This window comes from Gymnoscopelus braueri (assembly GCF_963280865.1).
Source record: "Gymnoscopelus braueri genome assembly, chromosome: 11".
Lineage (NCBI taxonomy): Eukaryota > Metazoa > Chordata > Actinopteri > Myctophiformes > Myctophidae > Gymnoscopelus > Gymnoscopelus braueri.
Window position 1 is genome coordinate 44554740 of NC_137613.1, and position 72089 is coordinate 44626828.

The following is a 72089-nucleotide window of genomic DNA, read 5'->3' on the forward strand; positions in this document are numbered from 1 at the left end:
GGGGAGGGGCTGCTGGCAGTACATCTGATCTACAAGGCAACAGCGTGTCGACGCGCGAAGCGTTGTTAGCTATATATATATTTGTTTTTATTTTAAAAAAAAAATCGTCTTTTTTTTCTCTACCGGCGCTATAGCAGTAGCTCCGCAGCCTCCGCCCACCCCACCGTTCGCATTGTCAAGCGGCCCCAGCAATACATGCTAATTGCCTCTAATAAACAAGTCGTGATCTCTGTGGCTGTGCTAAACATGTTCTGCAGGTTTTGGCTCTGCCGTCTGCCCTTATTGAAATGAAGGGTCGCTATGCTGTGTCCCTCGACTCCCTCGTCCTGTGTGCACTAACAGTCACTCACTGCATGCACTGAATACCAGTGGTGGAAAAAGTACTATTTTTTTTACTTAAACAAAAGTATCAATTCTGCTATGTAAAAAATACTCTTTTACAAGTAAAAGTAAGGTATTCAAAATGTACTTGAGTAAAAGTAGAAAAGTATTGGTATCAAAATGTATTTAAAGTACCAAAAGTAAAAGTACTCATTATGCAGAAGGTCCCATTTCACAAGTTTTCAAATGTGTAAAATGTATACAAATTCTTTGAAAATAGCAGATCTACAAGCTCACAACGCGTCGCAAATCTGCTATTTTCAAATTGCCAAAGTATATATACTGTACAAGTAGTTTTGTAATAATAATCAAAATGTACAAAGCAACTATAGTAAATAAAGTTATCAAATAATTGTAGTGGAGTAAAAGTACAATATTTGTCTATATGTAGTGGAGTAGAAGTAAAAGTATTGAAAATTGGAAATACTCCAGTAAAGTAAAAGTACCTCAATTCTTCTATATGGTATAGGTATTTTATTATTGCAGTTTGTCCAGCTGTGCAGTTATTTTTTTATTATTATTAATGCATGGGACACACTGAAGGATGGGTAGAGTGTTGTTAATGTTGTTTTATGGTCATTCAATGAATTAATTAAGCAAAAAAAATCGCGCGCTTCGCGTGCGTACATGCCCGCGACGCAGTGGGTGGGGGGGGGGCGGGGGTGAAGTGGGGGGGGCCGAGTGGTGGTCAAGTTCAGTCCCCATGGCCACGCACAAAAGCCGGCGTCCCTGGTCCATTTGGTTACATGTGTGCGCTATTTGGAGCGACACCAAAACGGAACGTGAGAGTCATGACGTCACCACTTGGCCACGCCCACTATGACGTCATCACTGTCCCCCCACTATTTAACCCCTTCCGGCGTGCCTGCATCAAGGTATGGTGACCTGTTCACCATACCTTTATGTTCACCATGAACATAATTTACATTTGTTAGATTTATCTTGTATAATGTTATGGGGGTGATCATGGCCTATATTGTGAATTACCCCCTGGATTACTAAATATAAATAGATATATACCTTTAGAAATGATAGGCCAAATTTCACTTTGTCAAACAGACTCTGGCTGTGACATTAAACTGATGTTCAGGTTATGTGTAATAACAACTTTAATCCTTTTTTTTTTTTTACAAAGTGCATCAAACAAAACTTACAATGAGGTCTAGAGAATTACTCTCAAATCTACTCTGACAGTACAGTATGAATAGTATCAAAACTTGCTTCATCTGGAACATAGAACTCCAGTAGCATCATCAGCTTTATCAACATAAAGCATAAAGGAAAAAAATACAGGACATCCATTACTGAAACGCATCACATTCTGTTTAACTGTTAATAGAGTGATTTTAAATAAGCATTTATTGGTTCATCAGACACATATAAAACTCTATTAGGCTCATTAGCTTTATCGGCGTATCAATTTCACAATAATTGTATAAGGACAAAGTGAACACACTGTTGAATACTGATCGTTTGGAGATTGTTTCAACCGACTTCTATACAGCTCGTTTTCCAAATCATTATACGAAACAAAGCGTGAGTTTTTTGTGAGGAATGGGAATTTTCATTTGCCCATCATCTTCCTCATTCGTTTCGCCACCCATCATTTGATTTGTTTAATTTACTTCTAACGCTGCTTCAGATCACACACACTGCTTTCATGTTCAGCACTGCATAAAATTGTACAGTGACAGTCTACTCTACAGACTAGTGTACCGTCTAAAGCAATAAACATGCTTGTTATCTAAAATATTTGATATATGACTATAAAGACGTGCCCAAAAAGGAATACCAGGTTGAAAGTGATAACAAATCGGGATACATTGGCTGAATAATTGCAGATACCGAATTACTGATGTCACCAAAAAGGTATTTGGCCAATATATTGGCCAAATCAATTGATCAGTCTGGCTCTACTCCTTAACTCCTCTTGTATCCTCTTTTTGCCCCCCTTTCTTTGTCATTGGCTCCGCAGCGAGTTTTGAGACCTGAGCTGGGTGAGGGTAGGGGTGGGGACATGATTAAAACTATAAAAACTCAATAAAAAGCTGAAGGACTTCTTTCCCCCTCTCTGAAGAAATTCAGCTATGAATAAAGCAAATAACAAGTGAAGGAGTAAAGCATGAAGACAGCTGTGTAAACAAACTAACTCAGAACTTGAAGTTGGAACTTGAGTTAGATTACACTTACTGCCATTTGGATTGCGGAAATGAAACTCTGCGTAAACTCTATTTGTCTGTGTACATATTTGTTTATCTGTCCGTCTATCCAACCAGCCTGTCCATGTTTATGTGCATTCTGCAGTGCTGTTACTCCGCCACAAACACTGTACAACCAGAGTTTCAATATATATCTAAACTAGCCTTTGATATATGTACACCTCATTTAGCTGGCATGAAACGATGAACAATAACAGGGTAAGTGTCTATGTCTGAACTGTGAGCCTCAAGCAGATTCAACATTCAATCATCCTCTTGTTAATGTAGTGACATTTCCATTCAAGTAGGAATTAGCATTTAAATGAAGCCGGTTATTTTCTTCCCACCTATTTCCTTCAAATGACCAACTAGAAAGGTGTGCTCAGTAGAGAGCAAATCTCCACCAGGATGCATGCACTAATAACAATAGTGCAGTTAACTTTCTACCTACAGCCATGAAGGAGTAGTTTCGAATGTGATTACCAATTGTACATGGTCTGTCTCTACGGTCCTCCTTCCCTCTCTCTGCCAGGAGATCATTCGCCCTGTGTGTGTGTGTGTGTGTGTGTGTGTGTGTGTGTGTGTGTGTGTGTGTGTGTGTGTGTGTGTGTGTGCATACACGTGTACTCGAAGCGCAATCGTCGCTCCAGACTATGGGATAAGTGTCTCACAGCACTACCATCTCGCTCCTGTCCCTCTGGCCTATGGGATGTACCCAAACTACCCAATCGCAGACAGACACGTGCCAACAGAACATACCCCAACAATCCTTAATGTTGTGAAAGTCAGATAGAAAGATGGAGAGAGGATGACAATGAATGTGTAAGACAGTGAGCAGAAGGAAGACAATAGAGACCAGTGCTGGTCGGTACCATAACGGCATTAACCCCTTAAACCCCAGCAGCGCTTTTGCGAAGGTCTTTTACTGATCAAGTGGTGCAGTAACGTTCACATGAACATACCTACATTTTCCCAAGCATTTCTGATGCTCAAGCGCAGCAGAGCGTTCTGCTGCAGTCTGAAATCAAACAGCTGTAAGTCAGGTACACTGACCTGTATGGGTAGATGACAGAAGCGCTTCCGTATGATGGCGACGTCACGTACCAATCCTGGGCTGATGCGTGGGACTCTGCAGGAGAATACAGACACACAAACACACAAATTACTTTTTAGCGTAGGAAGATATTATGTGTGAACAAAAACACCTCTTATGAGAAATATCAAGGTCCATCCTGGCCACCTCATCCTCTATGAGGAGGAACTTTTGATATGCAGTGGCATAAACCTGTTTCCATGGAGAGATGGAGCTCTTTCTCACACAGGGTATGATGCTTATTGGCCTAGTAGTTTGTGTGATTAGCGGTGGACACACACACGCGCGCGCGCGCACGCACGCACGCACACACACACACACACACACACACACACACACACACACACACACACACACACACACACACACACACACACACACACACACACACACACACACACACACACACACACACACACACACACACACACACACACAGAGATAATAACAAGTAACGCCTGGCTTATATAAGAAACATTGTCCTCTTTTTCTTAGCTTAGGGAGGGTTGACTCAGTCCATTTCATCAACACCCTGTTTCACGTGCATTCACAACCACAATCTACCGCCATAAACTGAACAGCTCCCATTGTCACAGTTGGGGGTTTGGTGCCTTGCTCAAGGGCATTGTGACAGTAGCAATTAACCACTTATTCCCCATATACTTCATTGACCGGGTAGTCCGCCATGGGTCTGTACTTGGCCCCCTCCTTTTTTCCCTTCTCTTCACCGAGAATAGCCGATCTACAAGCTCACAGCCCATGTGTTGTGAGCTTGTAGATGTAGATGTAGATGTAGAGGAAGCTCAAGCTGATGATCATGCAGGGTTAAAAATGTACTGTTAAAAAGATATGACTAATGTTCCCAATGGTTATAAGGGACTTGTTTAATTTACTTAATGGCCCTGGGCTTGACAGCAGGTGCCACAGATGTGCATAGCATCATCTATGATTACATACTGTATGATATCGTTGCTGTTGGGTGGAAACTTTTTTTAAATAGCCGATCTACAAGCTCACAACGCGTTGCAGATCGTCTATTTTCACTACTTTTGTGCGACACCCTTGTATGGTAGTAGGGCATTAATTTACAAAAAACATAAAAAGTTGAAATATGGAGATATGAGGTTTCTGCCCGACAGTGAGGAGCCTGGCTTGATTGTTGCTCTCAAGAAGACATTGTTCCATTTCATCCTCTACACCCCATCTACATGCCCAGACCTAGCCTGCCAGTATATCCACACTTGACATGATATAAGTGACGATAAGGAGGCAATGAACCACATGAACCCTAGTGTCCCTATTCTGGGACATACATTTGGGGCGAAAATAGCAGATCTACAAGCTCACGACAACACGTTGTAAGCTTTAGAGCAGTTATCGTGAAGAGATTTGGTGTAGAGGGAAATACTAGTGGACCTAGTATAGAGCCCACTAGAATCTAGGATTGATTGATTGATTGAATACTTCATTAACAGTTTGCAAAAAGTCCACGCTAAAAGGGCTCGTTTCCAAAGTAGTGTTATATTATCACAAAGGCAAAGTCCTGAGCCAAAAGGAAAGCAGCACAGTCAAATCATGAGTGTTATGATTTAACTCGAAAACCATTTTTACACGTGCCGAGTTAAGGTGGCACGCATGGTTTTGCTGCGTGGTTTCGATCTCCCAGACCGGTTTTGAGAATGTGACCACGGGGACGCATTGCCTCTCCGTGGGAGGTCATTTGGAAATGGAGCGCCGAGTAGCCTTCTCTCTGCCCCTGACTGGAAGGCTGTCTTTCCCCCTCTTGAATTCCTCTTCCCTCTGCCCCTGACTGCGAAACTCCATAAAGAGTGATGGATGCTGATGGAAACACACAGAGTGGTGATTATGGATCATCACCGAGTAGCAAGGAAGGACAGACATGGAGAAAAACAGAGAGTGTGAGATGGAGAGAGTGTGTGTGAGAGAGAGAGAGTGAGTTAGAGAGAACGAGAGAGAGAGAGAGAGGACTGGGAAGATTCATAATAGTTAATGATGCCATTGATTCTGCCAGCTTCTGTAGATGGAGCAAGTGCGCCATCAAGTGGTCAAGTGCTCCATCGTCAACCCTGGCTTATAGCTGACGCAAACAATTTTATACTTCTACAAGTATGGGTCTTTAATGTCCTGTCTCAAGAGATTGAAATCCATTTTTACTTTTACTTACACTTTTACAACTGTCCAGAAAAGCAACTGAAATAAAATTAATCCAACTTCTTTCCAGTTTAAGACTTGTTGTCCATCACACACACATCAAGAACTTTGACGCAATAACACCAAAACCAATTTTCTGTAAGTATGTGTGCACATAAATCATAGACTGTAAATATTTGCAGTAAACTCAGGTTCTCAGGAGTCAGGACACTAGGACTAAGCGCGTATGGAGTATGGTTAATGTGCCAATCACGTCTGAAGGGTACGTGATTGCCTTGTGCTTCAGGGAGAACTCCTGCCCTTCACCTAGTCATATATTCAGATGCAGCTCTTGAAAAGGTCCCACCTTTCAATTTACTGTGGTGCAGTTCAATATAATGATGCTCAATGCACCAGACATAGACACCAAGCAAGCAGCATCCTGGATCACAGACAGGATTGTTCGTCAGTGTTTCTCCAGATCAGCCAAAGGCTGCAACAGTTGATTGAACTAATCGATTTAAGAGATTATTAAAAACAATATTTATAATTTAATAAAATAATAATATAATAATAATAATAATTAATAATCGAAACCTATTTTGGGCATGTCATTATAGGCTAAAAGTTTCAGAAAATGTCCCCAAGGATCGGATACGATTTTGAAATCCTATATTTTGTGATCCAGGATCAGACAATCCAGACAAATCTTGTCACGGCATTTCAAAGAAATTCAGGATAGGATCACCCGGATCCAGATTCAGACTTTTCAAGATCCTGATTTGAAGTGGTTTAATCCTACCTAGCTCCACCTTGTGGATGTGAAGAACGACCTAAGTAGACTTGACAGTTCAGCAATTTAGAGTCTTCCTTAACCAATTATGGGGGCGTGGGGCCTACCTCTCAGAACAGTGTATTATTTGAATACGCTGTTCTGAGAGGTAGGCAAGTGCAAATGTGACAAAAAATAAATGAAATTTTTAATCAACCATGAAGGCTACAAATAAGGTAGTTTTTAAATGTACACACCATAACATCTTATTTATAATGAAACATTATGTTTTAATTAATTGCATAGTGCGTTTGGCTCTGATAATCCACTGTAAATCTACCCCCCCCCCCCAGTGGGATCAAGGTCATCCTGATTTTTTGGATCAAACTGACCCCAATCCTATGTATACTGCATAAAAAGTAATCAAAAACTATACAATAAAAATGGTCAAACATTGGCCAAATTGTCAATTAAGAAATAGCCGATCTACAAGCATCTTGTAATGTAGATCTAGCAGCTAATTTGACCCAATGTAGTTATTATTTAGTCACAAGCTCTTAATACTTTTCATTGGTTCAATATTTATAATAAAACCAAAAAGGCAGTATGTAACTTTGCCCTACATGTGTTTACTAATAACAAAACAAATGCATTTACCCATCAGCCCCTGGAGTAGTGTGGTGGCGTTTACCTGAAGGCCATGAAGGCCGCCCCCTCAGTTGACCTTGTGTCTATCAAAACTCTAAGGCAGTGGTTCTCAAAGTCAGGTCAGGGGACCCCCAGGGGTGCTTGAGGGAGTTCCAGGTGGTCCCCAGCTAAATGAGTTCATATTAAAAGCAGTTTAACCACATTAACGCTGTTTTACACTTTGGATACTCAAAAATAAATCTTCTCTTTTGGGGGTCTCTCTCTGGCACAAAATCTTTTCAGATGGGGCTTCACGGCCAAACACATATCAATTTGGGGGTCCTTGAAGTGAATATGTTTGAGAACCAGAGGCCTTGATACACAGCCCCAGGCAGTGCTTCAGCTGATTGAACCATTTTGTTCTCTGCCTCTTCCCCAGTGGTGGAAAAAGTACTCACATTTCTTACTTAAGTAAAATTATCAATACTGCAATGTAGATATACTCTGTTACAAGTAAAAGTCTGGAATTCAAAATGTACTTGAGTAAAAGTACAAAAGTATTGGTATCAAAATGTGCTTAAAGTACCAAAAGTAGACAGTACTCATTATCACTTATTTTCAAATGTATAAAATGTATACAAAATATTTGAAAAGCAGATCTACAAGCTCACAATGCGTGTTGTGAGCTGCTATTTTCAAATGGCCGAAATGTATATAGGGCTTAAGTGGGTAATGTATGTTTTGAAATAATAATCTAAATCTACAAATGAATTAGTAACTAAAGTTTTCAAATAATTATAGTGGAGTAAAAGTAGAATATTTGCCTCTGAGATGTAGTGAAGTAGAAGTAATTGGAAATACTCCAGCAAGTAAAAATACCTCAAAATTGTACTTAAGTACAGTAATTGAGTACTGCTCTTCCTACCCTCTCAATATGTTTTTAGACACCAGTCAGTGTCATTTGTTGATATTCTGAATTCTTAACTCACCATGATGACTCTCCATCTTCAACCAGAAGAGTTCAGTGACTAATTAGTCCACAGCTGAGTGTGGCAGCACTTTTTACTTATAATTTGTACAAATAAAATAAAATAAATAATAATACAATAACTTATCCTAGAAATAAACTGCTTTTTTATTTTTTAATTTCAATAATAGTTATACTATGTATTAACATTAACCCTCACCAAAACGTTGTAGAAAATAATCTCTCGACGACTCGAGGAAGACGAGAAAGATGAGAAGATAGAAGGATAGATACCGCCGAGATACACGTCTCGCGAGAGAATGCTGTCCAAATCTCGTCCAAAAAACGAATCAACCAGGAAGCGAATGGCGGAAATGTATGTTGCAGGTCCAGCTCTCACTGTAGGTGAACATTCTGAATGATATATTCCTTCTGCGGAAACACAGTCACGATCAGATACCAAGCAAATGCCGTCGTTCTCTGATTGACACGCTGGACGGTCTGATATGAACGACAGCGGCAGGTCTGTGAGATCTGTGGGCGAACAGCCAGCCAATCAGACAGCTGTGAGTGTACTACTGACAGCCTGACAGCTTCGCCCAGGTACGTTTATTGTATTTTATAGTATTATGTTTATACAATGTGTTGGATCATACATTCACGGACGATTTTACATAGCTTCATCATAACTGTAAGTTAACAAAACGACCTACACTCACTTATAGGAGCAGCTAGGCTGGAGCTAAAGCATGCAGCATTCCCTCACATTGCGATGATGTACATCCCGATAATATTGCAGTGGTGGAAGAAGTACTCAAATGTTTTACCTAAGTAAAAATATCAATATCGCAATTTAGAGCCAAGTAAAAGTCCGGAATTCAAAGTAAAAGTACAAAAGTATTGGTATCAAAATGCACTTAAAGTACCAAAAGTAGGAAGTACTCATTATGCAGACTGTCCCATTTCACAAATGTATGAAAATCTTTTGAAAATAGCAGATGTACAAGCTCACAATGCGCCGCTTCGTGAAGCATTGTGAGCTTGTAGATCTGCTATTTTCAAATGGGCGAAATGTAGGGTTGAAGTGGTTAATGTATGTTTTGTAATGATAATCAAAATCTACAAAGTAACTAGTAACTAAAGTCTTCAAATAATTGTAGTGGAGTAAAAGTAAAATATTTGCCTCTGTGATGTAGTGGAGTAGAAGTGAAAGTACTGAAAATTGGAAATACTCCAGTAAAGTAGAGACACCTCAAAATTGTACTTAAGCACATTACTTGAGTAAATGTACTTAGTTACTAATGTAACTCTGAGAATCATGTACAAGTGGACCTGTATGGGTACCCTCTCTCAGAGTTACAAATGGATTAATGAACTCTTGAGTATTTTAAAGTGTACTGGCTCCTCTCTTACTATGGTGGTGAGATAGTTGTACCTAACAATATACACTTTATAATCTACTACCTCTTCTCTTCCAGACAGATGGCTCTGCCCCTCACCTAGCCGACAGGAAACGACACGACGAACCCCAACCAAAAATGTTCCACAAAACATCGTTCACGACGCTGATCGTAGGGGTGTTTGTGGTGTATGTGCTACACACCTGCTGGGTGATGTTTGGGATCATATACACAAAACCCTGCGACAGCCCCACAGGAGACAACTGTATCACGCCGTTCTTAGCAGGGAAACCTAAACTGCAGGTTGGTATCTCTCTTAGTTGAGAGAGAGATGAAGCAGGGACCCCCACTACATATTGTATGAAATTGTGTTGCAGATTCAACTTTTTCATAGACTTGTTTGACAGCACTATCAATGTGTGTTTGATTCATGCTAAACAGTTAACCCCACGTAAACCCTCAATACTCAGAAAACTTGCACTTGGTCCGTTCCCCCCTACACCAAACCTCTTTGCCGAAAATAGCCGATCTACAAGCCCACAACGCCTCGCAGCTTGTAGATCTGCTATTCTCGGCTAATGTTCCCCTCAGAATAGGGATGATAAAGAAAATAGAAGTTCCTATCACACAAAGATTTTGCGGCCCCCCTGTAGTAACTCTGAGGACCCCCTAGGGGTCCCGGACCCCCTGTTGAAGACCCCTGCAGTAGTAGATGGAGTAGACGGATGGTCATTCAGTCTGTCTTTCTGTCAGTGTCTATATCGTCTGTCTAACTGGATGCCTGGTAGGCAGCCTGGCCAGACAGGAGGTGGTGGGTAAGCTGACTGGCTGCCCATCAGGTTTGCCGCTTGGTTGGTTGGACAGCATCTCTTGCTCTGTCTTCCCACAGTTGGAGATCTAACCTGATACGATTTTGCCTGTAGCACACGATGTACTGAAAACACTGTAGGTGCATAAGTGACTTGGACCCCTATACCATCCGTTTGATTACTACTACTTATAATGATGACTAATAACATACAACGCATCTCTCTCCCTTCTAGCTGAGTATCTACAGTGCGACGCGTCCAAACGCTGATGGAGGGCACACTCTGCTTCACAAAGAGGAGAACTTCGATGTCAACAACCAATTTGAGCGGTAGGTGGGACTCGGCCATGTTTGTCCAGTTGTTAATAATTATTAATAAGTCATTAACATGGGTCTCTAGAGCAGTGGTTTTCAAACGGTGTGCCGACACGGAGGCACTAGTTTGTGTGCCTTGCCATTTTATGACGCCCACACATTTTTATTGCAACATATACAACATTAATCATTGTTTTAATTGACTATATCAGTACTTAATTTGTGAGCACTCATTTCCTAATAGAGGGGCAAAATTATATACCCATTACCCGGCCTAAATAAATGTATTTTAACCACTTGTCATAATAGGCAAAACTTTTAATCTTTAAAAATATGTATATTTCCCCCCAAAATTTTTCAAAAATAGCCAATCTTGATGCCATGTATTGTGGGCTTGTAGATCTGCTATTTTCGCTCTAAATACAAGTGTGCCTTTAGATTACACATAACTGTGCCTAGAGCGGAAAAATAGTGGTCCTTTTTGCTGTAGCTTACAGCTAGCTCGCTCACACTCAGTCCTACTCCCCTCTTCATCCTCTCTGTATACCTGTCCCTCTACTCCCCCCCTCTCCTCTTACACCCCCCTCTCCTCTCACACCCCACAGGATTGTCAACGTGTCTCTCCCGAAGAAGACACGCAACAATGGCACTCTCTATGCATTGATATTTGTCCATCAAGCTGGCACCACTCCATGGCATGATCCAAGACAGGTCCATCTGGTGGCTCAGCTCACTACATACATGGTCCCTAAGCCACCCGAAGTCTCTCTGATAGCTGGAGAAGATGACACACGGGTAATAATAGTAATGATATGTTCACATATTCACTTAATGGCAGGGGTGCACAGTTCATCTAACTAATTGATTGAATCAATCATTAAAAAAATTATAATTGGGGGAACCATTTGAAATATTACTTTTTTCATTGTTATTATGTTATGTATAAATGTCTTTAGTATTCCAATTTCTTTATTATTATATTTTTTTATTTAAATACAATAGCATAAATTGACCAAAGTCCAACTGGGAGGCAAACAGTTTACAATGAGTCACACATTTGTTTTATGTGCTTCTCGTGAATTGATTAACCAGAAGAGTAATAGATAGAATAATCGTTAAGAAAGATAATCGATAGTTGCAGCTCTACTCCATTGTTCCATCTGTAGTCCGTAGTTGGGTGAAAAAGCTAATAATTAAAAGTTTGGTAAAATGGTACGAAACCTGACTTATCAAAAGTGCATCTGTCCATCACTGAAGGATCAGAAAGAACCCCAGGGGCAAAAGGATCGTCATGGCAACCCGGCAACAGGGGGAGGAGCTTCCACGTCAGACCACCCAGTCTCCCATTGGCGAACACGATTGACGCTCAACATAGTCAGTGACCACTTCCTGTTTGATAGAGAATCCATGCCCAGCGACGTACACAGATACCTCAGAGTGTAAGATACCGCACACACGTCTTAAAATGTATGGCATATAGGCAGGTTACCCCCCAGAGTGATGTAACTCAATTTAAGTGTATGTTCAAGACCTTAAATGATTTATTTGAAATGTATGTAACTGGGACGATGCCTGTTGGGAACGCATGCCCCTCCGGTTTTGTAGTACCCGTTGCAGTCTCCATTATCATAGACTTCCATGGGTCCTAGGCGATACACAAGCCCAGTTCAAAGTTGACTGACACAAAGAGATTTCATAGATTTCAAAATGTAACATGGCAAGATATTGATACCATAAAGTCAGTACAGATGACCAATCAAGCAGCTTTTTAAGTGACAGAAAGTCACAGCATTTCATCTCATGAAACCTGCTTTTGAAAATGAATATGGAATGTGTGTGTGTGTGTGTGTGTGTGTGTGTGTGTGTGTGTGTGTGTGTGTGTGTGTGTGTGTGTGTGTGTGTGTGTGTGTGTGTGTGTGTGTGTGTGTGTGTGTGTGTGTGTGTGTGTGTGTGTGTGTGTGTGTGTGTGTGTGTGTGTGTGTGTGTGTGTGTGTGTGTCAGGTTTCAGAATGGTAGAAAGATGGTGTATCTACCTCTGCTGTTTGTGGATGAGCTCAGCAACCGAGTCAAGGACCTAGTTGTAAGTCCTCAACTTTAATCCTTTAACATGGTACAACGTGATTACTAGAACTGAGCTACTGAATCAAAAAGTTTGTAGTGCTATAATATAAAGAAATCTTTAATAGTGCTGAGGGTCAAGATCAGGATCTAATACATGGCACTGTAATAGAATAGTTTGGACTCATGCTGCGTTAACACTAGCGGCAACAAAAGCTACAAAACGGCCCAGTGTGCTGAAGTGTTGCGCAAGCCACAGTCACGCTGTATAAATGAAAAATGGCACCGGGAACTGGTCCATGGTATGAAAGAATTTGTCAAACTTTTATGGAACATAGCAGGAGTTGTGGGGAGGGTGGAGGAGTGGAAAAGTATGATTGACGCTTCACTGCATCATTGGAGTGCTGAAAAAATTGAGGCAAGCTCATCTTGATTTGTAGTGCGTCATGCCTGTCACTCAGCGACAAGTGTAGGGTATCAGTGTGTAGTTTCAAGTCGCTGGCGTCCATTGAACATGACGTGTAGCGTATTGCTTTGTCGCTTCTAGTGTGAGCGCAGCATCATAGTGCAAGAGCTTGTTTTTGTTTTAAATTAAGTTTAGTTAATTTGTTGAGGTGCTAGTCATTCAATTAGATAGTTACCTACTTTTTCTTTTATTCGTTTATGTCTAGGAGATTAACCGCACCACTGTGGAGCTTCCTCTAACCATCTCCTACGACTCCATCTCTCTGGGCAGACTACGATTCTGGATACACATGCAAGATGCAGTCTTCTCACTGCAACAGTTTGGTATGAGAGAGACATGGACTACATGAACAACACAATGACATACCCCATGGAGAAGCACATACATAGACATGCACAGGGAAAAGCAGACACGTGCACATATAGCAAGGCAATTCCTAGATTCTCGATTTGCCTGTGTGATGCCAATGTATTTACAAAGGCTGGGCAAGTTAAATTATATTATGCTGTTATGAAGGATACAGTAACTATCTGGCCAGGTCGCTAACTAAGATCTTTGCGTGAATACAGCATGCCAGTGTGTGTCCCACTTCAATACATTTAGTATGACACACACACTTCACTGACAGAGTGACAGTTACAACTTTGATCCCACAACAAGTAATGTCCATAGGATGGAGGAGGTTAGTCGATTTGATCAAATTCAAGGAGAGATCTGGTTAATTTCACAGAAGGAATACTTACAGTAGCAGATGGGAACAAAAATAATTGCTGTGGACTCTTAATTTGTCATGTATGAAATATAAAATGAGCTGCCAAATGCCCAGCTACTGTGAGTGTTGTCCTCCACAACAAGTTTATTATGGGAAGGGGTACACAGGTGAGCCCTATTGTCCTAATTGCCCCTCCATCTCACCCCTGCTTGCTACAACATGAAATTGTATTGAACCAAGTGAACAAAAATCATAGACTGCCAGGTTAGACTAAACCTATTCCAGTCTTGTGTTTCAGCAAGTAGCTAACAGTCTCCATGACTGCCAATGTTACCTACAGTAAGCAGGAACTGAGCTACAGTATGGAAGGGTGGGGCGAGGGCAGATCCACTACTAATCTGCTATTAATATGATGGATAGATGGACATTTTTGCGAAAACACTTATGGGACTTACTATGTCTCTTCACTGTGAGGTATATGTACAGTATGGCACTCTGTTGTATGCTGCATGTCCACCTGTTACTCTGTACAATTGTGTGAGTATGTCTGTACGCATGTCTCATTTCAGGTTTCACAGAGAAGGATGCCGATGAGATTAAAGGAATCTTCGTCGACACCAATCTCTACTTCCTGGCTCTTACATTCTTCGTCGCAGCCTTCCATGTGAGTTGGTCTTAACCACTTGAATCCTAGCATCCTCATTCTAGGGGGAACATACACCGAAAAGGAATTTGGTGTAGAGAAAAAGAAATAGCGGACCAAGTACAGATCCATCTGAACCTAGTCAACTAAGCGTTAGTTTCCTAAGTATAGAGGGTTTAAGTGGTTAACTTGTCAAGGTTGGACTGCAGGAAACGTGACTAGAACAAGCTCAAATAGAATGAAAATAATCGTTGCCGAGATTAATCAATTATTTTTGTCTCACGCCTTAAAAACAGATTCCTTTTCAACTAGAACTTATTCTGATTAATCGCCCTGCAGAAGCATCACTTGGTTTAACTTGCCTCACTTCTGCCCTCTTTGTAGCTGCCTTTCATGTGAGTGGAATCAGTAATATAAAATATTTTACAAGCTGACGGGTAAACAGCAGGAAAAATAAAGGATTACTGAATTTATTCTTTTATGTGGTTTATTCACATTTGGACTAAAATGTATCTTCACCATGCACACACGTGCTCCTAGAAATTAGAAAATTAAAATTATAGAAAACACTGCTATGAAATATTGTCATGTTTCACTTCTTAAACTGCTTACCTCTCCCCCTCTTTTCATACTCTTTTTTGGTATCTATTTTTTAGCTCCTCTTTGATTTCCTGGCATTTAAAAATGACATCAGCTTCTGGAAGCACAAGAAAAGCATGGTTGGAATGTCCAGCAAAGCAGGTGGGTCAGTCTACACACTGATCAGCCAGTTCACATCAATGCATCAGTGCCACATATCCATGACTGATAACAGTGATGACCAACATTGCTTTCAGTGGAAGCCACGTTGACTCCACAGCAAAGCTTCATGGCTGTTAATCGAATATGCTAGCATATATTTAAGGGTGCTGGGCATCTCATTATCGTGATGTTTTTGAGGACATACAGTGGTGATACATATTTATATATTTAAGTTTCAGATAAGAGCCTTGAAGCAATTGGTCAGCCACACCTTTCCATCTGTGGTTTTTCACAGCATTCCACTGTGATTAATAATAATCTCAGTGGAATGCTGTGAAAGACTAATATTATTAGTCACTCTGAGGTACTTTTTTCCCACTTGCTGAGCATTTCTGTTCTTTTTCAGCATAGACCTGCTTTCATATGCATACAGTTACACACACTTCCCCAGCCACAGTGTGTTCCAGTTAAAACTGAATTTATATATATATATATATATATATATATATATATATATATATATATATATATATTTATAATATCATATTCCATGCTCACACTTCTGCTATGTCAGTAGGTTCACAGTGATGACATGACTTTTAATGTTCTCTCTTCTCTCTCTCACACTGATGCAGTGTTGTGGCGATGTTTCAGCACCATAGTGATTTTCCTTTACTTGTTCGATGAGCAGACCAGCCTGCTAGTCCTAATCCCTGCTGGCGTTGGCTCCATCATTGAAGTAAATACACACACACACACACACACACACACACACACACACACACACACACACACACACACACACACACACACACACACACACACACACACACACACACACACACACACACACACACACACACACACACAGTCCAAAATAATGGCGTACGATATGATAATAGTAGAAACTATATGACATGGGTGTTGGATAAGGGTGGGGTTCTCTTCTGGAATTAATACATTTCTTAGAAAGTAGATAATAAAATGCATTCCCTTCCTTTGATGCTACTTAGAGATACAAAAATAATCTAAATTATAGGGAGATGTTTAAAGCAGCACTATATAACCTTTTATTAATGCATAAAATGTAATGTTGTCCAATCTGTATGTTAATACAATATAACTTATACAATTGGGGTGGTTGTATTTTGTCTCCCTGCACATTTTGACATTAAGATCGTGTCAAAGGTCATGTCTCACCTAGACACCGGTACCATTGACCTGTTGATTGTCAAAATCAAGATTCAATTTATCCCCCGAGCAAACAGGCAAGCTCCATTAGCTCAATGGTAAAAAAAAAATTCAGCACTTTCACAGGAAACAGGGTTTAATCCGGGGTAGAAGAGGAAAGTTACATAGTGCAGCTTTAATCGGTCAATTCCAACTGTATTCTGTAATTCTTAACTGTGTGATTCTGTGGTTTGTGTGAATGATTCTGCCAGGTGTGGAAGGTGAAGAAGGCCTTTAAGATTCAACTGTATTGGAAGGGAGGAAAACCAACATTCGTGGTATGTTCAAATCCCAACAAAAATACACACTTGTCTTGTAAGTGTAGGTATTTAAAAGAAAACCAGCATGGGGATTTTTTTTTTTTTTTATTTCGGAAAAGGCGTGATTTCTCCCATTAATGGGTGTTGTTTTTTTCAATGCTGCGCAATAAATGAATTGTAACCTATACAATTCTATATTCTCTAGGAGTCTGATCTGTTTTCTTTTTCCTCCAATGTCAACAGTTTGGGAAATCGGACGAATCAGAGAGGAGAACAGAGGAGTATGATACTCTGGTGAGACATACATAGTGTGTATACAATACATAACATACTGTAATACTGTATATATACTATACACATAAGGGAAACTGTACATACACTGCACACATTAAGGTGATACTTATGCCTAATGAAGACTTGATTTGATTGTGTCGCCCTGCGACATGTGAGCTTTTATATCTGCTATTTTCGGTGTGCAACGTCCACTCACAGCCAAGTATAAAACAAGCGCTATACTCCGTGACACGATGGTATCGCTATGTGTTGCCGTTGTTAGCTTGGTGTAAACTGCTTAACCTGTGTATATATAAGTGACCTAGAGATACAAGCTGGGACTCAGTTTGCTTTCTATCTCCCTCTAGGCCATGAAGTACCTATCCTATCTACTCTACCCACTGTGTATTGGAGGGGCTGTGTATGCACTTGTATACCTACGATACAGGAGGTATATGATGATGATGATGATGATGATGACGCTGATGATGGTATTGCATATGTGACACTGCTTGTCATTGCAAACTGGTGTGGTTTGGCTGGCATGCTGTGAGGTTGAAAAAGACAGCACTATTTCATGTAATGAATGCAATTTCACAGCTGCATCTCTGGGCCTCACTCTCTAAATGTGTGTCTCTCTCTTTCTCTTTCTCTCTCTCTTTCTCTCTCTCTCTCTCTCTCTCTCTCTCTCTCTCTCTCTCCTCAGTTGGTACTCGTGGTTGGTCAACAGCTTGGTCAATGGTAAGCTGTTTTCTGCTCCACTAAAAAAGTTAAAGGAATCTCTAAATGCAAAAAACAATCATATCATTTGAAATTGGGAAGACTTATAGAGCTATTATCAGCTATTAGTATTATCACCTATAGTAGTAGTTCATTTTGACTGTTACGTTTAGGCGTTCAGATTCATTTTCATGTCGACAATAATCTCCTCTTGGTTGTTCCAGGTGTGTATGCCTTTGGCTTCCTATTCATGCTTCCCCAACTGTTTGTCAACTACAAGGTGAGTTCAAGGCATATACGACTTCTGGCAGTTAGCTAAATTGCCTGACTGCGTATTTGTTGATCTATTTCAGGGGTGCCCACACTTTTTTGACTTGAGAACTACTTTTAAAATGACCAGCTCAACAAGATACCAACCAAAAAATATATATATACCATTGTTGAAAATACTTTGTAATAAGTATAAGATAAATGCACTTGGGATACGAAATGGAAAACATTTTAAATGTGTAGTTTTTTTAATAAGTTTGTTTTTTTATGCTAATGAAGTTTGCACGCAACACTCTTGAAAACAAAGCATTGCATTGTGGGTTTGCCTACTATAGAAGCCATGAAGTCAGTGAGCTGACAGGCCCTTCTTGATCAATCAAGTCACCTTAATTCAATTGGCAGATGCCAAAAATACTTTAATTTTTTTAATTTTTTATTTGGGGGGCATGTCATGTGGTCTACCTGCACAGCCTTTGTGATCTACTGGTAGATCGCAATCTACCTTTTGGGCACCCCTGATCTATTTGAAACAATGTTCAATGAACGTGGATGTATTTAAATGATGCATGAATTCAAACGGGATCTGAAGTCAGTTTTAAAAATAGTTTAAGTTAGCTGCTCCTGGACAGAGCAGGGAGCACTAAAATAGGCAGTGCTAAAAACATTGTTTTTTGTTTCTACAATTCCTAATTATTATTTTCTTTATACAGTATTTTCCCCATTCTTTTCCCCTTTCGGCAGCAGTATATTTTATTTGATATTTTCAGTCAGTGTATTCCTAACTTGTTTGCTTACAACCTTCAACAGTTCAAATCTGTAGCCCACCTGCCCTGGAAGGCCTTTATGTACAAGGTAATAACCCATTATTAGTTAACGATTAATGGAATGATTCATTTATGGCTGTCCCTGAGCATGTGAACAGATTTATTGATTGTGCTATTGATTATTTCCAGGCATTCAATACCTTCATCGACGACGTGTTTGCCTTCGTCATCACCATGCCAACCTCCCACAGACTGGCCTGTTTCAGAGACGATGTGGTCTTTCTCATTTACCTCTATCAGAGATGGTACACAGACACACAACACACAAAAACATGCATACACCACACACACCAATAATCCACATAAAATGTAGCCTTGCAGGCCAGACTGTTTTCTTACACAATTTTCAAATGCTTCCATCATACAGTCTGGAGCACGGAAGCTCTGAAAATGATCAAGCGATAAAGCAGATGTGACGCCTCCTACCCCCTTCAGTTTTGTCTTTTACTGCCGCACAAATTTGTCCTAATATAAATCAAAATCATCTATGCATATACAGCTTGCTGCTTTGCAGAAATAGAAATTCTAAAATAAAATGTAAAGATATTTTGAAATATATTTTCGTGAACGGAAATGACGAACAGATGGCAGCTTCCTGTCTCGGCTTTTGGGAGGTGTAGTTCCAGAGTCTATATAGCATTCGGAGATTGTGGAATAGTTGTCTGGCTACGTGAGACTACATAAAATGTAACTGCTATTTCAGTTCTGTACTAACTGCTACTTTCTCTGTCTCTCTCTCTGCCCTTCTGTCTCTTTGGTTGTCTCTCCTCAGGCTCTACCCCGTGGACAAGACGAGAGTAAACGAATATGGAGTTTCCTATGACGAGGAGCCAAAAGGAAAAGCTCACAAAGAATAGGATATCGTATCTCTCAGTCTGTCTGGGATGTACCTGTCAGGTCTGGCATCTATTATTCTGTTCTGAGAATTCAGACCTACCAGTAAAAGATAGCTGGCCAGTTAGCTGGTTGTAAATGGACCAGGTGTATTAATGTTTTTAGATCTGTCCAGTTGTGAAAAGCATGAGAAAAATATGTGTGTGTGTGTGTGTTGTACTGTTGGACAGAATGAGACTGGACTGGACTCAATCTAAGAGGCGTCTATACTGACATCTTTAGGGCCACTGTAAAACCTGGTTTGTGGCTTTTTACATTACTGGAGGGTTAGTCTCACTTAGCCAGCCAGACAAGCAGAGATCTCTGCCTACTGGTATGTCTGGTGGCATCTAAATTCTATGAATGGGCTAAAACTGTGTGGAAATTATTAAGACTTTTGAGAAATAACAGCATCGCAGAACCAATGCAAAGACTTTAGGGTGGTCCTTCATATAGGGACGATATCAGAATTGGTTTTCAAAGCAGTGGGCGACTGACCGTGGTTTGTTAGCGCTGGTTTTCGTTGAATTTAGATTAACCCAGATGTATCAGTATGCAGAAATCTCTGATATGTCTGTCTATGCGCGTCTACTGGATGGTGGTCTGTAAAAGAACACCAGATTTGTATAGATGTGGACTATAATTGGATGAAGGACTACATGGCTATCCTTTGATTACATTGATATTTCACAGTTCAAGAACTGTCATCCTCAAACAATACCCTTATTTTCTCCAGCTAACAATCTCACTTTTACATTAAGCAATGAATACATTCATTGTATTAAATTAGGTCAAATAATGTATTTCCTAATGCGTGGAATCCTGGAAACAAATAACTGATATTAACTGGATCAATTTTGCGTGGTTTAAAACGGTCCAGACTGAATACATTTTTCTTTATGCCTAAAGCCTAATTTAAACTTTGTGGCATGACAAACATAACAGGTTTTTGACTTTCAGTTGGAAGTCATTTATATCCAGTTGAATGTACTGTATAATAAATGTACCATAATACTGTATGGGAACAGTGACATGTGAAAGTGAAGGATAGTAGGGCTACTACTAATGAACAAACATTACCATGCAAGTTATCTTCAGAAAGGGCCAAACAGAAGCCTAAATTGAAACAGGAACCAGCCCCAGGCAGTTTGTCTCCATAATGCTTGCCTTATCTGCCTGGAAAAATCGAATCAAATCACACATCTCATTGCCAATTATACTATATCAACACCGTGTCATCCAAGCGGCATAATATTGCCCCTTTCTGGTCATTATTTCCCCAATGAGATGTTCAATGCATGAAACTTCCTTACAAATCACTATGGACTGTAAGAGAAGCATTTAAGTAGGAATATAAGTAATTGGATTATGATCATTTTGGGGGAAATGGGGCTTCCACACACAGTTTGCTGATGGAATTAGACTGAAAAGAAAGGACGCTCGCTATCAGATCAACATCCAACACTCGACTAAAGAAGTGTACGGTTACAAAATACATTGTCAAAATTATTATTTTTTTCCCCAAAATTGTGACCCTGAAAATAAATGACTTTTGTTACAGTCCTTGGAAATGATTTCAGGGAGCAATCATTCCAAGAACTGCAAGTGGTACTTTGTATCAACATTTTTGACCATTTTGAATATAAATGTTAGATCCTATTATGTTCAGTACTGTTATTATACTCAACAAATATTGCTACACAGTATGAAAGGCTAGAGAAACAGATGACTGCCTTTAGGCTAGTTTATACTATGACTCTTTCAGGAAGTGTCTCTTGACAACTATGACTTATTTTCAACTGACGCATCGGCCCCTTTTTTCCCATATAAATTAGCCTTTAAAATGCTTAATAATGTCTTTGAAATCAACACTGGCACGGTGCATGAGATCAACAGCACAGATGTGTTCCCATGGCAAGGAAATAATGTGTCTGAACTTTACAGATGCTGTTGTCTCCTGCGCTGTTGACACAATGAAACGTATCACTGACTGCACCATTGTACACCACTGTCCCTCATGTTCATTCTAGTTCTGTAGTTTTACCCGTTTTAGTATTTTCGCTGCAGAGCCAAGATTACATTTGTGCCAAATGTGGGAATGATTCCTTGATTCAGCTGTTCTCTAATTACGCTCTGGAATATGATGAGTCATATTTCTCTTTTGTTCAGTTATTGATTTATCTGATAATGGCTGTTTTGAATATACTTGACAAGAGAAAGTATTATGTATGGATTCATGACTTTTTTTTCTCCTTTCTTTTTTTACACTTGCACGGAAGGTTTATAATGCTGTGTAGTTCTAAGCTACATGCAGCCAAAACTAACTGGCCTGAGAGGGTAGTTCAGTTCATCTGGACTCCTGTACTTGTTTGACATTGTTTGTTTTGAAATGTTTGGGTTATTTTTTTCTCACAGAAAATGTCTTCTTTTTGATGACTATGAAATAAAATTATCAAATGGTTATCTCTGCATTCCAGTTTGTTTTTAATGTCAGAGTAACTACGTTTGGAAGTATGCCTGATAAATTTGACCAAATCAACTTTGATGTAATAGATATGTTGAGCCATTGCTGATTATTACATTTTGATTTTGAATGATGATTTTCCTTATTAATTCGATTCAGCATTCAACCAGACTGTACTCAGTCTTTAGGCATCTGTAGAAGAGACAGACCAATGCCAATCACTAAGTCTCCATCTAATTTAGTGTTACCAGAAGGTCAAGTGACCTTCTGAGGTCATTGTAGTCAGAATTATAAGTCGGTAAAGATAACAGAAGGCATGCTGGGAAGTCCCCCTCTGCCACAAACAGGCCAGGATGTTATACTGTACTATCATGGAAATACAACATACAGTACTGTAGGCTACTCCTGTGGAAATTAAGGGAAATTTCCTGATGACCGGTTCACAAATACTTGATCTATTCTTCCACCAGCACACCTGATTAAGACAAGAAAGCCCTTCATCAGTTGAATAAGGTCTGCCGGTAATGGAATAGAATAGATCAAATGTGTTGTGTTTGTGGAGCACTCGACTAAATTCAAGTGATGATGGTTCGATAAAGTCAATTGTTAGGGCCACTGTAGAAACATGGTTTGTGTTTTAGACGAAAGCAGCCAGTGAGAGGGCATTACCTCACTGGGGTTATCAATTTTAAATTTTTGTGAGCAATCTAGTTTTGTAGAACGGCACAGAACATGAATCGCAATTTACGTTAAATTGCCCCATACACACACCCTCTATGACTGTTATTTTGTTTTGTTATATCTGAGAAACCTTGATGGTTGATGAACGAGATGTTATATTGATCTTATTCTTGTTCACAAACTAGTTCAATAATGTCCCCATTCAGTGTGTCGACACACTATTAAAGTAATGATGTTATAACATGGAATCAAGGGAAATCCAATGTGGACCTTATATTCTTTTAAAGAACAACAAATAAAAAAGCCAGCAGGTGGCAATATACTCCTGTGTCATGGTTGTGTATTTTAGGCTTGATTAATTGTGTGTGTGTGTGTGTGTGTGTGTGTGCGCGCACACTCAGTTCACCCTCTGGCCACTGATTTAGCTTTTAAATATATATTATTTTATGCCTCCTCTTGTCCACTGTGGACCATTGTTCAGTCCTGCTGTATGCTATGGTTGTTGTGAGCATGGAATAAAAAGCAAAGTGGGTCTTTTTGCTAGGCTAGATGTTTTTAGGGGCAGTTAGAATATGTTCCTGAGAGAATTACCTCAACTCACATTGATTGTCTTGTCTTCTCTGTTCTCTACGCCATACAGGTACTGTTGACAGGTTGATAGGTATCTGCATTACTTAACCACTTAAACCCTACAGCATATACAGTACTTTGTTGACCAGGGTCCCCTAGGGTTCTATACACCAAATCTCTTCACCCAAAATAATAGCCAATATAGAGCACTGTGAGCTTGTTTGTCGATCTGTTATTTTCACCAAATGTTCACCTATTTTTGCAGAATGTTCGCCTATCCCTATTATGACATGCCCAGAATAGGGTCGGTTCATGTGGTTAAAGCTATCCTGAGAAGAAAAAGAGGAAAATATCCAAGCACTCAAAAAATAAGGAGAGGGCGTAAAATCAAGGTTCTTAAATCATGTTTCGACCATAACTGGTATTCATCATACTTTTCCTATTTTTCAAGTTTTGGTTCCCGTTGATCCTAGAAGCACCAATCTACGTTTTTAACTCAACTTTTATCTCCATTGAACACCTGGTTGACCACTCTCTATCCTAAGAGCTTGTGCCAAAACATGTCCACCAAATAAAACTGTTAGGCGAATGACATGATTGTCTCCTATTACGTTTTTTATTGCAGGCATCTACTAAATTTCACTTTAAAAGTAGTGCAAGTGCAATTTATTTGTTAAAAATATACATATCTTTGGTGTGTGAAAAAGTTAAAGCTCTATCTATATTCCGATAATTGCTATTAGAATGTTAAGTAATTGGAGTCTCTGCAGCTCTTTAATAAACTGATGCGTTGCCAATTTCATCAATCAGGAAAGAATACCCATTTATCAGCTTCAATTTTATAGTGTCTCTCGTCTGCTCATTTCTTTGTGTCATCACTTCCAATTTCACTTATATCCTGTATCCTGTATGATGTCTCTGTTAGTCTGTTCTGATTAAATAACATTGGTACACTGCCCTGAACATGCATTTTCGGTTTACTATAAACAGGGAGACAGCTGTCACTAAATAAACACTATGATGAATTAATGTTCCTCCAACCAACCAGCACCTGATTACAAGAGGCTGTGCAAGGGTGACTATCTACTCTCCATATAGGCTATACTGTATATCAGGGGTCTTCAACCTTTTTCAGGCCAAAGACCCCTTAGCTGAGAGAGAGATGAAGCGGGGATAAAACTTTTTCATAGATAGCTTCATAGACTCAGACATCAGACATTTACCACTTAAACCATTACTTAAACTTGAACGTTGGCTCATTAGGCTACTTGGTCTGCTCTCTTTTCCTCACACCAAACCTCTTCGCCGAAAATAGCCGATCTACATGCTCACAACGTGTCCCGCTGCTACGCATTGTGAGCTTGTAGATCGGCTATTTTCTGAGAATATTCCCATCAGAATGGAGATGCTAGGGTTCAAGAGGTTTATGTAATAATAGAAAGAAAAAAAAGCTTCCTATCACACAAATATTTGGCAGCGGCCCTGTAGTAATTCTGAGGATCCTGTAGGGGTCCCGGCCCCATGTTGAAGACCACTTTTTAGCTCAAGACCCATAGAGAAATTTGATGTCTTCCCCGGCACCCAAACCCAAAAGTGAAAATAGCTTATCTACAAGCTCACAACATGTCACGATGCAGCACGTTGTGAGCTTGTAGATCAGCTATTTTCACTACGTCTTATTTATTGTCTCTGCCAGGCCGAAAGGCATGGCCGAGACTATGTTTTGCACCCTGTCCGTCCGTCCGTCCGTCCGTCCGTCCGTCCGTCCGTCCGTCCGTCCGTCCGTCCGTCCGTCCGTCCGTCCGTCCGTCCGTGTGTCCGTCCGTGTGTCCGTCCGTCTGTCTGTCTGTGAGCAGCTAATCTCCGACACCGTTGGCCCGGTTGCTGCGAAACTGTGCACACACACTCCCTGGATGCCAAAGCCGAACCTCTGCCCCAATTTTTTCAGATTGGCCTGTTATAGCACCACCAGGAGGCCGATTTGTGCAAAACAAATTTCTTGATATTACTAAAGATTTTGTCCAAACATCACACAAATCGATACACAGTATCTCTATAGTCATGTGATCAACAAGAATCTGTCTGATTTCCCATATTCCATCCTGATTGCCTAAGATTGGCTTCCAAAGTTTGCAGGATTAGTTCGTTTTGCACGCACATTACCACTAGGCCAAAATGCCACCCTTTTCACATTGGCCTGTTATAGCGCCACCAGCAGGTCTAATTTAGCAAAACACATTTTTGGAACAAAATGCCTCAAATCATGAATGCAGTGTCCGATTGCCGTGAAAGGCCTAAGAAGAAATGGTACCCTTTTCACATTGGCCTGTTAGCGCCACCAGGAGGCCACAATAACCTACCTGACCTGGCGGAGACCTGGGCTCCGAGGAGCACTTTTTCTAGTTGATATGGAATTTCTTAGATTTTTATTTTGAAAAATGCTTGATTGACTGAAAATTCGTGATTTTCCTTTTTTTGTAATCCTTAGAAATTTATTTTTTTAAATTGTAGGAAATGGAAAAAAAAGGAAAAAAAACTATTTACTCGTGCCCCATAAAAATGTATCCACGACCAAAACATGGGTCCCCGATCCACTGTTTGGGAAACAGTGCACTAGATCCGAGACAATTGGGCTTCAACATCAAACCCTCCCTCTTCATCATTAATCCTTTCCAGCAGACACATCAACATATCAAGGTAATATGACCAATTTGCTGCCTCAAATTCAGTTGATGTGGTTTAACTTTTCTAAGTACTTTGATAATTTTGTGAATGATACATACATTTGTGTATATTGATTGTGGAAAGTGGGGACATTTCAGTCTTGGTACTTGATCGTGTCTTACATTCCTATCCTAGCATCACTGTGCGCTTGGCAAATACTTTCATCCAGAAACTTGATGGATATTTATCTGGATTGGTGATAGAGATCACAAGGAATTGTACTGCACCCAGTAAGCGAGCAATTCAGATTAGAATGATAAATTTGAAGCATGCACTCAGTTCCAAACAACAAGGCAAAGATTCACACATTCTTCAAAATAAACGCCTTTTATAACTGCACTACTATTATAAGCCACTTAGAATATCCTGGAAACATCATATTTTCATAGACTCTCCTTTTGTGCTGGTCTTTTCTTATGTAATGTTTGAAAACATAATCAAACACTTTGAGCTAGAGTCTGAAAACAATCCTCAGTCCTCTCTGCTTTTAACTCCAGAGCATGTCGCTTGAAGAACAGTAACCACTCCTTCCACAACGACACGCCGCTGTGGTCCAACGAGTGCACCCTCCAAATCAACACGGAACGGTCGGCGCATTGCGCTCTTCCTCCTCTACCTATTCGTCTTCACGGTGGGCCTGTTGGAGAACGCTGTGGTCGCCTCTGTCAACTCGTGCCGACCTCATGGTGATCGTGATCTTGCCGTTCTTCATGATGGAGATGACCATGGACCAAGTGTGGCTGTGGGGGGTCAACTTCTACAGCAGCTCCTTCTTCCTGGCCTTCATGACCCTTGAGCGTTACTTGTCCCTTACCAGGCTTTCGGGTGCGACCTGCTTCCAATGTTTGAGAACGTTCTTGTGGACCTCTTGGAATGGAACAAACCGGGCTGTTACGTGATGCCGAAGCACGATAGCATAGAGTGCTTTTTTGTGATTGATTTATTCTGTTCATGGGCCCTGCGGCGGGCATCATCACCTTCAACATCCGCACACGGTTCGCACGGCTCCGGATGTGCAGGGCAGGCGAGAAGTGGGGCTGGTGCACGTTGGTGAGTACATGGTACTCGTTGGTGTTTGTGGTGTGCTGGCTGCCGTACCACCTGGGGTCTATTTCACGAAAGCGGAATTAAATTATCCTGGTTTGAAAGGCAAATTCAGGTTTGACAAGCCTGCGCTGTTCAGCCTGGTTTATTCAGTTCCACGAACGCCAAGCCGGGCTGAGAAGGAGAGGTTTGTCGAGCCAGGATCGTTAAACTAGGCTGAATGTGAGTTCACATATTCCTATAAAAGACCATGAAAGTCGATCCTTGAACTTGACCAATCATGGAGCCCAAAACCAGAGTGGCGTTCTTCTCTGTGGCTGAACAGCAGCACTGCAGCAGCTCATGGAATCATACAAGGAAGTAACATTTATAATAAGCAAGAAAGGAAACACGGCCGCAATAAATATAGATCCAGGGAGAAAGCGTGGCAAAGTATTGCCGACAAATTAAATGTGCAAGTTGTCCAAAAATATGCAATTAATTTATATACAAATCCATAAATATATAATTCAGTTAGGCTTAAACATAAGGAGTTTAAGTGAATGTTGGAATTATAATTATAAACACTTAGAATAATTTTCTAATTTCTAATTTCTAAAATCGAAGATCTACAAGTGAAAAGCTTGCCTTTTGGCGGCCGGGGGTCCCCGGTCCACGGGGGTCAACGGGGGTCCGGGTACTCCCGGACCCCCGTTGACCCCCAACAGAGGTCCGGGGTATACGGGGGTCCACGGGGACGGGGGTCCGGAGGTCCATGGGGGTCCACGGGGGTCCACGGGGGTCCGGAGGTACACAGGGGGCCGGGGGTCTGGGGGTCCACGGGGGTCCACGGGGGCGGGGGTCCATGGGGGGCCGGGGACCCCCGGCCGCCATAAGACAAAAACATTTCGGGCTTGTAGATCTTCGATTTTCGCATAAGAATTGAATAAGTGTGGAAAAACTCATTGGACTAACAGCTATTTCACAAAACTTGAAGAACAAGGCACTGGATTAATAAAGCTTGGCTGTTAGCCTGGTCCGGACCAGGCTAACTTCACAGCTAAATTGCCATGGTAACTAAGGCAGGATTGCTTCAATTTTCTTTCGTGAAACCGGATCATGGATAAACATATCCAGGTTAACTGGCTAAATTCATCTGCCGAGCTAACTCAGCTTTCGTGAAACCGATTCCTGGATAATTTAAGCCAGGATAGCCGATTAAACCCGGTTTAAACCCGGTTTATCCCTAATCCAGGTTTCGTGAAATAGACCCCTGGTCAATTTGTTGTTACCCGACATCGAGATTGAGAACTCCTTTGATGTTTTTAACTGTACTGCACTGCAGGTGCTCTACTTCTCATACAATGTGATGCAGTGCCTGACCCTCTTTCACTGCATCGCCATCCACATTCTCTACAACTTACTCAGCAAGAGCTTACGCAACAACCTGATCAATACTGTGATGAACTATTGCACGATACAGGCAAGCATGTGTTGTACAGCAGCATTCAGAACCAAATAATGTAATGATTTACTTTAAGTTTGATCTGTTTAGTGATTATGTAGTCAAAAATAGTAATAATAATAATCCAACATTTCCGCATTTGCAAATGGCTAAATAGTAAAAAGGATTGGTCTTATCTTGCACTGGCCCAACAGAATATCTGATTACATAAATTCTTTGTTGGTTAATTTCAGCTATAAGATCCTGGACGTTGCTGTGAGATCCTGTGGGAGAGATGTGTTAAATGAAAAGCAAAACATGATGTGTATTGGTGAGCCCATCATTCTTACATACATAACAAACAGCACTTTGGGTCTTTGAAAGAAGACACTACCAAAGACTGATAATACAATGTATAATCTATGCCTCCACATACTGCATTTCCGAGGCATCAAACATTTCCACTGGTCTGTATCATTTAGAGAAAGTCTTGGAACTGTATTTTTGCATAGATCTTGCACTGGCCCAACAGAATATCTGTTTACATAAATTCTTTGTTGGTTAATTTCCGCTATAAGATCTTGGACGTTGCTGTGAGATCCTGTGGGAGTGATGTGTTAAATGAAAAGCAAAACATGATGTGTATTGGTGAGCCCATCATTCTTACATAACAAACAGCACAATGGGTCTTTGAAAGAAGACACTACCAAAGACTGATAATACAATGTATAATTATGCCTCCACATAGCCTACTGCATTTCCGAGGCATCAAACATTTCCACTGGTCTGTATCATTTAGAGAAAGTCTTGGAACTATGTTTGCATAGATTATGAGAGAAGCCCATTCCACAAATACATCACTAGATTTCTTATGATCCAACATCTGAGTGACTGGTGCTCATTTTGTGTATCTTCTGCTGCTTCCCAGCCTCTTTCCCCCCTGTGTCAGCTGGATGGGACCCTGGTATGTAGTAAAATAACCTCAATGTTATCCATTTTAACTAGGAAATGTAAGTAACTTTCTGTGGTTGCAGTACAGTGCTGTACACTACCTTGCTTTTTGTTGCTTTGTCCAAGCTGATCCTGTGACTTCCATTTCAGCCTGCCAGGGTGAGTTTCTTTCCAGTTCTAACAATGTGGACTTGGTGATAAGAAGAGGGAGAAAGCGTACAAGAGTTCAGGTATATGTCTATACCTGGGCTTAGAGAGGTCAAAGGTCACAAACCTCTGGAAGCGAGAAGTGCAGAATACAGCAAATTCATCACTGACTGGTTTTTGCAGGTGGTCGAGGGGGGAACGAAGTCTGGCACTAATCAGTCCAACGGAGCGAAAAGATAATTTATTTTCTTTCATTTAGAGATGGCAATAATTGTGCTCCCTTTTTCTCCCATTTAGTTGTTACAGTATGCCATTTAATTCCTCACAATACATTTCTGTGTTGCCACTGCTGTTGTACCCTACTGGCTCACTGGCATTCAACATTCCCTGCTGACAGGTGCTGCCCCAGCCTATAGGAGTATGTGCAGCGAAAGATCACCCTCACCCTCCCCGCCAGCTTCCCTACCCCGAATATGGGCCAAATTGTGTTTGTATTAAAGCTTGGCCAACCTCGAAACCCTAGAATCCGGTGGTGGGCAGGTACTTCACTCCTGTGCCACCTTTTGTAGTTTGGTATGCATAGGGAATTGTTGTTTTATCACAACTGTAAGTTGAGATTGTAAGAAAGCTCAGTTAAAAAAGAACTATCTGAGTCCATGGCAGTAGAGGTGATAGTATCTGAGTGTCTCTGGCACAGGCCCCAAGTTCTCAAGTAGCCTAAATGATGCAACACGCGTGAAAGACAGGTTCCAGTGGGAAATGAAACAGAGAACAGAGAATTAGGATGTTAAAGCCAAAGGGAAAGGGGATGTAGTTAGCTAGTTAAAGTGCCTGAGGTGTTAAGGAAAACAAGGCATATTCAACTCGCCAGATGTGTTCCTGTAGTGATCCTCGCTCCCAAATGACAGTCCCTGACAGGCAGCTCCACAACACACAAACATTATTTTTAATTAACCCAGGCCTATCAAGAGGACATTTAGAAGCCACAAGGTTGAGAAATTACAATAACACTAATTAAATACCACATGGGTCAATGCCTTGCTAAAGCCGCTGCTCTGATTTAATTGCCTATTTGGCGAGATTATCAAAGTGTAAGTGTAATACCCTTATACAGATGCTTAATTCCTCTTCACTTATAAGACATGTAGATACATTTTGGTACATATAGCATTTAAAAAGAACAATATTTAAGTCCATTGAAGAAATGTGCATTCCGGTTAATATTGTTTGATTCAAAAATATCAATTTGTTCCTACCTACAAGGGAAATGGATTTTGTTTTGATTATGTGACTGTTATGGCTACATTGGCTTTCCTTTTTACAAACACAGATATCACATAAAGAAACCACCCTATGACCCAAATAAATGGGTAGGTATTGACTGTTGAAGTCCCCATCTGGTGTACCCTTCTTACAAAACATGTATCATGAGACATTGCCTTCGGTGAACATACAGGCCTACTCTAAATAGTACATTTGCGGGAACAAAATTATTGAATCTTGTATAATTTGTATTGTGGCTTTGTTCATGTAGATTGTATGACCTTATGCTCCAGTGATTGTTTTGTCCTTCAATATTCTAAATTAACAACATTGAACTTGGAGTATAGACACATTAATTCATCTCAAACAGATGGACATTTAACAGTGCAGCTAATTATTCTTTATCTTGTTACAGCAGCCTAAATTTTCCAGTGAATTTACTTCAAAGACATCTTATGGCCAAGGACACAGTACATGCCCTAAACCTCATGCCAAGCCTGGTGGTTCTAAAAAAAACGGTATGTTTTCGGCATTCACTGACTGGGCTCTCAACAGAAAACGTAATGTTGAATGACTACACTGAGCCCCACTTGCTCCATCAGAGTGTATTCATGTATTGTAGGTGAGTGGAGCGAAAGAGAATATGACCCAAATGCAGGACAAGAGGCAGGGCTGTTCAAATAAAAGAGACTAGGAGAAAAGGCAAGGAGGGATGGATATGTGGGGTCACATTTTGCATAACAGTCATTATGTTCTATTATTTTATTTTTAAGCACATTAAAAGCCCAACCTAAACCCAAACTGACTAGCATCTAATGCTGGGATAGAAGTTAATATGTGAGACCTTACCATGAGATACAGATTCTGTACATTGACCAACCACATCCAAACCTCAACACTTGAAGACTGGTCGCCACTGCGGCGTCACATGTTGATGAAACTATGCCTAACACAAACCCAAACCCTAACCTTAACCTCACATAAAACTATGCCAAACCTAACTTCACAGTAACCAAAAACAACCTTTTTTTCAACCTTTTTGGAGGGGTGGGGGAAAACAGCCCCACAGTGAGATTTGAACAAATAGTATTATTAGAAGCTCCAATGCGTCACAATTGTGTACCCCAAATCATCAAATATTGAAGCTCTGTCATTTTCCCTCCCCACTTCTTCACTATAGGACTACTATTTGTGAGAATGAGTTGGTTTAACAGCATGGCTCCTAAGGGACAAAGACTAGAAGAGGGTCTGTGAGCAATGAGGAAGGCATAGCAACGCCTCTATTTTCTCAGGTGACTTAAGTTTGGCATAGACCAATTATTTGTTTACCAACATTGAGACTGGATGCACAGGTGATTGTTTCATACAATCAATTCTCAACCTGTTGTTTCGGGGTGCGCTGGTTTCATCACACCCCAACCCCCTCTTGTGTGTTAGTGTGGGCTAGTGCTGCGCGCCCTAGCGAGACCTGACAGAATGGGTTTGGCGCTTGCGCAGTATGACGCTTGCAACCAGTGTGACGTCGTCTGTTAAGGGGTCTATAGAGGCCCCCATCCCCAACTTCCTGACTACTGCATGAATTGACATTAACTGCATAGCATAAAACCATGTCTTACTATGGCTGTAACGATTATGAAATTTAGCTCGACGATGAATTGTCACTCAAATAATTGTGATTAACGATTTAACTGTGTTTCTGTAATTGAACATTATGGAACATTATGAATAAAAATAAAATTTATCTTTGACTTTTAGGCTTCATAAACAAAAGTTGCAAAAGGGCAGATATGACAAATAACAGACATATTCATTACTTTTTGCTTTCACATAAAGATTAGTAGTGGAAATAGTAGATCTACAAGCTCAAAATGTGCCGCGATGTGGCATTTTGAGCTTGTAGATCTGCTATTTCACTATTTTTTTTAATATTTGAAAAGATATGAAAATGTTAACATGGAAACGACAGGCCTGTGTCTTGGAATTACAACTGTCCAACATGTAACTTGGCACAAGTAGGCTATGCATCAGCTAGATGTGTCAGCTACATGTGGTGCTTCTCAACCAGGACAGCTGGGGAATGATCTTTCCCCTGCCATGTGATTGCAACATGGCAATACAATTTTAAACATCACGTTTTAGAAAAGTGGTTGTAAACAAAAAGGGGTGATTAATTACTAGGACCAATACCAGTAGTATGAAAACGTTTTTCATAGTTTTGCAATTCATTTCTGAAGCAAGTAGGCCTAGTTGTGTTTTTCAGAAAAACATAGGTCTACAGCTTCATTCATTAATTGCATAGGCTATTAAAGTTTTCCTGCATCAGGGAGATAACTTGGTTCGTTTTAATGGCTTGCGTGCTCGCAGTAATGACGAAAGCATCCTACTGATATTTTATATAACATACAGTTACAACAGATATGACATAACAAGTAGGTAGGCCTAAGTGTTGTTTTGGTTTCAAAATTAAAACAGTGCCTGTCTGTCTGGGTGGGTGCGTGATAATGACCATGACCAAACTGCGATTGGAGGGATGCAGCGTTTGTCATGACAAGGTGAGTAGTTCATTGATTGATTGAGACAATCAATTAAGGGTGGGGGGGGGGGGGGTCAGTTGGAGACAGCTGGAGGCCTACTTCTTCGTGTAATTTTCTCATGGATACATCTCTCCCTTTATGACAGCATTTAAAACATAATAATGTGCGTGTGTGATCTCAGTTCCCATGTCTGGGGCCTGCCAGGTAGTCTACTATGGATCGTCCAGTACAATACTACCACCTACTGTGCAAAAGAGGGAATACCATGTCTCTCGTAGTTGACATTTTGCACAGGTGAAAGGCCTTTGTATTTGCATGCACAAACAGATCTAAATATTGTACCACTAACTGAGCCCTAAAAGAATAATTGGAAAACATCAAACAAACAAACATCAAGCCCATATATAGTTTTTTCTTCTTTTCTGCACCACTGTAGCACCCTGGTAAGATAGTGTCATTGACACATTACAGGATACACACACAATTATTTTTGAAATGAATGTATGCTAAGATAATGTATGTAAGGTATGTTAAGCCCTGCCCCTACTCTTCTGCCTCTGCCCAGATGGGTGTTGGAATACATTGGCACAGGGGATGGCATACCTCTGTGTATAAAATGTAGCAAATGGACAAACTATTTGGAAAAGGGGACTGTCAGAGGAGGACAGTCATGGGGGCTTCTCTAGACATCCACCTGCTTTCAAACCTGTACTTGACCTTGATATTGTTCTCTTGTTCTTTGTCTGTTTTGTCTTCCTCACCTTCCTCTTCTTGTGAGTTACAGGCACAGTTTAATCTCAACAGATTTTACAAGGCTGGGGACTTGGTTCTGGGTGGCTTGTTTATGATCCACTCCGCTTCTAATCTCCTCGACACTCCTGAGCCGTCATTCACCTCCAAGCCGCAGGAGCCCACTTGCTATGGGTGAGTCTCACAAATACAACAGCAGGCAAGAGAATAGGGAACTTGTTTTGATAGACGGTAACAGAAGATATTTCTACAAAGATAAATATGGTTACAGTGGCGTTTTGTGTGCTAGTTTTGACATTCCAGGGTTCAGGCAGGCCCAGACCATGGCTTTTGCCATTGCTGAGATCAACAGAAACCCCAGCCTACTACCCAATGTGACTCTGGGATATAGTCTCTATGATAACTGTAACATACTTGGAGCTGGATTCCGTGCAGCATTGTCATCGGTCAGTGAGGTGAGAGAGGATGTGCGCTGTGTTGGGGCCTCACCAGTGCTCGGCATTGTGGGTGATTCTACCTCAACACATTCTATTGCCATCTCTAGTACATTAGGTTTGTACAGAGTGCCCCTGGTAAGTTTCCTACCGTCACCAATTTTGTATATCCTATGTTTCATTTTGGTTATTTACAACATATGATAATGTATAGAGTCTTTATAGCTTGAAAGACAGAACATATTTACTTGCAGCTGGGGACATTTGTCCAAAAATTTAGTATATTACAGAATGGATGTTTTGTGCCTTTTGCAGGTAAGTTACTATGCCACCTGTGCCTGTCTGAGCGACCGGTATCAGTTCCCATCCTTCTTTAGAACAATCCCAAGTGATGCCTTCCAGGTGAATGAAAACAGACAAAAGATCTGTTGTTGAGTGTATCGTCGCTTTGGGGTGTAAGCCTTGTGTGTCCAAAACTGTTACTTTTCAGGAAATGGAAAAAATAACCTGTGTTCCAGTGGATTCAATGTAGTTATTATTTAGTCACAAGCTCTTGTTAATACTTTTCATTGGTTCAATATTTATAAAACCCACAGACGTAACCACTTTCACTTAAAAAAATAAGAAGATATATAACAAGAATAGCCACTGATTTTGATTTACCACTATGTGAATAGTCCTTGTAGGACCAAGGTCCCCTTAAAGTTTAATCCCTTTAATTGTATTCATTATTTTATACTTTGCTTTTCGAAAATAGCAATCTACACGCTCACAATTGTGCGTGCGTAGATCGGCTATTTTCGATGACCTACAGCTTAAATTAAAGATCTGTTCTCCCATAACATATGGTCAAGTTTCTGTTTTGTTTTGTTGATGTAAAAATGAAATTGTGCTGTGATATATCTTGACGACACTGCAAATGAGGGCGACCTCAATGTCTTTCGAGAATAAATAAAGGTTTGAATGAATTGAATGAATAAGCACTTATCCTCCCATTCTTTAATCAGGTGCGAGCTATGCTCCAGATCATGAGGCGGTTCGGGTGGACCTGGGCAGGACTGCTGATTAGTGACGACGACTATGGTCGTCATGCTGCGAGGTCCTTCCAGTCCGACCTGGCCCAGTCTGGGCTGGGCTGCTTGGCGTATCTGGAGGTTCTGCCCTGGGGCGATGAGCCAGCTGAAGTTCGGAGGATAGTGACTGTGATGAAGAAATCCACTGCTCGCGTGGTCATTGTATTTGTATTCGAGAGCCATATGGTTGATCTCTTGGAGGAGGTTGGGGTTATGATACATATTGATTTAGGAACTCATAATTACACACACACACACACACACACACACACAGACACACACACACACACACCTGTATATTATACTTAGACTTAGACTAAGATTCAACACAATCAACAGGTGATAAAGCAGAATGTGACAGGTCTGCAATGGATGGCGAGTGAGTCCTGGACGGCAGCTACTATAATCCAGATTCCTCGCTACATGCCGTACTTGGGAGGCACACTGGGTATTGCCATCCGTCGTGGAGAGATAACCGGTCTCAAGGACTTCTTATTAAAAATACGTCCTAACGATGACCCTTACAACAGCCATGAAAATAGCATAGTGAGCATTTTGTTTAATTTTATTATGTAAGCTGTCATTTAAAACTGATCTGTTTTTAAATATTCACATTGTATTATATTTACTCTTAAGTCTTTGTCATTTTAATCGTCTTTCTTCAGGTGAGGCAGTTTTGGGAGTACACATTTCAGTGTAAATTTGCACCCCTTCCATTAGAGTGGGTGGATGCTGGTGGAGGGGTGTGTACTGGACAAGAGGACCTGGGAAGAACAGAAAGCACACTTTTTGATGTATCTGACCTCAGGCCAGAGTATAATGTGTACAAGGCTGTGTATGCTCTGGCCCATGCCCTCCATGACATGATGCAGTGTGCTCCAGGGAGAGGGCCCTTCATTGGGCACAGCTGTGCCAGTTTGCAGACAATACAGCCGTGGCAGGTGGAATATTAATTCCTAGTTTGTCTGTTAAAAGTTATAGTTGGCTTTGAATTTAGAATAATGAATGTAATTATGATATTGGTAAAAAGCATGAAAGGTTGATATACAGTAGGATGAAAATAGTATTATCTATTTTCAAATAGTGAGTATAGCAATTCTAATTCCTGGCAGTAAATGTGTATCAATGTTTGATGTAACAATTACACAGAAGCCTTAGGGGGGTTACTTACTATGTTTCTTAATGTCTCTCTTTTTTCTAATTGCCAGATATATTTATGTCACCTTTCAATAGCCAGAAAGTTAAAACAAATATATATATGAATGGTTTCAATCCAATTTAAGCTTCTGAGACAAAATTCAATAGTCCGTTCACAGACTTGGACTTGTCATTATGGCTAAAGACCCCTTGTCATGAATCTAAAAAATACATATTGTATTTTGCCCCCATGTATTGTGACTCATCATCGCCATTTCTAGCTTGTGTATTACCTGGACAGGATCAACTTCACCACAGCATTTGGTGATCATGTATCGTTTGATGAAAATGGTGATGTTTTACCAATCTATGATGTTATGAACTGGGTGTGGCTCCCTGATGGCAGCACAAAGGTTCGAAATGTAGGTGTGGTACAGAAATCAGCCTCTGCAGGTGAAGAACTCATCCTTGATGAAGCCAGTATCATCTGGAACTCTGAATCCACAAAGGTCATTTTGGCTTTCTAAAATAACTAATATCGAGCTCATTATGTAAATGTAATTTAGTTTATACTGAAATTGATCATTGTTACTTTCCTCTGTAGCCTACTCGGTCAGTATGTAGTGAGAGCTGTTCCCCTGGAACCCGTGTGGCCATAAGGAAAGGGGAACCTGTCTGCTGCTTTGACTGCATTGCTTGCTCTGAGGGAGAGATCAGCAATGAGACAGGTAGGTTTACAGTACGTAGCAATGTTCATTAGTTTATCTTTAGGACATACTGCACTGTCTTCCCTTTTAACCCTGCTCTCTTTGTTAGACTCTACAGAGTGCACCAGTTGTCCAGAGGACTTCTGGTCCAGTCCCCTGCGTGACCTGTGTGTACCTAAGAGCATAGATTTTCTCTCCTACCATGAGGCCCTGGGTATCTCCTTGACAACCATCTCATTGAAAGGCACACTTATCAGTGCCATTGTCCTGGGAATCTTCATCCGTCATCAAAGCACACCCATGGTACGCGCTAACAACTCAGAACTCAGCTTCCTTCTCTTGTTGTCACTCAAACTATGTTTCTTGTGCTCACTTCTGTTCATTGGCCGTCCCAGGCTCTGGACTTGCCAGCTGAGGCATGCAGCATTTGGGATCAGCTTTGTGCTGTGTGTCTCGTGTATCCTGGTAAAGACAATGGTGGTGTTGGCTGTGTTCAAGGCCTCAAAGCCTGGGGGTGCAGACATTCTGAAGTGGTTTGGTGCTATGCAGCAGAGAGGAACAGTTCTGGCTCTTACTTCCATCCAGGCAGCAGTCTGCATAGCCTGGCTTGTATCTTCCTCACCAACTCCTCATAAAAACACTCAATACCACAGAGATAAGATAGTCTATGAGTGTGTGGTGGGATCAACAGTTGGTTTTGGAGTGTTATTAGGTTATATTGGTTTACTGGCACTCCTCAGCTTCCTCCTAGCATTCATGGCAAGGAATCTTCCAGACAACTTCAATGAAGCAAAGTTAATCACGTTCAGCATGTTGATCTTCTGCGCTGTGTGGATAGCCTTCATCCCAGCATATATCAGCTCTCCAGGCAAATATGCAGATGCAGTGGAGGTATTTGCTATTTTAGCGTCTAGTTTTGGCATTTTGGGAGCACTGTTTGGACCAAAGTGTTACATCATCCTTTTGAAACCTGAGAGAAATACTAAAAAGTCAATCATGGGTCGAGATGCCAAGACATAGAAGCAGACAATATATTGTGTATTCTCTAGACCAGATCATTTGGTGACCCACAGGGGGTCACCAAATGATTTTGGGGGTCCCCAGATGATTAGATTTATGTGCAACTTGTTTTCTCATTCAACAGTAAACAAACCAACATACAGTATAAGTGTATAGGGTATAGGGTATATGCACATTTCTAATGTTACAATTTATGACTTTAGACCTTTTTAACAAATTCACCAAATTGTCAAATATTACATAAAAAGCAAACACTTTGAAAATGGCTCTATAAAATGTCAACGCAAGGCGTTGAGAGCTTGTAGTTCGGCTATTTTAACGATATTTATCTGTGGAACAGAGTCAAACTAAATGTAATGCCTACAATTCCAAGTGCTTATCCGGGAGGGGGTCCCCAGTTCAAATATGATTATTTTCAGGGGACGCGCTGAAAAGTTTGGGAACCCTTGCTCTAGACATTATACATGTCTTCAAGTGCTGAAAACCTTATTACCAAATTAAACTAAAAGTACTAATCCAATTAGAGATGCAAACCCGATTTAATATGTTTGATTTGTGTCTACAAGTTTAAAAATTAAATTCATTCTGTGGGTCAAAGTAGCCCACTACAGGTACAGGCAATTTGGTTTAAAATCTGCAAATCCACCCCTTTATCCATTATGGTCCAACTGCATTATTTTTAATGGCTCTGGTTTTTAATGTGAAAGTCTTGCACTGGACCTGCCTCTTAAGAGGCCAGGCCATTGTTAAAATACAGCTTGGTATACCAGCATTTGTTTTAAGCACAATTCATGATGTTGACGTTAATATAACAGCACATAATCTGACGTTAATATGACATAATCTGATCATGTAACTGCTGTAGTAAAATTGGCTTAAATATTCAGTTATCTCACCTAGTTTGACTGCTACAAATATAAAATTGCATTGGCAGCTAAGTGTAAGCTCACTACCACTGGATGTTATTGTGCATGAACATATTTTACATAACAAAAAAACTTTGTTTATCATTTTTATTTACTTTTGATAGAAAAAAACGAATTAGTCGAAGAGACCGAAGCCCATGTCGTCATCAGACCCCTCGGCCTCAGACTCTTCTTTCTTCTCTTCCTCTTTGGCAGCTGTAGCAAAAGAACAAGGGACAGGGTTAGTGACAGATGTCATTATGTGCCAAGTCTCACCATTTGAAGAACCACTCATTTCAACAACAACTTTCTCTGTATGCCAACTATTCATATACACTCTCAATTCAAACACCATTTCTATACAGAAGGTAACTTTCTCATGGAGGTTAACTGATGCGAGAACTACACGGTATGGTTTTACGTCTAGTCTTGGCGTGCTGGAATAAGATAAAGGATCCTAGCCACACTTTCAGAACTTTTATTTACAAGACACTTATTGCCCCAAGTTATGTAATGCAGAATGTTATTCATTTAGCTGTTTTTTATGGTCCCTTCAAAGACACAAGCAAATCAATGTGACCTTTCCACTTCAACTGTCATATCCCCAAGTTTATATTTATATTAATCAAAGCCTCAGCTTTATTTTAGGTTATAACACGTCACAGATCAACAACATTCCACCTAAGGCCATTATGGCATTATGATTGGCCAAGACATTCACATGCAGGTACATTAATTATATACATAACACTGCTAATGAATTTCTCAGGTTACCCATGGTTTTAACACAAACTATACAATGTGAGCATGTCAGTTATAGGAAAATAACCCCAAAAGGTGCTTTGAAGCATCACTGGGAAAAACTGGACATTTACAGTACATACAGCTGCAGGCTGTACATCCTATGTTCAAATCTTTGCCAAAGTAATCCTGTCTGTAACAGTTACCCTGAGAAAGCACATCAACTATAAGAAACAGCTGTCTGTTGGCAACTTTGCTATAGCCAACAAAGAAAAGTCCTGTTTTTATTATTAATTATCGTTATTACATTTGCACATATTTATGTCTATCAAATAGGCTCTATGCACAGCCGCCATATTGGAAAGAAATTGGGCCTCTTCCTTCACAAGTATTACCAATGATACTAATTAAGGCTCTGTTCCATTCTGGTCAAACAGAGTCAGAGTGCTGATATTATGCATGTTGGCTGACTGGAAACACTACTACACCAGTGGGTCTCAAAGTGTGGTCCAGGGACCGTACCAAATGGACCCTTGCGGGTGTGTAACTCTGAGAGTGTACAAATTGAACCAAATGGACCCGTAAGGGTCCATTTGGTTCCATTTGTACATTCTCAGAGTTATGGGGGTCCTTGAAATCAAAAGGTTTGAGAACCACTGTGCTCCACTAAACAGAACAGAGCCTTCATTAGTATCATTGGTAACACCTGTTAAGGAAGGGACCCCAATTTCTTTCCAATATGGCTGCTGTGCAGAGAGCCTATTAAATGATAGTGTGTATAATTACCTTCAGGGGCAGCAGCGCCAGGGGCAGCTCCTGCAGCAGCAGGGGCTCCACCGGCAGGGGCAGCTCCACCACCACCACCACCAGCTCCCACGTTGCAGATCAGACTGCCAATGTCAATGCTGGACAGAGCCTGCAAATACACAATATCCAGAAAGGGCATCACAAGGAGAATGCTGATAAAATATGTGACAGGACTGAGTGATTACGGTACTTTAGGGTTCACACATTAGAATGTTTTACATACCATTAATAGATTCATAATCATGTAGTAGCATAAGCATTTCAACTGCTGAAAGGCTTTAAAGGGATATTTCACTTTCAAAAAAACGTCGAGTCATTTTATCGTCTACTCAGGCTTTTGTGAGCCCCCCAGACCGTTTTTAAGTTGCTTGATTCAGTATTTAGATATGTATTTATTCATTTTATCAGACACGTCCCCTTCCTATACAAACCCATTATAACTTCAAACTCATCAAAAACACCTGTCCTTCCTTGGTTCTGGTGACTCACCCGGCCCTCCTAATACGCGAGGGGGCCGTGTTTTTTCGATTCCTTTTTTTTTTTTTTGTATTACATTTTCAAATTCAAAATTCTTTTTTTTTTAAATAAATGAAAAAGGTTATCGAAAAAACACGGCCCCCTCGTGTATTAGGAGGGTAGGGTGAGTCACCAGAACCAAGCACGGGTGTTTTTGATGAATCTAACATGTTAAAAATGTTGTTTGAAGTTATAATGGGTTTGTATAGGAAGGGGGCGTGTCTGATCAAATGAATATCAAATATCTAAATACTAAATCAAGCAACTTAAAAACGGTCTGGGGGCTCACAAAAGCCTGAGTAGACGATAAAATGACCCAAAGTCTTTTTGAAAGTGAAATATCCCTTTAAAGGTAAACGGCAGATTTTCAACATGAATCCCATTATTCTGATGTGAGGACATTAAAAAAATACCCTACGTCTTGTGTATTTCTTTAATGTAAAATAAGCTTTTGATGTAATGCAAACTATATTTTTTTGCTACACTATTATTTATATCTTCATCAGAACAATGAGATTTAGGTTATAAAGTGTCAAAGTTTCCCTTCAGGGGCATTAGAAGTCAGCTGGATTGCTCAATCCGTAAACCCCCCCTGTGTTCTAACTCTGAGTTGGAGTAAAAATTAACACCCAAGATTTTACTGTGTAGATTGTTGTGTTTTGGCCGTTTGTTTAATCCTCACCTTGGCAAAGAGACTTGGCCAGAAAGGCTCAACGTTGACACCTGCAGCCTTGATCAGCGCATTCAGCTTGTCCTCCTACACAGAAAACACACCAGGTTATAAAATTATAAGCAAAGCATGCTGATGTACAGTGTATGCACAGACATCTATTATCTCAGTGAACACATCAGGAATCATTATTGAACGATTTAAGAAAATTAAATCAGATCTAAAGAAAATGTGTTAACGTAAAATAATTTTATTATTACTGCAATATGACTCATCACACAGTCTTGAAATGTGCCTAAACCCCAATTTACAACAAGGCAGGGCAGAACAAAGGGTGGGGGTACAAGTGGGCCCCCATATGATTACAAAAGGCAGGGGGCTCAACAGGGCTATACAGAATAGTTGGCAAAAAGGGCTTGTTTAAATACAACCGTTTCAATAGCAGGTTGTACACAGAGTGCACTAAATTATGTCTACATAAATGACCATAACCCTCTGCTTTCGCACCAGCTCAGTTAGTTTCAAGTTCAACTTCACATTAACCATACATGGTTGTGTGGATAACTGACAGGGAGACTCAGGCAAACCAATACCCTTATGCTTTTACCATGATCCAAATATGCATTTAATCACAGAATTCCTATTACAATGTACTGTCTGTACACCCAGATCTAACGTTACACCCAGCTCTGAATCATGGCCTCTAGGCTATATTCAGAGCTACGTTACACCTGCACATTACAGCTTTCAGTGTCATACCATGTTAGCTAGTTCGCCTACCTTCTTATTGATGTTGTTCAGTCTAACCACGTGTGCTACCTGGCTGGCTTGTCACTCATGCCAATCAACAGATATAAACAAGTACAACAAGGTCTCTAGAGCACCAGTTGATTAACACATAAGGTTCATTATAGGCTTGTGTTCTGACATATGGGAGTCTGAGTGTGAATATAGCTTACAACACTCAACTACACATACATCAAGTTGATCTGCACATCATAGTAGTCAGGGTAGGGCCAATAGCGTTAATCGTTTGATAAAGGATTAGCTAGACTTTGATTCATTCGGTTAAACACACGTGCGGCAGTGACAACAGTGTTGCCAGATTGTGTGAGAAATAAGCAACCAGGTCTGGGAGCTTGTGGAGCTGTCGTTTTCAAAAACATCTACGAAAATATCTATGAAATGTGGTAACACACATTTGGTATGAGAGTCCCTGGCAGAAAACGTTTTTAGATGGGATTTAAGGGACAAATACATTAATTAATTTGGGGGTCCATGACATGAAAATATTTGAGAACCACTGGCTCATATAACTTTTTTGGAAATTATCCCAAATAAGCAACTGCACTTTAGAAACTAGCACCAAAAACAGCAACCACCAATATTTACAGAGAAACAAGCCCAAAGTCGCTTATAATACGCGGACATGGCAACACTGAGACAACAGAAACGTGGCCTAGCTACAACCACGGCGTTTTTTTCTAGCCAAATGCCAGCTAGTAAGTAACAAACGGACCAAAGGAAATCAAGAAACGATACAAAACAAACAGAACAGGGACTTTCGGGTTATGTGGTGTTTTCTCTGGCACTTTACGGGGTGTAGGTAAGGTAACGTTACTGGTGCGTGTGTGTGTGTTCCCTGCTTGAACAGACACCGGGGAAACGCGGGTCGCAGCGGCGGACACTTACTGTGACGGTGACTTCATCGTCATGGAGGATGAGGGCAGAGTAAATACAGGCGAGCTCAGATACGGATGCCATCTTAGATCTTGTATTTTACGGTTCGGGCGTCGGATGCCTAATTTTCGTGGTGCTAGTCGCCGGATTGTGGGCCTTAGCTTCTGATGAAGGACCGAGCACCTTAGGCACGTTGACTGACTTCCTACTAGTTAGTGGTTCTCAGCGGAAAGGGAAGGATGGAGGGCGGGAACTCACGTTATATAGTCGACGTCAGGAATGACGTCATTACGTACGCATGCTACGTCACTACCAACGTACGGGGACGTCCCCTTGGGTGCAGTGTTGTCATGTCTGCTTATTATAAGCGACTTTGGGCTTATTTTTCTGTAAAGTTGCTTGCAAATATTGGTAATTGCCTGTATACCACATTTGTGTTGTTATACTAGAATGTTTCAAAAAATATTCCAAATATTCCACATTTTATTTCACGATTTAAAAAAAAAATAGCAGATCTGCAAGCTCACAACGCGTCGCATCGGCTATTTTCAAATAGCCAATATAGGTTGCTTGTGTGGCATGGTCGCTTCTTTTGGGCTTGTTTTCCTAGAACTGGTTGCTTATTTCTCTCACAAGATCTGGCAACACTAGTCACTACCGACCAGAGCCGTATAAGAGAGTTACGATACTAGCGTTGACTCCCATATAAGAATGGAATGCGAAAGTGCCCTGTCTATCTCAATGAGATAGTTCCAATGTTTGGAACTATAGCTCATGCAGCCCGCTTTGTTGTGAGATCAAAGCGTGACGTTACTCTCTCTTCTACACTCTGCTACCGACGTACGGGGATGTCCCATAGAAGTGGGGTGGTCCCAGATGTCCCAGACCCAGACCCAACATGCTATTTATCAATGAAACTGTGTGTGTGGGGAACAACATAAAAGAATGGTGCACTTGGAACAGTCATTCTTTTTGTACAGATTTCTCAAAAAGTACGCACATTTTTTACTTAAGTAAAATGTAGAAATACTCTGTTACAAGTAAAAGTCCAGAATTCAAAATGTACTTGAGTAAAAGTTAAAAAAAATATTGGTATATAGATAAAATTTGATTTATCCTTGTTATGACGATCAATATGACCCTAATGTGTATTTATCTTGGAGGTGTGAGTGACTCCCTGCATTTCTCCCCCCTCATGTTGAGTGTGTGTGTGTGTGTGTGTGTGTGTGTGTGTGTGTGTGTGTGTGTGTGTGTGTGTGTGTGTGTGTGTGTGTGTGTGTGTGTGTGTGTGTGTGTGTGTGTGTGTGTGTGTGTGTGTGCGCGCGCGCGCGTGTGTGTGTGTGTGTTTTTTTTTACAGTCTATCTATGTTTTTTACTTGACATGAGTAGTATTAAAGGCTATTCCAGCTTTTGCCACAAGATGGCGCTTGTCATTAGTTTTATGAAGGTGAAGAAGTCAAGTGAGCTCAGTTCAGACTGACAGTTAGCCAGAGAAGAACAGCACCTAATGGGGTTGACAACCGTCCCTTGAAATACAGAATCGTCCCTTATTTAGAAACTAACAGACGTGTCCTTATTGATCTGATAAGGGACACACTTTGTTCCTGACTTTTGGGAATCAATCATTGACACACATCTTACAAGTTCAAACAGCTCATATACATATACTATAATACAGGTTTATATTAACCATTTAAATAAGCCTAAGACTTACACCAAATCTCTCTGCCAAAAATTACAGATGATGTTAGAGTTCCGATTTGTCTGCTCATTTATTTATTTCATCACTTCCAATTTCACTAGTTTATCCTGTAGGAGTTCTCTCTCCTGATTGGATGAAATTAATATACTGACCTGAAATGTATTTTCTGTTTTAGTGTTTACTAAAGAGCTGGAGAGAGAGGGATACCCCTATTACTGATAAAAAACACTCTATAGCAATGATTACTATTAGAATATAGAGAAATGTAACACTTGTTTTAACCGTTAATATACAACAATATATTGTTAAAGAATGTCTAGAAGGCAGGAATATTGTCCGACCCATGTAGAGCACTATTGTCTGTGTTGATAGAGTTAACGTGCAGCAATCTACAGGTGTGGACCAGAAATGCTAAAGTGAAATAAATAATAATAATACTGACGGAGGAATAATATAGAATAAAGAATACAAAGGGAGGCATCAGCTGTTGCCGGAACTCAGTCAAGACAAGAACTTAACTGAGGTAGGTTTATTCACTCACTCATTAAATACATATTCACCTACGATTGTAACAAGCACTTCAAAATAGTTCATACAATACAATACAGAGTCCATACAATAGGGATCATTATAATAGTTCATACAATACAATACAGAGTCCATACAATAGGGATCATTATGTCAACATTCTGCTTGTAATAATGTAACATGAATAATGATCAAATGCTCCTGGTATAACATCATCAATACAAGGCAAACAACATGAACTATTTATTGGTTAATAATAAGTGTTTATTTTCTAACAGGGATATTCAGTTCACAGTCTGTTCCACACAAAACACATAATATAGCACAAAACAACATAACACCAGGACAATACATGAAGTCCCCAGGATACACTAACCAACATATCAGCGAGGCAGTTTGTTTAGTGCAGCAATGGCTGAATGGACAAAACTCCAACTAAAAACAATTTTTTACTATTTCAAAGTTCGGATGGCATGAGTGTAAAGTGACGATTGAGGGGATGATCAGTGTAATTTACTATTGTGAGTGCTAAACGTGTGATGGCTTTATCGCTCATATCACAAAGTGTGGGTGTGGGATGGCCAATAATCTTAGAGGAAATCCAAGCAATACTGAAGTTTGTTTTTGTTAGACATGGTCAATATATTCTAACACCTTCAACTTGGCCTCCCTATTTTGGGCATGTCATTGTAGGCAAACCTTTTAAAAAATGTTCCAAAATAGCTACAATAGCTGATATACTATACAGGGTCCCAACAAGTCACAACTAGACACGTGTGACCCTGTGGAATGGATATGATTAACCATCTGTCGTACAAAGAATTATATACAATTGGAGGATTTAGGATTTCTTAGGAACAAAATGACACTCATACGCCTGCTAAACAATGTCCTGGCAAATTCTCTCGAGATGGGAAATAAAATCTAAGGTCATGTTTCTCAATTTCATTATGTATGTAAGTAAGTAAGTACTTATGCTTAGCAGAGCATATAGAATGTACACAGTGTGATGATGATTGACCTCTGTCTGAACAGTCATAGTGAATAATGACATGATATAATAACATAACAATATATAATTAAATATAATGAACATTCATTAACTCACAACTGACTAGCTACCCTTAACCATAAAATGAAACATTACATTGACCCATGATCCTTCAGATTATTAAAGTTATACAATGCAGAATCCCAAATAACGATTTTAGCAACCTCTGCTGGTCACTACCGTCACTGCATACAATTTCCGTAATCCTCGATTACCCAGAATTCCATTCGTTTTCACCGGAAGCCGGAAGCGTTTCAAAAAGCGATCTTTTAATTGTTTTATACTATCTACGGATCGTTTCTCTTAGCCAGTGGAGCATTAGTTACCATGACGTCGCAGTTCCCGCCCACTTCCTGTTTTTTTTGGTGCCGGAAGAAAAAACTCAATGCATTTTTCCATTGACATTTCCAAAAATATTTATATCTATTAATTTAAGCCTAGAATCAAGCCATCACGAGATGACATGAATCATGACCATAAAACGTTTTTTTCTGTGATTTTTTTTTATTTTATATTTAATTATATGATATACTATATTTAATAAATACCCTTTGTTTTGCCGTTTTCAAAAAAAAAAAATCACAGAATCAAACGTTTATGGTCATGATTCATGTCATGTCATGATGGCTTGATTCGAGGCTTAAATTAATAGATATAAATATTTTTGGAAATGTCAATGGAAAAATGCATTGAGTTTTTTCTTCCGGCACCAAAAAAAACAGGAAGTGGGCGGGAACTGCGACGCTCTATAGCCATTAGAACCAAAAAGAAAGGAGGGGGGGGGGGGGGGAGAAAAATCCTTTCTGGGATATTAACTGAACAGTCCTCAAGTTCTCTGGTGGAGAATCCAAAGGGCCCTTTATAATTGTCCTCAGTCCAAAAACAGAAAAAGAAATGCAGAGAATGGAAATACAGAAGTTGTCCAAGAGTTTGTGTGCAGTAGGAGCAGCAGTGAACAGAGGCACGAATCGCACGATAAGCAGTCAGTTCTCCATGCACAGGCACAATGAGCAGTCCTCTTTCCTCACAATGTCCACTTTAAACAGAAGAGTGTCAAACAGAAAAGTGATGTGAGATGAATGAATGCAGGACGACATGTCTCTCACAGACAAGCAAAAACGATCTGAACCCATTTAGTCTTCTTTTACATCAATAATAAACATTACTGTACCCTGGGTTTAACACACAATACAAATTAGGACTCATAAATGCAAATCACACATCACTCCATACAATTAAGAATAAAATAATATCTTATAAAGCATAATATCAAAACAGCATATAGACTGTTTACATTCTGACCACAGAGACACCTTGTACAACCATAATGACCATACTGGCCAAATATGAATGATAATAAACATTAATTTGGTTGTAAAACATTACCATAAAGCAAACAACAGATTACCATATGACAGATAATGTTACACCTCATCTTCAGTGCACACATTGCAGAAGAGTGTCACACAGAAGAGTGATTTGAGATGAATGAATGAATGAATGACACGTTCTCCTGACACCATAGAACAAAAACGTTCTATGGTGAAAATGGCCATAAATCACTACACAGTGAATGAGACGAACACTAATTACACAACTGGCTAACATGACAGCTGAGTAACACGTGTGTGATGATGACCTCTGCCTGCTAGTAGGATACTACAGAATATATCCAGTGTGTTAGTTAGTGTGTGGTGATGATGATGATGCTGACCTCTATCTGGCAGGTGTAGGTTTGGGATCTCTCCATCCAGATGAGATCTTAGCGCTGCTCTTTCAGCCATCGACCTTGAGAGAACTGAGACTGAGGCTCAGGAGCCTGGAGATTGGAGCACAACAGACAGAGGAAGGAAAGAGTAAAGGTTCAAAACAATGCAACACAATCTACCCAACTATTAACACCACAAGATGCCAGGGTTATAGGATGCATTACCATGGGACTTCTATTGCAAAAAAAAAGAAAAGAGCATGTATTTACTGTTGAGGTTGGATGAAAGCTTGTGAGATATTTTCAGGTCTCACTCTCAGCTCCTCCTCTATGATTCTAACTGTGTTTGAAAGGGTTGATGATGTCTCTGTTCAGACCCTCAGTCGTCTCCATCATCTGAATCTTCTGCTGCTCTTCCTCCCTTAGTGCAGTGATTCCTTCTGTAGAAACCGACGAAGCATCTCCATGTGAACGGCATAGTAGAGTGTATGACAAAAGAAATCTTCATCAGGGTCCCTGATGAAGACCTATTAGGTCCACACCACTTGGTAGTCAAGCAGTACTTCTTGGATTTTTTTGTGTCATTATGTTTTTACCTGTGCCACCACAGAACACCTGCCTATATAGCCACTGATCCATGCAGGGCTTCATCCTTTCGTTTTAAGCATAGTAGGATGTCTGTGTGTATTGAAACATTTCGCCGCTGTCGGAGGAAACCTTTTATGCCCAAAACCATTTAAAGATAGTGAAAGTAACCTATCTACAAGCTCACAATGCATCTTGATTTTGTGATGAATTATGTAACATGTTAGTTTTAAGGGATGAAGTTGTTAACCTCATGCCCAACCCCCAATATGGAGGACTAGGGATTGTCCTTAGTCTGATCCCTACCCTTGTGAGCTGTCCGGCATGGTTGGTGACAATCTATGGGAGGAGAACCCGATTTAGTCATTGCCAATTCCCAATTGTCCCCAAGTGTCCTGCAGTCCCTGTTGCTGCCACCTCCCCTCACCTTTGGAGGTATAAACTATGTATACTAGGTATAAACTATGTGCACAAGTAAGAAGCGCGAACGCTGGAGGCGAACGCAGATTGACTGTGGCTGCCATATTTCAACCACACTGTAGTAGTGCACTCTGCCGCACTCTGTCGGCTGTATAGAGGCAGTGCAGCTGTTGGCATTTCAGAACGGAGTTTCGAGTCACATGGGGGTGCGAGCCAATGAGAGAATGAGAGCGTGAACACAGACGGAAAGACCATAAATATGGGACAGACACACACACACACAACGCAAGCACGATGATATAGTAAGCTCCACTTGGTCGGAGGCGCGGCTTCGCCGCGCCTCCTTCCGCGTTCGCAATCAAGGTTATTATAGGTAAATGAAATTAGCGAAATAACAAAACTAGAACCTTTTAATATCTCACCCCTGACAAATACCAAATATTACAATAAAAAATTCAAACTTAACTCCAGGCCGGGAGGCGAACCCGGGATTTCTGGGGTCGTAGGAGCATATGTTATCAGTTGGTAAAGAGCCAGGCCTGCTAGCGAGCGGCAATGTAACAGCCTATGCCTACAGTTGTCCCCTGAGCTTCTCCCCCTCAGTAAGGATGACTAGCAAAGGCGGCTGGTCATCAACAAGGCAGCATTATCCAGTCAGCTTTTTCAAAAGAATAAACTTGTAAACTCACTTTAAAAACGTATTACAACTAAATTAAAATAGAAAATATGAAGTCAAAACTAAATACAAATACAAACTAATGAAGTATTTAGAACTATACTAATCTTGATGTACATCCTGCAGTGCAGCAAAATGGACACGATCACTTGATCCAAACCAGCTTCCCAGCCGTAAACACGGCCAATTGTGTTTGTTGAAGCGCCCGGCCAAGCTGGATGCACCGCTGCTGCTGCCCTGGTGTCCAACAACCTGATCCTATCTCGACACGCTGATCTCAGACCATACATGCTCTCAGGACATCAAGATGGAAACAACAGCAAGCCTCAATTAACCAGGGTCATCTTGGCGGACCTCCATAACCATTTAGGGACTCCTCTTAGGAGATGGGGCTCAGCAGCTCCCCTCAGTCCAGACTCAGCTCCCCGCCGAAGGCAGAATCGAGGAAGGACTTCCAGTCGAAGTCCACTGATCCTCCTCTGTGGGGGTGGGGCTAAGTGGCTCCCCACTGTTCTGGCTCAGCTCCTCACTCACGGCTGGATCAAGGAAGGCGTCCCAGTCATAGTCAGCCACCAGGTCCTCCTCTGTGGGGATGGTGCACTGACTCTGTGGGAGCCAATCCAAGGCACAGCTAGGAGGAGAAGGAGGCGCAGAGACAGCGGAGCTAGCCACACTGCAGAGCTCCGTAAGCTGGTGCTGGATAGGAGGGAGTGTGTGGCTCAGTCTGGACAGTGGCTCCCCGCTGTCCGGCCTGAGCTCCCTGCTCGAGGACCACTCCAGGAGGGCGTCCATGTCAAAGTTCCCCTTGACCGACCCCAGCCCTTTCTTTTCGTCTCCACGAAGCAGCACGGAGCAGGAGTGCCCGCGGACTTTGGCCAGGCTAGTTACAGAGGCTTGGGGCCGCTTCCTCTTGTGCCCGCCGACCGCCTGGCTCGGCAGGTTCAGTTCCGTGCAGGTGACTTCCTCAAAACACCCGGGGAGCTGCTGCGAGCCGGACCTGGGGTCGATCTGGACTTTGTAAACACCGCCAAGGAGGCGCTCGACATGCTGCGGGTCAACCGTCCAGAAGCCCCCCTTTCCCGACTCGTCTTTCTCCCGTGGGAGCTTGATGAAGCCCTTGTTGACGGACAGGGTGTGCTGGATGGTGCTCTGCCAGGAGTTGGTTTTGGCGCAGCGGTAGAAAGAGAAGTTCTCGCTGAACCACTCGTAAATAGAGGACAGTGTGAGCTTTCTCTTCTCGCTGGCCTGTATGGCCCTGAAGATCAGCGTGGGACAGGATTGGCGCGGATTCTCATGGGCGTCGGTGTTGTAGCCCACCCCACCGGGGCAGTGGCCGTGCGTCACGAAGCCTGGGAGGCTCTGCTGGGCCCGGCTGCAAGCCGCTGGTGTGGGGGTCAGGGGAATGCCCATAGACGCCATGTCCCCGGCCAGAGGGGACAAAGCCACCACAGACAAACCCAATGACGGCCTGTGGGGGAGGTGGCTGGCAACGGTGGCTGGACAGCGGAGGGTCCAAGCCGGGACCTCCGCCTGGCTGGGGGCCTCTGCTGTTGGCACCGAGGGCGGAGAAGTCCTGGAGCCAGTGCAGGCTCATCAGGCTGTCGTCCACCTTGGGCCACGGGTTGACACAGTGCAGAGGCACCATGGCTATCCTCTGAAACCTAGTGTGTGTGTGTGTGTGTGTGTGTGTGTGTGTGTGTGTGTGTGTGTGTGTGTGTGTGTGTGTGTGTGTGTGTGTGTGTGTGTGTGTGTGTGTGTGTGTGTGTTCTCTTGGTCCTCCTTATTCCTTCACCTGTAGAGAGAAAGAAAGGTCAGTAAACATGCATAGCCGTAAGAAGATAAGAACACAATGATGGCCTCATTTGAAAACACATAACAGAGGCCTTTAATGTGAATTATTTTTTCTTTAATTGTTAATTATCTGTGTGTTTATGTGTATTGGTCTATTGGTGTCAGGGGTGGAAAGTAACTATGTACAGTACATTTACTCAAGTACTGTACTTAAGTACAAATTTAGTGGAGACGTGGAGCATTTACATTTTTTTCGACTTTATACATACTGTACATATTACAGACTACTCATACATCTCAGAGGCAAATACTGTACTTTTGACTCCAATTATTTTAAAACCTTTGAGTAAAAGTGCAAAAGTATTGGCATCAAACTATAACTCTACTTTTAAAAAATAGCAGATCTACAAGCTCACAGCTATTTTTTAATAACCAAAATATGGAGTAGCTACTTCTTCCACCACTGATTGGTGTATTGTGTAAATGTCTGCATGCAAATTGAGTTTCATTTCCACTCCAATTCCCATTAGAACCATGGAGAGTGTATGGTCTCCATTAGAATCATAGAAAGCAGTGGTTCTCAAAGTGGGGTCATTGAGGGGTTTCCAGGGGGTCCACAGCTAAATTAATTAATGTAGCATCAAAATAATTTTAACCATTTTATACTTTGACTATTCAGAAAATAGCAGATCTACAAGCTCACAATGGGTAGCAATGCAGTGCGTTGTGAGCTTGTTAGATCTGCTATGTTCTAAACATTTGGAAATCTGGAATAATTTGGAAACAATTCAACACAGTGTTTCTGTTATGGGGGTCCCTGTCACAAAATCTTTTCAGACGCATATTCATTTGGGGGTCCTTTACGTGAAAAGGTTTGAGAACCACTGATATAAGAATGTACAGTCTCCACTTGAATGATATGGAGTGTTCTACAAAGCTTAAAGATCTGTTCTTTTTTGACAAGGGACAGGATGACTTAAGTGAATTCAACAACAACGGCTTTCTGTCATTCAGAACTAGCTAGCTACTAAAAACTTAGCGACCACTCATCTTGAACCCCCCAAAAAACTATGACAATTTTAAATGATCCACAACTGTGGATCAAGGTGTAAATCAACTACAAACACATCCGTTAAGAGCGTTTAGAAACATTAAAACACCGCTTACCTCAGTCGGTTGACCTGATGAAGAATTCCAAAAGAAATGTCAGCAAATGTTTAAACAGCAAAACAATACAATTGAAATTACATGTTTTGATGAAACAACGACGAAAACAAGCAGTAATTCCTCAGTATGGTGTCTCAGTAACGGAGCTGATGTAATGCACGTCTGATCTCAAAGAGTCTCTGAACAGCACTGATGTCCTGATCTGAACGCACTTCATTAGAACACCTGCGTGAAGAGGAAGGATGCTCGGGCGCCCTGTTCCTATTGGTCCGCTGCTCAGACGTTTTCAATTGTAAACAGCTCTCTCCTCACAGGTCCAACAGTGTTTCCCAAACGTGGGGTCACGAATAAATACCTTAACTATTATTATTTATTTTTTTTACATTTCCTACAAAAAGAAATCTGTTACCCCCCCCCCCCCCATTTAAAAAATAATAATAATTAAAAAAATGCACAAAAATGAAAAAAGATGGAGATGCCTACAAGCTCACAACATGTCCTTGTAGTTCTGCGATTAAAAAAAAACGTTAATAGGGCTTAATTGATTAATTCATAATGTATTTTTGTAGGTTTGGGTCAGTGGGAGAAAGTACTCAAATGTTTCACTTAAGTAAAAGTATCAATACTGCAGCTTAGATCGGCTATTTCCAAATAGCCAGGTATAAAATAAGGCTAAAGTGGTTAATGTATGTTTTATAATGTAATAATTTATATCTGCAAAGTAACTAATAACTAAAGTTTTCAAATAATTGTAGTGGAGTAAAAGTACAATATTTGCCTCTGAGATGTAGTGGAGTAGAAGTAAAAGTATAGACAATTGGAAATACTCCAGTAAAGTAAAAGTACCTCAAAATTGTACTTAAGTATAGTACTTGAGTAAATGTACTTTACACCACTGGTTTGGGTACCAGGAGACACCAAATTGATTCTGAGTCAAACATTTGGTCAACATAACGTTTGGTGGATAAGTTCATGATAATGTATTGGAATGATCCTAGAATACATTATTTTAGTCAGAAATTCATAATGTCATAATGTCAAACATACATCATGTTAGAGATGGTTATATTTCCGGGTATGATATGGTCTGGGTAGTGGGTAGGAGAGGATTTTGTTTAAGTTCTTGTAGCCGTTGCCAATCAATGTGTACTATGGAAAAAGAGTACCTTATGTCCACAGAGAGAGCAGCAGCCAGCCTGGAGTAGCCTACTGGAAACTGACCATGAATGTAAGCAATCTATCGCTTTCTGAAGAAACTTTCAGTGAATTCATTTGGTTTGGAGGACGTTACATGCCATGCACACACTACACAGCTGCTTCCTCTGGGGTCAGGGTGCTTCTGTCTCAGGGCAACGAGAACACTTTGAAAACTGTTGTTGCAACAGTCGGGACCCATATGTGGGTCGCGGACCAATTTGTATGGGTCACGAGTAAATACAACTTTATTTTTTTATTCCTACATTTTGTTTTTAATAATTATTTCAAAAGATTTTCAATAATTTTCACTAAAAAACTCACATTTGTTTAAATGAATTTCATGAGAAAAAAAAGGGAAAAAATCTAATAAATTCCATAAATTAGGAAAAAAACCTTTTGGTTTCACTCAAATTTTTACCAGTGCTATACATAATTGTACTCAAGTCTTAGGGTTAACTCTACTGCCACAGTGTAGCTGCAAATACATAACTAGAAAAAGTGCTCCTCGGAGCACAGGTCTCCGCCAGGTCAGGTAAGTTATTGTGGCCTCCTGGTGGCGCTATAATAGGCCAATGTGAAAAGGGTGGCATTTCTTCCTCGGCCTAGTGGGAATGTGCGTGCAGATTTTCACGGAAATCGCACGCCGCGTTCATGATTTCAGACATTTTGTTCAAAACGGACCAATCCTGCAAACTTTGGAAGTCAACCTTAGCCAATCAGGATGGAATATGAAATATCGGACAGATGCGTCTTGATCACATGACTATAGAGATACTGTGTACCGATTTGTTGGATAAAATCTGAAGGATTAATATCCAAAAATGTATTTGACATAAGTCGGCCTCCTGGTGGCGCTGTAAAAAGCAGATGTGAAAAATGCAGTGCAGATGTTTTTCCTTGGCCTCTAGGGAGTAGGCGTGCAAAGTTTCACGCAGATCGGTGCAGTTATAGTTAAAAATGCAAATCGGCCTGTTATAGCGCCACCATGAGGCTGATGTGAAAAGTTTTAAGTGCCATTTCTTCCTCGGCCTAGTGGGAATGTGCGTGTGCAATTTTATGCAAATGGCAAGCTGCGTTCATGATTTGAGGCATTTTGTTCAAAATGGAGCACACCTGCAAACTTTGGAAGCCATTCTTAGCCAATCAGAATGGAATATGAAAAATCTGAAAGACCCATTTTGTTTAATGACTATAGAGATACTGCGTACCAATTCGCGTGACGTTTGGACCAAATCTGTAGGAGTACAGTAAATAAATGTGTTTTGCAAAAAGCGGCCTCCTGGTGGCGCTATAACAGGCCCATGTGAAAATTTTGGAGCAGAGGTTCTGAATTGGCATCCAGGGAGTGTGTGTGCACAGTTTGGGAGCGACCGGGCCAACGGTGCCGGAGATTAGCTGGTGACAGACGGAGAGACGGACGGACGGAAGGACGGACACACGGACACACGGACAGGGGGTAAAACATACTCTCTCGCCATGCCTTTCGGCCTGGCGGAGACAACAAGGAAGTTGTTGTTGTGAGATGTTCGTAATCAGGGAGAAAGTGTATATATGCAAACATTCTAGCTAGAGCGTTTCCATTCATTCGTTCATTAACAATTGGGTGCATTTTGAACCATACTGATCTTTCAGGTGTATACGATGAAAAATACTCCCGACAACTAAATCATGCTGTACTAGTGGTGGGCTATGATGCAGTCAATGGACAGGACTACTGGCTTGTGAAAAACAGGTGCATAAGTCATCTTAATACTAACATATTTTCAAGCTCTTTAGATTTGTCTGTTGGTTCTTTTTTTTCTCCCCCCATTCTGATTGGGCGTTAGATTCCAGTAAGTCTATCCAGATAAAGCCAGTTCACCTTTTGTGTTTAGTCTAGAGCAGGGGTCTTCAACGTTTTCAGTCCAAGGACCCCCTAGCTGAAAGAGAGACGAAGCAGGGACCCCCAGTAACATATATACTGTATACAATTTTTTTTTCATAGATTTCATAGAACAACACCAAACCACTTTGCCGAAAATAGCCGATCTGCAAGCACGCAGCGCGAGGCGTTGTGCACTTGTAGATCTGCTATTTTTGGCTAAGGTTCTCCTCAGAATAGGGATGCTGGGTTGAAGTGGCTAATGTAAAAATCACACTAAGATTTGGCGGACCCCCCGTAGTAACTCTGAGGACCCCCTAGGGGTCCCGGACCCCCTGTTGAAGACCCCTGGTCTAGAGACTAGAGACTTTGGAACAGGCTGGTCCTGCTCAGATCCTTCGCTGTGCTCTTGATCAGTGGTTCTTCTGTTTGTGGCCCACCCATGATCAGTCACTTGACTGTGTTGCGGCTTGGATCGATGGAACTAAAGTTCCTATTTTTCAAGGTTTTAAAGAAAAGATACCGTGACAAATTATTTACATATTTTTTTGATATTAATGTTATATTATCATAGCATTTTGCCAATTATTTTGGGGCCGACTTGCAATATCCTCACGGCCCACAGGTTGGGTCCCGGCCCACAGGTTGAGAATCGCTGCTCCAGATCAGCAGAGATGAGAAGGTCTAAGATAGAGGCCATAACCTTAAAGGGATAGTTCACCCCCAAAATGACTTTTTTTCTATCGATTAGTCACCCCATGGAGACTTGAATTCATGGATATTTTTGTGTTTTTGTCGCATTCCTAAGCCAATAATTTGATGACTGGCAGCGGTTCCGGTAGGAGACATAAAGAGTCTCCTACCGGAACCGCTGCCTACCAGTCCGCTGGTCGTCCATGAATCCATGAATTCAAGTCTCCATGGGGTGACTAATCGATAGAAAAAAAACATTTTTTGGGGTGAACTATCCCTTTAAAAAAAACTGTGAAAATAGTCCTAACCATTAGTCAGTGGAGAAGCCAAACAAATGAACGCAGCAAGTTTTCTACATTAGTGGTTCACAAACCTTTTCATGTCAAGGACCCCGAACATCATATGTATTTGGCTATGGACCCCCAATCTCAAAATATTTTGTTCCAGGGACCCCCAGAAGCAAAGATTTGAGTTGAAGAAAAACATACATATTCAAAGATTTGCACACATTTTTCACGATTTAAATATTTCTGTATAGTATAGAATATGGTTATTGGTTAATGACATAAATTCAAACCGAGTGTTCTGCTTCCAGCTGGGGGACCGGATGGGGTGAAGATGGGTACATGCGAATGGCCAGGAACAAGAACCTCTGTGGCATTGCCAACTTTGCCGTCTACCTACCCCACACTGTGAAGTTGGAATTCTGCCACCCCTGGCAATATAGAATTCAGGATTTATTTTATTATGTACAGTAAAGTATCAGGGGACTGACTGTTTGCAAGTATGTTGTTGTAATTGTCTCCGCCAGGCCGAAAGGCATGGCGTTTTCGCCCCTGTCCGTCCGTCCGTGTGTCCTATCTGTGTGTTACCAGCTAATCTCCGGCACCGTTGGCCCGGTCGCTGCGAAACTGTGCACACACACTCCCTGGATGCCAATTCAGAACCTCTACCACATGGGCCTGTTATAGCGCCACCAGGAGGCCGATTTGTGCAAAACCCATTTACTCCTACAGATTGTATCCAAACATCACGCAAATCGGTACACAGTATCTCTATAGTCATGTGATCAAGACGGGTCTGTCCGATATTTCATATTCCATCCTGATTGGCTAAGGTTGGCTTCCAAAGTTTGCAGGATTGGTCCGTTTTGAACAAAATGTCTCAAATCATGAACACAGCGTGCGATTTCCGTGAAAACTTGCACGCACATTCCCACTAGGCCGAGGAAGAAATGCCACCCTTTTCACATTGGCCTGTCATAGCGCCACCAGCAGGTCAAATTTACCAAAACACATTTTTGCAACAAAATGCCTCAAATCATGAATGCACGCACATTCCCACTAGCCCGAGGAAGAAATGGCACTCTTTTCACAATGGCCTATTACAGCGCCACCAGGTGGCCACAATAACCTACCTGACCTGGCGGAGACCTGTGCTCCGAGGAGCACTTTTTCTAGTTGTATCTGTGTTGGAAGGTTGCAAAACAGTTCCAACTGTGTTCAAAAAGTGTTGTGCTGATTGTCTTTTCTTTGTAAATTATATCACAGTATTAATGGTATGTATAGGCAAGTTTATCAAACTGTCAAACTGAACAGTTCCCATATGTTTAAGATGCATTACTAGATTAATAAATCAGTAAGTTTAGTAGGTTAATACATCTTAGTTTTGCTCAAATAAATAAATATCTCACAAAAGGGACACAGACCCCGCCCACTCTCTGACTGGACTACACACAGCTTCAGTCTGATAGGCTTCTTGCACATGTGACCTCACCTGACAGATATTTCTTTCCAGAACTCTGCTTTTCATTTCATGACAGAAAGCTAGACACCGCCCCCTTGTGTCTCAATATGACAGAGCAGGAGTAAAAAACAAGCTGTCCATTACGACACTGTTACCAAAGACGGAGACACTCAGGACAGTGTTGAGGACATTAAAGACAGAGACACTTTGGATAGTGTTGAGTGACATTAAAGACAGAGACACACTGGACAGTGTTGAGTGATATTAAAGGAGACACACGCTGGACAGTGTTGAGTGGACATAAGACAAAGACACTCTGGACAGTGTTGAGTGGACATAAGACAGAGACACACTGGAACGTGTTGAGTGATATTAAAGACAGAGACACTCTGGACAGTGTTGAGTGGACATAAGACAGAGACACACTGGAACGTGTTGAGTGATATTAAAGACAGAGACACTCTGGACAGTGTTGAGTGGACATAAGACAGAGACACACTGGAACGTGTTAAGTGGACATAAGACAGACACTCGGCAGTGTTGAGTGGACATTAAAGACAGAAACACTCTGGACAGTGTTGAGTGACATTTAGGACCTGTGTGACACAGAGTCACCATAAACAGCACATTAACGCTTAGTTCACATCAGCAGCGTGGTTTCGCTGCCACCTTCTGAGAATGTGGAGAGAATGAGAGATTCAATGGAGAGGAGAGGACCGCTGCTTTTGACAAGGGGCAGAGCCAGCAAAAACACAAAGGGTCAAAGTTGAGGACACTTTGAGACAGAGCGGCAAGCCAATCAGAAGTGCTGGGTGTGTGTGTGTGTGTGTGTGTATATATATTAGTGTTTCATAAACCATTTAGTTTACAAACGCAAAAGAAAACTGCATACAAATTGAAAAGATCAACGTCTATTTCTCTGCCTGCCTGCTTAGGGAATAAATTGAATCTTGACCTTCAGGTCAAAGTTCGTGTCAGATCCTGTGTCTAGGTGAGACATGACCTTTGACACGATCTAAATATCTCAATAGAAGAGCAGGGAGACCCAATTGTATAAGTTATATTGTCATACATTATTTGTATCGATTATCATATTAATAATATTAATAGGCTGTGTGTGTGTGTGTGTGTGTGTGTGTGTGTGTGTGTGTGTGTGTGTGTGTGTGTGTGTGTGTGTGTGTGTGTGTGTTTTGTAGTGTGAAACTGACTCTGACAAAGATTGTCCTCGAGTCATTTTTGACCCGGCAGTTAAAATCAATGTCGGGTCAAAAATGACGCAAAGCGAGATATTAAAGATGTCTGAGATGTCTTCCTTCACATTAGCCTCTGGTGGTACATAGACTGCGACAATAACGACCGCCGTCAGCTCCCGTGGCAGGTAGAACGGTCGGCACTTAACAGTCATAAGCTCTATATGTGGTGAGCACTGTGTAGATACCACCCTGGCATCCTGACACCATAAGTTGTTTACATAAACAGCCAGACCACCAGACCGCCTCAGCTTACCAGCCGAGGCTAGCACTCTGTCCGTCCTGTGTAGCGTTAGCCCCTCCAGCTGAATTGCGTCATCCGTTATGTCCTGATCGAGCCAGGTCTCCGTATAAACGGTGGCACAGCAGTCTCTCACGCTGCGCTGGGAAGCTCTCGAGAGCCTGATGTAATCCATTTGGCGCTCAAGAGAACGCACATTTGCCAGCAATATTGTGGGGATAGCCGATCTGTGTGGGTTAGCGATTAGCCTAACCCGCGTCCTCTCACACCGCTTACGGTGTCTCCTAGTCGGAGCCACTGTGGGCAGGACCCCGGGATTCTCTGTGTCGGCTCCACGCAGCAGTCCCAGCTCGCTCTGCACATTTCGCCAGTGTTCCTCGTCACAAGAGCCCTTGTACTCACAAAGGCCACTGTTATAAATGTCCAAGAGAAACTGACGATCATACATATATTTCCCTTCCCTTACTGTCGATGACACGGACGTACATACAGACGTGGACAAAGACACTGCACAGTAACTAGGAGAGGCCGCTGCAGACGCCGAGGTCGGTTGCGCCGCCATAGGCATATCAAGCATAATGCTTGATATGCCCATCATTCCTACTAGTAAAGTTATGTTTGAGATCCTCAGCTCCTGCTTTGTCTGAGTTCCTGCTTTTGGGAATGTGGACAAAACAAAGGAGATGGTGGTCGACTTCAGGAGATCCAGGATCTGCCATCACCCACCGCTGACCATCGGTGGCGCCCCTGTGGCAAGGGTAAATAACATCAAGTTCCTGGGGGTTCATCTGGCAGACGACCTGACCTCCACTACTAACACCACGGCCATCATCAAGAAGGCCCAGCAGAGGCTATACCCCCTCCGGAGGCTTAAAAAGGCACCACCTCACCACCTTCTATAGGGGCACCATTGAGTCCATCCTGACTTACAACTTCACCTCCTGGTTCGGCAGCTGCAAGGCAGAAGAGAAACATCGGCTGAACCGGGTGGTGAAGACAGCTGGGAGGATCATTGGTGCCTCTGTTCCCTCCTTGGTGGAGCTCTACACAGAGCGCTGTGCACGAAAAGCCACCAGCATTATAAGGGACCTCCATCACCCTTCCCATAGCCTGTTTGCCCTCCTACCCCTGGGAAGAGGTACAGGAGCATTAACGCTCGAACAGGCAGGATGCGAAATAGCTTCTTTCCGAGTGCAGTAAGAACTGTCAATGAACTGCGCCCCCTGCCAATCCCCCCCCCCCCCCCCCCAGGCCTACTGACCTAAACTGACGCGGCTGTGCTGGACTGGACATGATGTGATATAGCACTTTCGAAATGCATAGCAGCACTTTATTAAGACTGTGCTGGATTGCACCATGGCACTTTACCTACCATACCTACTGACGTGCTGTGTTTGGTAGCTTTTTTTAGATGAATTGCACGTCAATACATATTGGGTTTTTTAAATGTTTGTTTATGCTGTTTTTATGGTTGTATGCTGTTTTTATGTTTTTAGATAGGCTTGATGTTTTATGTTACACTGCCAGTGACTGAGGAGGAACGATATTTCATTGTCTGTATGTATGTATGTAAGTACATGGAGAGAGTGACAAATAAAGATTCATTCATTCATTCATGATGCAGCATTACAACCAATACAGACCTCAAAACATTACTAAACATGACGACAAGGAACCTGACAAACAACTTAAGACCCAGCACTGTTCACTCACAGAAACAGTGTTTATAGTCTCAGCAGCTCGTCACCAAACCAGGCTCAGCTGGTCCTCACAGGTGAAGGCATGCATTTCTGGTGATAAGCTTAGACTTTTTACAGGGGCCAGTTCCGAATTGCAGCCACCTGTAAGTGCTCTTTTAGAGTGGTTTTGAAGGAGAGTGGGGAGTAACACTTTTTATGACTGTTTTATGACTGTTGGTAGGGCAGACATGGCAGACCGACCAAATCCAACCACCATGTTGGGTTAGTTAGTTACATCTACTCTATGGTCAAAATAACATTAATAATACTGATGTATACTTGTCAAACATAAGCGTGGTATTTGAATATAAGTAAGGATATAATAAGACAGCAGAACTTGTTGGTCGGGGGTTTTCTCCAGTTGTACATGAAGGCTGTGGCTGAGAGGCGATCCACTTGGCCTTCCCCCACACCTGAACCTTTTGGTTCCTCTGCATTGACATGTAAAAAGTACCCAAGGATGGAACAGGCTGTCTGGTAGACCCTTTGTTTCTTGTTTTAGATAAGTAAATCTTTAGAATTCCGGTGTTAACACTCGCAGGTGAATTGATTGACAAAAGAAACTTGTGTTTACCGCTACAAGAGAAGTCTTTGTTCTATTGTAGGCATACTGTTTGAGGCTTGCCCTCCTGGAGTCCAGGTGATGCTACCCCTGTCTTGAACTAATTATAATCCCTTTGTTCCTTCCTGGGTGTTGGCTACAGACAGGGAATGCGTAGTGGTTAGGCAGAGGACAGCAAGTCTACAGAAGAAAGTTTGGCTTTAACTCTGTCAAGTTGAGTGAGACTATGTACACAATACTAAAAACCTTTTAAATGAGTAGTTGAAATGATTAAAGTCTGGATAACTATGACCTGTGTTGTTAACAAAGAGAAACATCAGTTAAGGGAAGTGGTCAGGCTTAGAGGGACTGCTGGGTTCTATTTGACTCATTGTATTCTTAAACTGCTGTTTGCAAACATGAAAGTATAAAGTGTGTGGGCTTATTCTAAAGCTTAAGAGATGTTGAACAAGAATGACTAAACCAGCCTTTGTGTAATAGTAAAGTTTGATAATTGGAAGTAAGACAAGTTGACACACTGTAAGGACAATGCTAATGTGTTTAACAGGATGTTTGCGGGGGTTCGGCCACGACTCCTCAAGTATTCATGTATTTGATGTGATAGGCCCACGGGGATTAGGGGCTGGGCTTAGCTACCTGACCCCTCCCCTTGTGAGCAGAAGGTAGACCGAGTATAAAATGACATGCTTGTATGAAAATGCTGGGCGCTGCTGAATCAGACCTTAAACCCGGCAGTCTGCCTGTTGGATGGAATAAAATGATATCTAACTGAAAACCTTGAACCGGATCCTCCATTATTGAACCCTTCTCCAGGAGACAAATACAGCCACTCTCTCGACCAAGAATATACTTCAATACAAAATAAATTCACATCACTGCAAGAACAACGGAGATTGTATTAATTGTATTCTAATGTATTCTATTTTATTTACTGAACATTTACAGGTCGACTGATGAACTTTATCTGACTTGTGTTGTGAGATTTACTTCATACCAGTGTGTCCTGTATGTATGAACGTTGACTGAACATGATTTCAAACAATGAAACATCTTTATCTTCTGACTGTACAGGATGCCATCAAAACCCCAGTGTGACCTTCCCATGTTACAAGTAATGTTTATGTCCTGTCTGAAGGCCTCTTTCTCATAAAAGATTTGTGTTCTTAACATTTTCCAAAATGATTCAAACTTTCACAATTTAAATAAAGCCTTCTATATTCTCTCTGTGAGAACTACAGTATTATCTCTCTAGTATCTCTCTCCATGTTTGCAAAAACACATTTCTTTTAATCAATTATTTTATTACAATTGAAGAACCTCCAGTATGCAGTTAAATAACTGACCTTCTGCTTTGTTAGGTCTATGGCCAGTAAGCCACCACCTCTAACCATAGAGTGTACACTGTGTCAACCCCTGCCAATCTACCGGGCGTTCGGTAGATTGGCCTACCGAATGCCCCCTTCTGTGACACACGCGGAAGCTTTCCTCCTCTAAAATGGCGCCCGAGATACCAATGCCTCAGAGCCGAAGGAGGCGTCCACCTTTATATGTCTATGGTTTGACGCGCTGCTACATCACTCTGTAGTCCTATGCTTCTTGTCCAGCAAGCAGCAAGTGTAGACTGTGTACATTATCTTCCATCTCTCTTCTATCTCTAACTTGTCTGTCGCTCTAATTTAGCAATGGTACGACGGTGCTGCATTGTCGGATGCAATAGCAAGTGTTCAGACGTCGGAGTTAAAATGCACACATTTCCAACCTGGAAGCAACACTATGGAGATCAGATGTCAGAGATATCAAAGAAACGTCGTATGGCTTGGGTGTCAGCTGTAAGACGAAATAACATAACCTTCAACAACATTCCCACACAGACGTTTGTGTGTTCACGGCATTTTGAAAAGGGTAAGTTACAATCAAAACACACTTGACTCTAATGTTACACAGATAACTATGCTCACCAGTGTTGTTATGTTGTTGTTTGCACATCAAGCTGGTTTATGAGAGACAACTCAGGCCCGTTCACTTACTCAATGATTAATGAATGAATAATAATAATAATAATAATAATAATAATAACAATAACAATAATAATAAGGGTAATAATAATAATGGTAATAATAATAATAATAATAATACTTCGCTAATAATAATAATAATATATAAATAATCAGTACTCAAGATGACTATATTTTATTTCGGTTACACAACTAAGCAACAAAACTTTGTTCTTTTCAGGTAAACCAGCCTATGAAATTAATGTCTCTGACTCTGACTGGGCACCGTCATTACATCTGGGGCACACAGAGGTCAATGCATCACTGCACAACGCAGAGCGGTTGAGCCGGAGGGCAGGGAGAAGTCAAGCTCGCACAGCAGCAGCAGCTCGACAGACGGAGCTGGAAGCAGAACCAGAAGCTACGGTGGAACCAGAACCAGAGGCTCCTGTAGAACCAGAACCAGAGCCTCCGTCATCCACCTGTGACATGTGTCGCCGTAAGGATGATCAAAAATCAACTGCATGTTGGCTGAGGAAAGGCGCTTAAAGGAACTGCTTGCCCGAAAGCAGTTTGATGAGACGTACTTTGAAGGCAAAGATGAGCAAGTGCTGTACTTCACTGGACTTCCAGTGTTTGCTCATATGATCCAATTGGTGAACTTATCCAACTCCTTTCCAGGTGCTCTTTATGACACTGATGCGACTGAGGCTGAATTTGCCAAACCAAACTGTTGCCTTCCTGTTTGATATAGACCACACTACAGCAGCCAGGATTTTCAACAATGTCATAGATGTGTTGTACACAAAGCTTGACATGGTGATATGGCCAACAAGAGAGATGTTGTACCACAACGTACCTCACCAGTTTGTGGAGGCGTTTGGCAAGAATGTTGCAGTTATAATAGACTGCTTTGAAGTTTTCATTGAGATGCCATCAAATCTTCTAGCTAAATCACAGACATTTTCACACTACAAACATGACCACACATTTAAATATCTCATTGGCATTACACCATATAGAGCTATCTCATTCATTTCCGTAGGGTACGGAGGTCGTAGTTCTGATAAGCTAGTGACTGAGGACTGTGGGTTTCTTGACAATCTACTGCCAGGTGACATTGTGTTAGTGGATCGTGGGTTTAACATCGCAGAGACAGAGTGTAGGAATGAAGTACTGTATGCAAAACTGAAAATCCCATTTGGCCAAAACAAATGGACACTGTCAGCTCGATGCAAAAGATGTGGAGCAGACACGAAAAAGAGCTCACCTCAGGATCCATGTGGAGCGAGTTATTGGAACTGTGCGCAACAAGTTCACTATGCTAAAAAGTACCATACCACTGAAATTTTGTATCCCCTGTGAGAGCGAGGAATGCACTTTCCTCAACAAGATTGTGCGTGTGTGCTGTGCCTTGACAAATTTGTACACCAGTATTATTACGCATGAGATGTAGTAACAGGCTAAGATCAAGATAGATTTTTATCTCCTTATGCACCTTGCTATTGGACTACTTTTGACTCATTGTTGTGTATTACCTTGTGGTTTTAATTAAAATGTTTGCATCCTAACCACAGTCGTCTTCTTAAATTGAATGCGAGCACATTTCACCTGCATTGACTGAGTATTCTATTTATACTTGGCTATAAACCATGATGGAAAGTAACTAATTATATTAGTAACTAATAGTAACTAAAGTACTTTAAGTGCATTTTTTCTGGTACTTGACTTTAGTAATTCCAAAACATTTGAATTTCCAATGTTCTTCTATTCTACTCCACTACACCTCAGAGGCAAATATTGTACTTTTACTCCACTACAATTTGAAAACTTTAGTTACTAGTTACTTTGTAGATTTTGATTAGTATTACAAAACATACATTAACCACTTGAGCCCTATATACATTCCGGCCAGTTGAAAATAGCAGATCTACAAGCTCACAATGCGTCGCATGTAGATCTGCTATTTTCTAAAGATTTTTATACATTGTACACGTTTGAAAACTTATGAAATGGGACATTCTGCATATGGAGTACTTTCTGCTTTTGGTACTTTAAGTACATTTTGATGCCAATACTTTTGTACTTTTACTCAAGTAAATTTTGAATTGCGGACTTTTACTTCGTAACAGAGAATTTCTACATTGTACAGTATTGATACTTTTACTTGAGTAAGAAATGTGAGTATTTTTCCACCACTGGTAAGATGATGCTACTTCTCCCCTCATCATTTTCCCAGACTATGTCTGGGTGCCTCGTACGTATTGTAATTGTAATTCAGCATCTCAAAAGGACACGGTACTTTGCTCCTCGTCAGGTCCACATTTCACCTGCATTGACTGACGAAAGATGCCCATCTGAGTAGCTGCAATTCAGCATCACTTATCTTTGTAAGTATTCAGCTTGAGTGAATAGAAAAAGAGGTTGGCTTTAACTACAAAATGACAATTTATTCACAGTTAAGAGAATTGTACAAAGTATTTAAAACACATTTAAGCACAAACACAGCAAAATAAGTAGAATAATAAAACTGCAAATCAAACAAAACTCAATAATGCACACCACACTAAAAGCACAGCACTCTAAATGCAATAAAAAAATGTAAATAAAAAGCGTAGCAGTTATTTGTTGTGTACAAAGTTACAACTTAAAATAAAGTGGCAGTAAAGAAGCCGTAGCATCACATGTGCAAAAGGAGCAGAAGGCACACATAACGTGTGTACCAACATTAATTGACCGATAAGCCTAAAATGTACAATTTTACACTTTGTACATAGATGTACAGTAACACAAGTCTAGCATGTGGAAATGTAGTCATTGCAAATAACCATGGCTCTTTTTTTTGGGGCAACACGGTAAGACCCACACATTTGATATGGAACCATACAATGCTAATTTTTGTTTTTTGTTTTTGTCAGACAATTAGTTCCATATCAGTCCTCAAACCTGGATGGAGATTTGACAGTGCGGCCGCCTCGGGTGGCTTTAATCTGATTGTCTACAGAGGTGTCCTGTCTGTTCACCTGTGCTGCGTTGGTTGTGGCAGTGTTTATTGTTGTGCCTGTTTTACTCTTGTCTGTGGTTTTGACAAGGTTGGGCAAGACGGCTGCAGTGCACTTAAAGGCCCTGTCGTGGAAGAAGAGTTGGTGGCCATGGAAGTGTTCTTGTTTTGTGCCCGTGCAGTGAAATAACACGCCACAAGCTCAGGGAGACACACCTTGTGGAAAAAAGCCTATGCCTTTGGCAGAAGTGTCGCCCAGAACGCTCCATCGGGTTCAACCCGCGTTATTTCACACATGTGTGGCGTCCACATCACAAAGTCACAAAACGTAGATCCAGTGACAAATATCTGTGTTTGCACTTGTTTGTAGTACCTGTGTGTCTTCTTCACCATGTATTTGCCGTCATTGCTTAAGCAGAGACAGAATGTGCTATCTGTACAGGCCTGGCGGACCAGTGGACTCGCGGTGCTCAAAGGTGCATTTCACTTCCAGAAAGCTGCCCGAGCAACATGTGCAGCGAATAAGTCCGTCAGGTGACGCACCAACTTCTGGAAAAGATGGGTTTATGACAAACCCACATGGCTCACCTCTAAAGTTGTCATGATGTTCAAATGTCTCTGTGGCGTATGCCTGCCTCGCTTTGTCCTCATTGTCGATCCCATATTGCATGGGTGTGGGCTTGGAGTTGGCAGGAGGTGGCATGTTGTTGCAGATGGCCTTAACAGTTGTGATAGCTGCCTGTGAGGAAGAGAGGTGGACACAACAGCATGCATTTTGGAAGCAGTTATCCTTCCCAGTCGTTGTGCGAACCAGGCGTTGGCTTTATGTTGTGTTCTCGTCACGCTTTCCACCGCAGCCGCCTCTGTCTCTGTTACTGCCGCAACGTCTTTAAGTCCCTCACAGTGCTGCAGCAGGACAGACAGCTCACAACAATCCATGCTTTTGTCACGAATGACATGCAGGGGCCTTGGCAGTAGTGATGGCTTCTAAGGGTTTCTCAGGGTCTCCATAAGTCTGGTGGTAGCGTGTCAGCGACCCCACACACGTCATGTACTGTAAGCTTGTAGATGTACCATTTCCGCTATTTTTACATTTTTGGAAGCATTTATAAAGGTCAGTAATTTATTTGTATATTTAAGTTATACGTCATATCTGCCCTGTGCATTTATTGTTTATGAAGCCTAAAAGGCAAACAGAAATTACATTTATATTCATATGTGCCCATTAGTGGAGCGGCTAAATGCTTTTTTCTGGCAGAATCTTTCAGTTGATGATACAAGCGTGAAAATTGGCATGAGCAGTCTCCATGGGTCACTTGACAAGAAAATTGTCTGAGCCATTTGTAATTTCAAGATGGCGGCCATTTTTCAAGATGGCCGATACCTTAGTGGGCAGTTAAGTGATATGATGGTTTATTTGGTGATACAAGCATGAAAATTGGCATGAGCAGTCTCTGTGGGTCACTTGACAATAGGCCACCCACAGCTACTTGAAATTTCAAGATGGCGGCCATTTTTCAAGATGGCCGACACTTTAGTGGAGCATTTAAGTTATATAATGGTTCATTTGGTGATACAAGCATGAAAATTGGCATGAGCAGTCTCTGTGGGTCACTTGACAATAAGCCACCCACAGCTACTTGAAATTTCAAGATGGCGGCCATTTTCCAAGATGGCCACCACCTTAGTGGAGCAGTTAAGGTTAAGAAATCATTTAGTTGGTGATACAAGCATGAAAATTGCCATGAGCCGTCTCAAAAGGTCATTTGACAAGAAACCGCCCACAGCCACTTGAAATTTCAAGATGACTGCCGTCCGCCATGTGGATCTTTAAATGATACCTTTTCTCATAGAAATGTATTGGGTTCCTCAAAAAGCTCTGTCAAGAGAGGTTGTTTGACTGTGTTTTGTCTGACTCCTCGCCCACGACCTGTCCAGTTTGGTAAAACCTGTCAGGAGTTGCCTCCCACCGGCATAGCTCTCAGAGTTCACTGAGGTATGCCTACACAAGCTCCCTTACCACGACAAGGTAACAGTCACAAGGGAGGATATATATATATATATTTATATATATATATATATATATATATATATATATATATATATATATACTTCTTTTTTTTTAACTAACAGCCATTACATGTGTCAAATAAATACTAAGGGGTGGGGAAACAAAAAATAAGATGAATAAATTAGCACAGTTGTGGTGCTGATAAGCACAGTTGTGGTGCTGAACGGACAGTGCTCCAAAATTATGAGCAATGGCTAATACTGAATGGCAATAGCCACGGAACCATGACAAACGATACTAAGGAACTAAACTGAAAATGTGCTTCACTGTTAGATATGGCAGTGGAAGGCATGTTACAAAGTAACAACTGAAAATTACACAGTAATAGACTAGATAAAAAGTAAAACATGATGCGCCGATGTGGCGAGGGGAAGCCGAGCCATAGGCCTCCACTTGAAAACACAGAGGACAACGGGGAATAACTCTGGCAAAATAAACATGCAAATAGGTTCTAGCAGGGGCAACTACATAGGCATGTGAAACTGAGTCCATATCTGAAGCACTTACACCTTCCAGTACATGCCTTGGTGCACCCACATTTGGTCAACTCCCAACAACTCTCCGCAATAGAGCGTCGCAGTTCCCGCCCACTTCCGGGTTTTTCGTGGTGCCGGAAGAAAAAACTCAATGCATTTTTCCATTGACATTTCCAAAAATATTTATATCTATTAATTTAAGCCTCGAATCAAGCCATCATGACATGACATGAATCATGACCATAAAACGTTTGATTCTGTGATTTTTTTTTGTTGAAAACGGCAAAACAAAGGGTATTTATTAAATATAGTATATCATATAATGAAATATAAAATAAAATAAAATCACAGAAAAAAACCTTTTATGGTCATGATTCATGTCATGTCATGATGGCTTGATTCGAGGCTTAAATTAATAGATATAAATATTTTTGGAAATGTCAATGGAAAAATGCATTGAGTTTTTCCTTCCGGCACCACGAAAAACCCGGAAGTGGGCGGGAACTGCGACGCTCTATAGGTGGAAGTGGAGTCCAGAAGACTTTCCACTTCTCGTCCTGTTCCACCCATCCCCAGTCAGATGGGCTCGGCATTTGTGGATGTCGCTTCAATGCCTGTCCCCACACGTATCCAGCCTCATAAGAAGCACGTTTAGCATGCTCTTTGAGTGCTGCTTGAGTTGGTGGGATCAAGTCATATTGTCTTTGCTTTCTGGCAAAGAGATCAAGCCTGGCCTCGTTCACAGTTGTGACATCGCTGGACCGGTCATACATTAGATCTTCTTGGCCTCTTGACATGGATATCTTTGGTATCTTCAGTGTCTTCAGCAGATGTAGATGCTCTCTTTTGGGCCCTTTCCAGCTCTGTGTTGTTGAACCTAAGTTTACAGCTTGAATGATATTTTGCTCTGTTTCTTGTCAATGTGCTTTCTATGCCATCACCTTCATCTAGTCGGGTTGGACTAAGTAAGATAGGCAGAGCATTGATCTTATGAAATAATGGAACATTTCTTGCAATGGTATCATAACCAGTACGATCGGGCTCTCTGTTGAATAAACTCGGCTGAATGAGTTTTTCCTTGGTGACCTGCTGACAAATTAAACATCTGTCCCAGTTAGTTTTCACAACTGTTATGATGGACTCTGCCATGTCTGCAGCATAGGCAGAGGCCGAGGGTTTATCCTTTTACCACCTTTTACCAAGCACTTTGATGTATGGGATACAACTAAGTTCGTGCCTTAACCCTACACTTAGTCCGATCGTTCATCCAATGCCATTTAAATCCTGTGCGATCTGTACACCATCCGGTTAACTAAAACCCCATTAACCTTGGCTCGGCTCTCCCGCGCTGGCACAACCTGTCAATTAAGGTGCGGCTATCTAACTGTTTTGGGGTAAATTAGACAGCATTTGGGATACTAACTTTAAATTAGCTGACATTGAACCCCACTCTGAGTTTAACAGCAGTGATATATCACCAGTGTGCCCTGGTAGTGCAGATATTCACTCTTATCTAATCTATCTATGATCAACAAATCAACACAACTGTATTGTGATGTGTTAAAAGTTGTTCTTTAGCATAATAATAATAATCGTATAATCGTTCT

General features: G+C 41.3%; 3 protein-coding genes and 1 pseudogene across 6 annotated transcripts; 3 read left to right on the plus strand and 1 right to left on the minus strand.

Annotated features, from left to right (window-relative positions):
* The first annotated feature begins 8550 nt into the window (after window positions 1–8550).
* Window positions 8551–22245, plus strand: clptm1l (CLPTM1 like). Of its 3 annotated transcripts, XR_013933990.1 has the most exons (19): window positions 8551–8792; window positions 9668–9892; window positions 10633–10727; window positions 11318–11507; window positions 11970–12151; window positions 12714–12792; window positions 13442–13559; window positions 14518–14612; window positions 15248–15332; window positions 15968–16071; window positions 16775–16840; window positions 17066–17116; window positions 17464–17546; window positions 17802–17836; window positions 18040–18095; window positions 18893–18937; window positions 19039–19154; window positions 19682–21261; window positions 21487–22245. XR_013933990.1 is itself a non-coding variant. In XM_080441590.1 (18 exons), the coding sequence occupies exons 2-18, from the start codon at window positions 9728–9730 to the stop codon at window positions 19764–19766; spliced, it is 1650 nt and encodes a 549-aa protein (XP_080297716.1). In that variant the 5' UTR covers window positions 8551–8792; window positions 9668–9727; the 3' UTR covers window positions 19767–22245. The 3 variants fall into 3 exon arrangements, 2 of the variants coding, with proteins under 2 accessions (XP_080297716.1, XP_080297717.1); XM_080441590.1 differs by having other exon boundaries at window positions 19682–22245; XM_080441591.1 differs by having other exon boundaries at window positions 9672–9892; window positions 19682–22245.
* A 1254-nt stretch (window positions 22246–23499) lies between these two features.
* LOC308094855 (G-protein coupled receptor 182-like) lies at window positions 23500–27352 on the plus strand (annotated as a pseudogene). The gene is made up of 2 exons: window positions 23500–23567; window positions 26735–27352. The product of its transcript is annotated as a G-protein coupled receptor 182-like (transcript).
* Window positions 27353–34629: 7277 nt separating this feature from the next.
* Window positions 34630–38704, plus strand: LOC308094856 (extracellular calcium-sensing receptor-like; the record flags this gene model as incomplete). Its single annotated transcript, XM_080441681.1, has 8 exons — window positions 34630–34905; window positions 35083–35169; window positions 35775–36044; window positions 36180–36386; window positions 36506–36781; window positions 37259–37486; window positions 37582–37705; window positions 37794–38704. Exons 1-8 carry the CDS (start codon window positions 34657–34659, stop codon window positions 38702–38704), a joined length of 2352 nt encoding a protein of 783 aa, XP_080297807.1. The 5' UTR covers window positions 34630–34656.
* A 998-nt stretch (window positions 38705–39702) lies between these two features.
* On the minus strand, window positions 39703–44252 carry rplp1 (ribosomal protein lateral stalk subunit P1). The gene is made up of 4 exons (XM_080443006.1): window positions 44036–44252; window positions 42356–42430; window positions 41137–41266; window positions 39703–39825 (listed from the first exon to the last, which is right to left on the minus strand). The coding sequence occupies exons 1-4, from the start codon at window positions 44105–44107 to the stop codon at window positions 39746–39748; spliced, it is 357 nt and encodes a 118-aa protein (XP_080299132.1). The 5' UTR covers window positions 44108–44252; the 3' UTR covers window positions 39703–39745.
* Between the last annotated feature and the right edge of the window lie 27837 nt (window positions 44253–72089).

Bases quoted from the DNA above. Each gene is read 5' to 3' on its own strand.
- clptm1l (XM_080441590.1), top strand. From the start codon at position 9,728: ATGTTCCACAAAACATCGTTCACGACGCTGATCGTAGGGGTGTTTGTG. The intron at 10,728-11,317 runs GTAGGTGGGACT...CACACCCCACAG, and splicing joins GTCAACAACCAATTTGAGCG to GATTGTCAACGTGTCTCTCC. The intron at 17,117-17,463 runs GTGAGACATACA...ATCTCCCTCTAG, and splicing joins CAGAGGAGTATGATACTCTG to GCCATGAAGTACCTATCCTA.
- rplp1 (XM_080443006.1), bottom strand. From the start codon at position 44,107: ATGGCATCCGTATCTGAGCTCGCCTGTATTTACTCTGCCCTCATCCTC. The intron at 42,431-44,035 runs GTAAGTGTCCGC...TTTTCTGTGTAG, and splicing joins ACGATGAAGTCACCGTCACA to GAGGACAAGCTGAATGCGCT. The intron at 41,267-42,355 runs GTGAGGATTAAA...GTGTATTTGCAG, and splicing joins GGCCAAGTCTCTTTGCCAAG to GCTCTGTCCAGCATTGACAT.